The sequence below is a fragment of the Bos javanicus genome, chromosome X (assembly GCF_032452875.1).
Source record: "Bos javanicus breed banteng chromosome X, ARS-OSU_banteng_1.0, whole genome shotgun sequence".
NCBI classification, from domain to species: Eukaryota; Metazoa; Chordata; class Mammalia; order Artiodactyla; family Bovidae; genus Bos; species Bos javanicus.
In genome coordinates, this window is record NC_083897.1 from 75,453,137 (window position 1) to 75,525,225 (window position 72,089).

Genomic DNA, 72,089 nt, shown 5'->3' on the forward strand with positions numbered 1-72,089 from the left:
TCTTTGAAATTTGGTAAACTTCCTCATATTGTTGTTTTTGACTCTTCATCAGCTATATCATTTGTATTTATTTTTAGTTTTTTTAGGTTTTATCTTGTCCTTTAAAAAATATTCCCCTCTTTCATCAATTTCTTTAATTCTGTTTTTGTTTCTGTGCATTAGAATAAATAGCCACCTTTCCTAGTCTTAAAAGAGTGGCCTAATATAGAAGACGAAACATCATTTAACCTTGCCCTAGCTGTGGTTGTCTTTCAAGCCTTTGTGATTGTCCGAGCAGTCTACTTTGTTCTTAGTGGTTCCCAGTAACTGAGAGTATGCCAAGATCTGTCCATGTTCCAACAAGGATGATTTCAGTCAGCACCTAGAATGAGGTTGATTGGCAAGTAGAACCTTGGGCAACAGGTTTTAAGTCTGCAAATATACCTCTTACAGGGGAAGACTGGGAGATGGGCATTTCTGTCTGTTCCTCTGTACTGAGCCATCAAGTGATAGCCAGTTAAGAACTATTTCTTTGTGTGCTATCATTGTGACCTGGTGAACACGAGCTCTGCTGGTAACCAGAATAGACTATAGAGGGGTATGTTGTTTGTGTGGCAGTCTCAAAAGCCAGGATGAATTAGGATCAAGATGTCAGAGTAGGAGGACATGCAGCTCACCTCCCCCAACAAACACATCAAAAATACATCCACATGTGGAACAATTCTAAAGAAAAGTTAACTGGAAACTAGCAGAAGGACTCTTATTCAACCAAATCTGCTAGTAATATTTCCAAATAATCGAGTAGGACAGGAAAAAAATGCATTGGGTCAGGACCTTCACCACTGGAAAGGACCTATAAGAAGGAGAAGGTCTACACAGGAGGACCCTTATCCTGGGGAGTGAGAAGGTCAAACCACAATCCAGGCATTCCAGTCCTGGAGTCCTTTACATAAGAGATGGGTTCCCTTGCATGATGGAAAATCTGTTACAACAGATAGAAGAGCTGGACAAGCCTTGACTTTATTTGAAAGAAGTGTGTCCATGCTGGCTGTGGACAATCAGGGCAGAGAGAGCCTTACACTGATGTCTACCACCTCACTGTATTTCCCAATACAAAGGGGTCTACACCCTGGCCTCACTCACTCTATACCACAGCCTGGTGCAAAAATCTGTACAGAGACCCAGTCTAGCTGCAGAGACAGAGACAGACATCCTGAGATATGAACCTGGTGGAACCATAAATATCATCAGCATGCCCACACAGCAGTGGATATAATCACAATGGATATTGTCAGTGTGTGTGCAAAGAGGTGCCATAGGAATAAGCAGCAGTTAAGCACTGAATCTTGGCAGATGGGCCCGGGGAGAGCACTTGATCTAGCTATGCAGAGACAGCCTAGAGAGCTTTAAGTATGGTCTGGATGGGGTGAGAATAACCACTGATGGCACACTCAGAAGTACACGCAGGTTCACCTCCCAGTGACAGTGTCCTAGTTCCTCTCACTCTACACTTAAGGTTAGCACTAGATCTGAGACAAAGCAGCCCTGGGAGAAGTATGCCATAGAAGCAGCTCAGATCCAAGGCAGCAGCAGTACAGTCATTTCAATTACTGCAACCTCAAATCCCCAGTCTGATCCACACCACAGTCCTGCACTAGATCTAGTATGAACACAAAAGAGACAGAGATGCAATCATGGACTACTGACTGGAATCTTGGACAACTCCACAGGCAGTGCAAAAGTCCTCTGTGACTGCATAGGCCTAACTTACTTCAGCAATCACCTTCTTTAGGGAGGAACGTGTAATCAAGGGCAATGGAGCATGGGCAAATCTGACCCTCAGGGCTTCTACTCCAACAACTGGGGAGCAGACCTCTCTCCTGGCAGGGCAAGGACAGCCATGGAGCAGAGAGGAAGCTTTGCCTCATGTTCAGTACAGGTTCCAGATACTACAACACAAACTACAATGATCAAGGGAATAATGGACAGCACACTTTAAGGAAAGATGCAGCTGCTGTCTGTAATGAAACCAACCCTTCAACCAAAATTATTGGAAAAGCACAGTCTACACAGGAACACTACCACATAAAACATCCCTTAATAACCACAGTATATGACTATTTCTCCTAAATTCACAGAAGCAGAGAAAGTTCAGTTCAGTTCGGTTCAATCATTCAGTCGTGTCCGACTCTTTGCGACCCCATGAACCGCAGCATGCCAGGCCTCCATGTCCATCATCAACTCCTGCAATTCACTCAAACTCATGTGCATCGAGTCAGTGATGCCATCCAGCCATCTCATCCTCTGCCGTCCCCTTCTCCTCCTGCCCCCAATCCTTCCCAGCATCAGGGTCTTTTCCAATGAGTTAACTCTTTGCATGAGTTGGCCAAAGTATTGGAGTTTCAGCCTCAACATCAGTCCTTCCGATGAACAGAGAAAGTTAAGTAACATGAAAAGGCAGAGGGACTACTCTCAATTAAAATAACAAGGAAATTCACTGAAAGAACAAATAAGAAAACAGAGTTCACCAACCTACTAGACCTTGAGTTCAAAAAGTGGATTAAAAAGGCTAACTGAATTAAGAAAGAGTATCAATAGAAATGCAGATCACTGTAAAAAGGAACCAGAAACTATAATGATGAACCCCTCAAAAATGGAACCAGAAACTATAAAGATGAACCACTCAGAAATAGAAAATTCAATTGCTGAGATAAAAACCAATCTAGAAGCAATGAACAGCAGGCTAAATGACATGGAAGAATGAGTAAGTGAACTGGAAGATAGAATAATGAAAATCACCCAATCAGAACAGCAGAAAGAAAAAAATTTTAAAAAAATTAAAGCAACATACAATGTCTGTGGGATAATATAAAATGTGCTAACCTAAATATAATGGGGTTCCAGAAGATGTAGATAGAGAAAAGGGTTGAAATGTATTTGAAGAAATTATGACTGAAAACTTCCCAAATAAAGAAGAAAACAGAAATCCAGATATAGGAAACAGAATCCAAAAAAAAGAGGCACTCAAACAGATCCATATCAAACATATCATAATTAACATAGCAAAAGAAAAGACAAAGAGAAAATTCTAAAGGCAGTAAAAGAAAAACAGTCATTAACAAGGACACCCATAAGGCTATTAGCTGATTTCTCTGCAGAAATTTTGCAAGCCAGAAAGAAGTCCTGACAGAGAAAACCTTACAACCTAGGATATTCTGTTCATCAAGATGATATTTTAGAATACAAAGATAAAGAATTTCTCAGACAAGTAAATGCTAAAAGAATTAAGCAATAATAAGCCTGCCCTAAAAGAAATATTAAAGGATATTCTATAAATAAAAAAGAAACAAAAAATATAGAAAAATGAAAATCACAATAGGAAAGGCAAATACATAGAAAGGATTTATGATCCCTTAAGTAAGCCAGTGCACAGATTTAAAAAACAATAAAAACTTAAAAGTCATTTTAATTACAGTTAAGAGCACAAAGATAAAGATGAAGATGCAAAATAGACGTCAAAATCACAATATGTGGGGAAATGGAGTATAAAAATGTAAATCTTTTTAGATGCATTTGAACTTGAATGAATAACAGATTAAAACAAGTAGATATAGTCATGTGTCAATATACTTGAACTTCATGTTAAGCAGAAATCAAAAATATACAAGAGATTCACAAAAACCAAAAATAAAAGAACTCAAACGCAATAAAAAAGAAAATCATCAGACCACAAAAGGAATAGCAAAAAGAAGAAATGAACACAGAACTACAAAAACAACTGGAAACAAGAATTAAAATGGCAATAAGTACATGCTTATCGATAATTACTTGAAATATTAAAGGACTAAATGCTCTGATTAAAAGACATAGTGTGGCAGATTGGTAAAATAAATAAGAATCTACAATAAGCGCTCTACAACAGACTCACTTCAGGGCACACAGACTGAAAGTGAGAGGATGGAAAAAAGATATTCCTTAAAAATGGAAATGACAAGAAAATGGGGATAGCAATACACATATCAGACAAAATAGACTTTAAAATCAAGGTCTAAAGAAAGATAAAGAAATGCATTTTATAATGATAAAGGGATTGATACAAGAAGAGGGTATTACGCTCATTAACATATATACACCCAACACAGGAGCGCCTAAACATATTAATATAAAACAAATACTAACAGACATAAAGGGGAAATTGGCAATAATATAATAATAGTAGCAGAATTTAACACCCCAATGACTTCAGTGGAGAGATTGTCCAGACAGAAAATCAGTAAGACAACAAAGGTCCTCAATGACACAACAGTACATTTAAACTTAATTGATAAACACAGGTCACTACATCCAGAAAACAGGATACACATTCTTTTCAAGAATACATGGAACATTCTATAGGATAGATTACCTATTACATCACAAAACAAGCCTCAAAAAATTTAGGATGATAGATTTTATTTTAAGCATAGTTTCTGGCCATAATGGTATCAAACTATGTACCAATCAAATAAAAAACAAATGGGGGATGAACAAACACAAGCAGACTACATAATATGCTACCTAAAGAAATCAATGGGTCAATGAGAAAATCAAATAGGAAATCAGAAAATACCTCAAGACAAAGAAAAATGTAAACACAACATTATAACACTTAGGGAATGCAGCAAAAGAAGTTCTAAGAGGGCAGTTCATAGTGATATGGGCCTTCCTTGAGAAATGAGAAAAACCTCAAATAAACCCTCTAACTCATTATTGAAAAGAATTAGAATCATAGCAAGCATCCCCCCCCCCTACAAAAAAAAAAAAAAAAAAACCCAGTCAGCAAAGGAAAGGAAATAATAAAGGTCAGAGGGGAAACAAATAACATAGAGATAAAAAAATAGAAAGATCCATAACATCAATAGCTTTTTTTTTCTAAGATAAGTAAAATCAACAAACCTTTAACCAAGCTCACTAGGAAAAAAAAAAACAGGACCCAAATAAAATTTAAAAATGAAAGAGGAGAAATAACCACTGATACCAGATATACAGAAAACTTACAAGAGAATACTATGACAAGTTATAAGCCAACAAATAGACAACCTAGAAAAAATAGACAAATGGCTACAAACATAAAGCCTGCCAAAACAAATTCTAGAAGAAACAGATAATTTAAACAGACTAACCACTAGGAAATGAAGCATAATCTATTTTTTAAAAAAAAGGAAAAAAGAAAAAACTCTTCATGAAAACAAAGTACAAGGAAAAACAGTTTCACTGAAGAATTCTAGAAAACAATTCTACCAAACAAATAAGAATTTATACCTATCTTTCTCAAACTATTTCAAAAACTTGAAGAGGAGGGAACACTCCCAAATTCATTCTATGAAGCCATCATCACCTAGATATCAAAACTAGACAAAGACACTACAAAATTAAGGAAAAGAAAAAAAAAATGCAGGCCAATATCCTTGATGAACAACAATGCAAAATTTCCCATCAAAATATTAGTAAACTTAATTCAAGAATACATAAAAAGGATTAAACATACTGGGCAAGTTATATTCCTTCCAGGGTCACAAGAATAGCTCAACAAACACAAATCAAACAATATGATACACCACATTAACAAAAAGAAACAGAAAAACCAAATTAGCATCTCAATCAGTTCAGTTCAGTCACTCAGTCGTGTCTGACTCTTTGTGACCCCATGAATTGCGGCATGCCAGGCCTCCCTGTCCATCACCAACTCCCGGAGTTCACTCAAAATCACGTCCATCGAGTCAGTGATGCCATCCAGCCATCTCAGCCTCTGTCGGCCCCTTCTCCTCCTGCCCCCAATCCTTCCCAGCATCAGAGTCATTTCCAGTGAGTCAACTCTTTGCATGAGGTGGCCAAAGTACTGCAGTTTCAGCTTTAGCATCATTCCTTCCAAAGAAATCCCAGGGCTGATCTCCTTTAGAATGGACTGGTTGAATCTCCTTGCAGTCCAAGGGACTCTCAAGAGTCTTCTCCAACACCACAGTTCAAAAGCATCAATTCTTTGGCACTCAGCTTTCTTCACAGTCCAACTCTCACATCCATACATGACCACAGGAAAAACCATAGCCTTGACTAGTCAGACCTTTGTTGGCAAAGTAATGTCTCTGCTTTTGAATATGCTATCTATGTTGGTCATAACTTTCCTTCCAAGGAGTAAGCATCTTTTAATTTCATGGCTACAATCACCATCTGCAGTGATTTTGGAGCCCCCCAAAAATAAAGTCTGATGCTATTTCCACTGTTTCCCCATCTATTTCCCATGAAGTGATGGGACCAGATGCCATAATCTTCATTTCTGAATGTTGAGCTTTAAGCAAACTTTTTCACTCTCGTCTTTCACTTTCATCAAGAGGCTTTTGAGTTCCTCTTCACTTTCTGCCATAAGGGTGGTGTCATCTGCATATCTGAGGTTATTGAGATTTCTCCCGGCAATCTTGATTCCAGCTTGTGCTTCTTCCAGCCCAGAATTTCTCATTATGTATTCTGCATAGAAGTTAAATAAGCAGGGTGACAATATACAGCCTTGACGTACTGCTTTTCCTATTTGGAACCAGTCTGTTGTTGCATGTCCAGTTCTAACTGTTGCTTCCTGACCTGCATATAGGTTTCTCAAGAAGCAGGTCAGGTGGTCTGGTATTCCCATCTCTTTCAGAATTTTCCACAGTTTATTGTGATCCACACAGTCAAAGGCTTTGGCATAGTCAATAAAGCAGAAATAGATGTTTTTCTGGAACTCTCTTGCTTTTTCCATGATCCAGCGGATGTTGGCAATTTGATCTCTGGTTCCTCTGCCTTTTCTAATACCAGCTTAAACATCTGGAAGTTCTCAATTTGATTTAAATGTGTCTATTGAGATCTGGAAGCATCTCAATAGACACAGAAAAAGCAAATTTTCACCAAAGTGAAAAATAAACACAATTAGACTTTAAAGTTTTTCCTCTTATAGTCTCACCTTGTCTCACTGAGTATATATCTCAGATTTTAACATGATTCTTTCAAAATCTGGAAGATTCCACACACTCAATTGGGTGGCAGAAATTCGTTTTCACAAAGAAAGGTGAATTATCTTACTCTCTGACATCTTTCATTTCAGTTCAGTCTCTCAGTCGTGTCTTTGAGACCCCATGAACCACAGCATGCCAGGCCTCCCTGTCCATCACCAACTCCCAGAGTCCACCCAAACCCATCTCCATCGAGTTGGTGATGCCATCCAACTATCTTATCCTTTGTCGTCCCCTTCTTCTCCTGCCCTCAATCTTTCCCAGCATCAGGGTCTTTTCAAGTGAGTCAGCTCTTCACATCAGGTGGTCAAAGTATTGGAGTTTCAGCTTCAACATCAGCCCTTCCAATGAACACCCAGGACTGATCTCCTTTAGGATGGACTGGTTGAATCTCCTTGCAGTCCAAGGGACTCTCAAGAGTCTTCTCCAACACCACAGTTCAACAGCATCAATTCTTTGGTGCTCAGCTTTCTTTATAGTCCAACTCTCACACCCATACATGACTACTGGAAAAACCATAGTCTTGACTAGACGGACCTTTGTTGCCAAAGTAGTGTCTCTGCTTTTTAATATGCTGCTTGAAAAGACTCATTTGAAAAGACCCTGATGCTGGGAAAGATTGAGGGCAAGAGGAGAAGGGGACAACAGAGGGTAAGATGGATGGATGGCATCACCAACTCAATGGGCATGGGTTTGGGTGTACTCCAGGAGTTGGTGATGGACAGGGAGGCCTGGTGTGCTGTGGTTCATGGGGTCGCAAAGATTCAGACATGACTAAGCGACTGAACTGAACTGAACTGTTCCTTGAAAGAAAAGCTGTGACAAACCTAGGCAGTATATTGAAAAGCAGAGACATCACTTTGCAGACAATGGTCCATCAAGTCAAAGATATGGTAGTAGGACCATAAAGAAGGCTGAACACTAAAGAATTGATGTCTTCAAGCTGTGGTGCTGGAGAAGACTCTTGAGAGTCCCTTGGACAGCAAAAAGATCAAAACAATCAATCCTGAAGGAAATCAACCCTGAATATTCATTGAAAGGACTGATGCTAAAACTGAAGTTCCAATACTTTGGCCACCTGATGCGAAGAGCTGACTCACTGGAAACTCTTTCCCTGTTGCTGGAAAAGATTGGGCATAGGAGGAGAAGGTGGTGACAGAGAATGAAAGGGTTGGATGGCATCATCAGCTCAATGGACATGAGTTTGGGCAAACTCCAGAAGATAGTGAAGGACAGGAAAGCCTGGAGTACTACAGTCCATGGGGTTGACTGAAAGATTGAACAACAACTAAGTAAATAAATATATATTCTCCAAAGAGGACATACAGATTGTCAAGACACCCATGAAAATATGTTCAACACCTCTATTAGAAAAATGCAAATCAAAACTACAATGAGATGTCACCTCATACCAGCCAGAGTGGCTCTCATCAAAAAATCCACAAACAATAAATACTGGAGAGAGTGTGGAGAGACGGGAACCCTCCTACACTGTTAGTGGGAATGTAAATTGGTACAGTCACTGCAAAAACAATATGGAGGTTCCTTAAAAAAACTAAGCTTAAAGCCACAATAACACCCTGCAATCCCATCCTGTTCATATATCCAGATAAAAACATGACCCAAAAGGAAACATGCACCCCATTTTTCATCATAGCACTGTTTACAATAGACAAAACATGGAAGCAACCTAAATGTCCATCAACAGAGGAATGGATAAAGAAGATGTGGTACATATATAAATGGAATATTACTCAGCCATTAAACATAATGAAATTATCCCATTTTCAGCAACATGGATGGGCCTAAAGAGTGTCATACTGAGTGAAATAACTCAGACAGAGAAGGAGAAATACCATATGTCATTCTTTATCTGTGGAATCTAGAAAGATATGATACAAATGATATGATACTTACAAAATGGAAAGAGACTCATAGACTTAGACAACACATTTACGGTTGCCAGAGGGATGGGATAGTCAGGGAGTTTGGGATGGACATGTACACACTGAAATATTTAAAATGGTTAACAAACAAAGACCTATTTGTACAGCACATGGAACTCTGCCCAATGTTATATGGCAGCCTGGACGGAAGTGGGGTTTGATAGAGAATGCAAGCTGTATATGTATGGCTGAGTCCCTTTGCTGTTCACCTGAAACTATCACAATGTTGTTAACCAGCTATGCCCCAATGCAAGATAAAAAGTTTAAAAGAAAAAAAAAAAAAAAGATTAAAACAACAACAAAAAATAAGTGGTAGACCAGGAATGTAAGGCTGTATACTTAATTCTTATTTTACCCTGATTCACATTATAATCTTCCTTCTTTAGTTTAATCAGACTTTTAATGCAAAGTTGTAATTTAGAATTATTATGAAGATGGGCTTTGGATTTAGACCTGGATTTGAATCTCAGCTCTACCATTTACTAGCTGTCTGACCTTAAGCATTTTACTTAAATTTTCTGATCTTTCATTTCTTGCCTTCCATAAAATAAGCTTAAAAACAACAACTAGGGATTTATGTGAAAAATAAATTTGTATGCTGAATATTACAGGCTTTGTACACAGTATATACTCAGTTCATTATCCCCTTTCCTCAAAGGAATATACATATTGGCCATGACAATTAACCTCTAGATATTTAGCCTGTGTGTTTCACCACTCTTACTCTCACTATTACCACTGAAACTACTCAACTGGGCCCATCCTTTGTTACCCAGGCTAATAACACCTCAAATTCATGTTTATACTTGTGTTCAAACTGAAGAACTTTTCTTGCCTCCTCCCAAACTTCACTTACACATCTCTGTGTTCTGTGAATGATAATGGCTATTAATATGTTACTCTTCTAAAGTTCAACATTTATTTGTGTTTTACTAGGATCACTTGAGAGTCCCTTGGACTGCAAGGAGATCCAACCAGTCCATTCTAAAGGAGATCAGTCTTGGGTGTTCTTTGGAAAGAATGATGCTAAAGTTGAAACTCCAGTAGTTTGGCCACCTCATACGAATAGTTGACTCATTGGAAAAGACTCTGATGCTGGGAGGGATTGGGGGCAGGAGGAAAAGGGGACGACGGAGGATGAGATGGCTGGATGGCATCACCGACTAGATGGATGTGAGTTTGAGTAAACTCCGGGAGTCAGTGATGGACAGGGAGGCCTGGCGTGCTGCAATTCATGGGGCCATAAAGAGTCGGACACGACTGAGTGACAGAATTGAACTGAACTGAGGATCACCTTGGAGAAGGAAATGGCAACCCACTCCAGTGTTCTTGCCTGGAGAATCCCAGGGACGGGGAAGCCTGGTGGGCTGCCATCTATGGGGTCGCACAGAGTTGGACATGACTGAAATGACTTAGAAGCAGCAGCAACAGGACCACCTAAATACTTATTATCTAATTCCAAGGATAGCATTTATTTTTGTCTGCCCAGGACCATGAAGTCACAGAACAAAACAGTTATAAGTTAAATGAAAAAAAGTATAAAAATTAGAACCTTGAATTCTAGTAAAACTAGCTTTCAAAAATTTCAGATGCCTCAGAGTGTTTGGGTTTCTTTCTTTTTGAGAACAAATAAAACACTCCTTTTACCCAAGTGTAAAGAAATAGAGAAAAAAAAAAAACCTAATCAACAAATAAAAAAAAAAAAAAAAGAGGTCAGTCTCAAATCTCTGAGACAATTAGCAAACCCTGCATTAAGTGGTACTCTTGCAGCTTCATCAAATAGTGACTTTGGTTCTCCTATGATTTCCACATCTCCAGGGGTAGCATTAGTAGCCTCCTTTCTCTCGTTGTCATTGCCAGACCAAAAATCTCTCTTTATTATGTACCACAATTGTTGTCCTTTGAGATAAATGCCACATGGCTCTACCATCCTCTCCTTCCATTTTGATGCTATCTGTTGCTCACTGCTCTTTACCTTTCATGAAGGCCCTATATCTAAGCTACTTTTCCACTTTAAGTCTTCATGTCATCTAGAGAGATTTTCATGTCCATGTAAATAATCCAACTACTATCTTAGCCCTCTTTCATGGATCACAGCCTTGTTGCAGTGAAGGGGCTTGCATAATTCAATGAAGCCATGACTCATGCCAGGCAGGGAAACCAAGATGGACAGGTCATAATGAAGAGTTCTGACAAAACTTGGTCCACTGGAGGAGGTAATGGAAAAACACTCCAGTATTCTTGCCTGAAGAAACCTATAAAGAGTATGAAAAGGCAAAAAGGTATGACACCATAAGATGAACACCCCAGGTTGAAAGATATCAAATATGCTACTGGGGGAGGAGCAAAAGGCAATTATTAATAACTCCAGAGAGAATGAAGTGTCTGGGCCAAAGCGGAAATGATACTCAGTTGTGGATGTGTTGGGTGGTGAAATTAAAGTTTGATGCTGTAAAGAACAATATTGCATAGGAACCTAGAATGTTAGGCCCGTGAATCAAGGTAAATTGGATGTGGCCAAGCAGGACATGACAAGAGTGAACACTGACATTTTAGGAATCAGTGAACTAAAATGGAAGGGCATGGTTGAATTTAATTCAGATGACCATTATATCTACTACTGTGGCCAAGAATCCCTGAGAAGAAATGCAGTAGCCCTCATAGTCAACAAAAGAGTTTGAAATTCAGTACTTGGTTGCAGTCTCAAAAACAACAGAATGATCTGGACATGTTTCCAAGGCAAATCATTCAACAACACATTTACCCAAGTCTATGCTCCAACTACTAATGCTGAAGAAGCTGAAGTTGACCGGATCTATGAAGACCTACAATACCTTCTAGACTAAATACCAAAAACAGATGTCCCTTTTCATCATAAAGGATTGAAATGCAAGAGTAGGAAGTCAAGTGATACCTGGAATAACAGGCAAGTTTGGCCTAGGAGTACAAAATGAAACAGGGAAAAGGCTAACAGAGTTTTGTCAAGAGAACACATTAGTCATAGCAAACATCCTCTTCAAACAACACAAGAGACAACTGTATACATGGACATCACCAGATGGTCAACACCAAAATCAGATTGCGTCTATTCTTTGCAGCTGAAGATGAAGAAGCTGTATACAGTCAGCAAAAACAAGACCTGGAGCTGACTGTGGCTTAGATCATGAGCCCCTTGTTGCAAAATTCAGCCTTAAATGGAATAAAATGGGGAAAACCACTAGGCTATTCAGGTATGCTATAGATCAAATCTCATATGATTGTGGAGGTGAGGAATAGATTCAAGGGATTAGATCTGGTAGACCAAGTGCCTGAAGAACTATGGATGGAGGTTTGTAACACTGTACAGGAAGCAGTGACCAAAACCATGCCAAAGAAAAAGAAATGCAAGAAGGCAAAGTGGTTGTCTGAGGGGGCCTTGCAAATAGCTCTGAGAAGAAAAGAAGCAAATGTCAAGGGATAAAGGGAAAGATATATCCAATTGAATGTATAGTTCTAGAGAAGAGCAAGGAGAGATAAGAAGGTCTTCTTAAATGAACAATACAAAGAAATAGTGGGATAAAGTAGAATGGGAAAGACTAAAGAGCTCTTCTAGAAGTTCTACCAACCTTGAGGATGACAAAAAGTTAATACCAGGGCTGCTTGCTATCCGGGGCCATTTTTCTTAGAAACTGTCTTTGGATTGTTTGTCTACAGTTTATCTTTAAAATTCAGGTGCTACTTAGCAGCTTCCCTAGGAGTTTCTCTGAGGAGCAGATAAAAGAAGAAAAAATGAAAAGGGGAAAAGGGGGAAAGGGACCTTCTCAAAGTACAAAATTATAGTGTTGGCTTATTTTCTTCACTGTCACTTCAGCTGCACCTTTGGGAATGGTTACAGGTGTTAAGCAAAGTTACCAAAGGGTTAAGCACTATGCTTCAAGAAGACTGAAGCACACCCAGCTTACCTAGCATTTCCAGGGAAACAGCTTCTAAGTTAGTCATGATCTCTGATCATTACAACAGCACTATGAGGTAGATGTTATTGTATATCTTCATTTTAAAAATAAAGAAGCTATAATCCAATTTGCCAAAACCCATGTAAGTACTAAGTGAAAAATTTGAGGTTTAAACTTTGGTCTAATTCTAAGGTGAATATTCTTCCAACTGTGCTTTTTTGTCTTTCACTTAGTGGTTAATTAACCAATGCAACTGCTCAGCAAATAGCATTTTTTCAAGCTAAGTGATCTGCTCTGGCTGGTTATTCCTCTCAGAAGAAAAGTAATTGTTCCTTTCTGCAATACAGCAGAAATACCCTTTGTGCTAAATACTTCCTTCACCAGGTCAATAAACCCCCCTTTCCATAAGCTATTGCCTAAGCCTTGGGAATGCTTCTGCTACAGTGAATTTCTCACCACAGAGGCATTCCTTGCAAAGGGACTTGACGTATAGACAGTGCCTATAACTCATTTTGCAAGAAAATGCATACACTATTAACATTTTTTATGGCATAAATTCCACAGAATAAAACAACATTTTAAATTTCTTGGAAACACTTGGTAGTTCCGTTATTTGTGGAGACCTGAACAGTGAATGAGAGGGGAATTGAGAGAATATTTATGCTTTTTTACTTTCACAGTTCTCTGCTCTGTTGCTGTGCTTTTGTGTCACTATGCCTTGTCCTTTGACCACTAAATGGAGGAAGGAGCATGTTTCCACAATCAGAACTATTCAGACACTTTCCTCTTGAAGCACAAACTTGCAGCTATTTTTGGTTCCTCTTTGAGGCAAATAGTGGACAAACATGAACTATTTACTCAAGGGGGAGGGATTCCAGGAACAAACTTTGGAGAGAGTGAAAACAAGTATACAGGCATTACACATTTATAAAGGCCTTCATACATGTCTCATAAAGTTGCCTCCTGGGAAAAGTATAACTAGCTGGTTTCTAGAAACCTAGCCTTCAGTATCTTCCTATCTTTCTTTCCCTACAGCCCCAGCTGCTCAGTGACATTTAGAAGCAACCTCCAACTCACTACTCACTTCAGAAGGTACATATTCAATGATAATTTGGATTACTTGCTGAGATAGCAGCCAGTCTTTAGCTTCAAAAACCCAGGAGCACTCTGAGAGATATCCCTTCTGAGAAATGCTTCCCTATCAGCTCCAGGGCCAGAGGGGAGGAAAGTTTATATTTTATTGGTCTTACAACCTGAATGATAGTGAAAGTATGTTATTCACAGTCTCAAAGGTGGGCTTGCTCTTGGGCACTGTTGAGAAATGGCTGACTCCTGGAATAAAAGGGAGGGAGACTGTCACAGAAGAGGGAATCACACCCCCCTCCCCCCAGAATGAGAGCAAGGCAATCAACAAGTGCATGTTCAAAATATACCTCAAAGGTCTGGGATTTGGAAGTATTCACAATGAGTGTCTAAGTGTTCAAGCTATCATGCACTAACTATGTGACTTAGGCAGGTTATTTAACTTTTCTGAACCTCAGTTTTTCTATCTGGAAAATAATATCTACCTTGCAGGGTTGTTTTAAGGAGTTGTTATAAGTTTAAGTATGATATATGGCAATCCTTATCATTCTGTTTAATACATGGTAATTATTTCCCCTTGTATATATGGGCATATTAATTTAACTTGTTTAGGAGCCACTAAGGTACAGTTGCTAGATTATGAAGTTTAAAGTAATATAAGTCTGTCTTTGAAATCCACCCCACCCTTTTGGGATCATTCAGACTCCCAAAATCAAATCTCAGTTGCACCCCTCTCAAACCTTGCATTGATCAACTTTAAGAATGTAATTGTACCTGCCCCACAGAATGGTTGATAAATAGGATTAAATGTGAAGTGTTACTGCAGCATTGGGAGCATAATAGGTACTCAGTAAATAATAATCTCCCCTCCTCTCTTATTCCTAGAAGACTAGCCTGGGCTCTTGCAAAAGTCACTAGATAATCTATACACTCTGAAAAAAAATGGTTTTTTTTTTATTCTTTCTGTGTAAAAATATTCCAGAGAATTTAAGTCATTTCAGGTCACTCTCCTTACTTATGTATTCCATCATCCATGTTTTAAGTATCTACAGTGTACTACCCTTCTTTCAGGGATCAGGACCATCAACCATCTGACTACTACAGTAGATTGCTAACATTTATCAGTTAAAATGCACACTCCTTAATCAACCATTCTTGAGATCCTATGGCTATGGTTATTACACATAGTTTTTGTGTTTTTTGTTTTTGTTTTTGTTTTCTAAAACAGACTCCATTTCAAGTATTGCATCCTATGTCCTATGTCCTCATAAATCACTGAAAATGCCTGGCAATTATAATATTTTGCTTTTCAAAATATATCTCTTACCTCTGCCACTCATACCCAAAAGCAGCACAGAAGTTATTTATTAAGCCATGTGACAGAAAAGTGAAGTTGCTCAGTCATGTCCGACTCTTTGTCGATCCCATGGACTGTGGTCTACCAGGCTTTTCTGTCCATGGGATTTTCCAGGCAAGAGTACTGGAGTTGGTTGCCATTTCCTTCTCCAGTTATTAAGCCATAGGACCTGATAATTGATTCATAAATTGTGATCACTGTATCTAGAATTCTTTGCAGTATGTACAAATGTGGCACTTCCTTCCTCATTCTTTCACACAGCAAGAATTTATTGAACACTCACTGTCTGCCAGGTAAATGATGCCAGAAGGGTAAATATGTTATATAGAAGAACATACATAGATGTATATATAATATGACAGAAAAATAGACTTATATAAAACTATGCTATGGCAGCCAAAGACAGAAAACAACCAGCCAATTCTACCTGAGGGTAATAAGGAAGTCTTAACTAGAGAAAGTGATGGTTGAACTTGGACTTAAATGATCCTTAAATATATAAGTGATAAACAGCTACTGTTTTTCTGAGTAGATATTGTTGAGGTGTTAGATTGGGAGGTATTCTCTTCTATTACTGATTTCCATTGTGTGAGCTCATATACTATATTTCTGTATTTCTAGAAAGCAACATAAAAAAATTTCCCCATGATAACAAGCATATCCTCAAATATTTTTCCTTGAAGTGGAACTTAAAATATCTATTTTTTGTCATCAGGTAGTTAAAATTTTACTGTTATTAGTGACCATTGTTTTCAGATATCATTACTGGCTCACAAAACATGATGTTAAAAAGAAACATATAACATACATACCCACATATAGCCACACACATGATGTGTATGTCTATGAGCAAGTGTACATATCACACACACACACAACACACACACACATACCATTTAGAAAAAGCTCTGCATGCAGAAATGAAATTAGTAACCAGCATTTCATGAGTATAATATTCGATTTAAAGCCTAAAAAAGAATGTAATTATCATTAAATGCTGGTTTGAGTTTCTAAAAATCAGCTAAAAATTATGTTTACAAAAGCAGTATTGATGCTTTTCAACTCTGACTTTATTAAAAATATTAATTTTGTTTCATTTTAACTCATCTTCTGTTAATTCAATAACGTGAAGCTTGTTCTCATTTACTCCTTTATTTCCCACTATAGTCTCTGTCCCAGTTCACTGCCTAACAAAAGCATATCATTTGACATAGGGACAGGCAAGAGAGAGTGAATAGCTCATTGAAAATCTATCTCAGCTTGCAGGAACAGCTAATCCTCAGGCATGCCCTGCTTTAGGGGGAGGTGTGTCAAGCACTCCAAATATTAAGACTTAAACATAGAGCCAAAAATGACCCAGAAAAAAAAAAAAAGCCATGAACCAAAACGTAACTGCAAGTGTTTTTGCAAGAAACAAGCAGGTGAATTAGGAGTGGAAGAAAAAGTCTTCATGACCAAACAGACACCACCATTGGTTTTGCAGCTCTCATCTCTCTTCTTGAGATAAATTTAGGAGTAAATTTGAAGACATTGATCAGAAACTAGATAATTTCTTGTCAGTGTTCAAGAGAGAAGTACCTTCTCCAATTGGCAGAGAGAGCCAATAGGAAAGGTGAGAAAGGCTCTGAAAGAACATTCAGCTCTGGCTTAACCAAGATGGGATTTGTCATTATCTTCAAGACCTGGCCAGTTTACAGTTCACATCTGTTAGGGAACAGGCAGCTATACATTTTCTACATAAATTCCAACTGGCCACTGCTTATTTGCATCCCCTCCTTCAAATCCAGCCATACCAGGTCCTCTGAGGCTAGTTGACCAGTAGCTGAGAAGAGACTTTTTCTCTATCAATGCATAATTGGTCATTGATGAACAAACAAGCAGTCACTCAGACTACTTGAGTCTACCTAGGAAAAAATTTCCTGACCATCTTTCCAGATGTTCATGTCAGTCACCACAATCTCCATATAATTTACAAGGTATTAAATGTCAAATAATGAATCTTTTCAGTTAGCATCTTGGCAGATGATAATAGCAGCACAGTTTATGTGAGAAGCCAGCACAGACTCCCACTAAAAGTGCAAACAGAAAACTGTGAGCACTGGCCCCAGATCCTCCTAGAAAAAGGCTGCCATTATACTCCATTACAGTTAAAGCTATGTATGCACTTCCTGGATGGCATCCAATCACATAGCACTTTTCCCTCTGTTACTTTTTTTTACTCTTTTTTAATAAAAACATGCCTTCTTAATGGCTAGGCAGCGGTTTCCAGTAAAGAAATAAACTGAAAATCAACCAGGGGAATGTGTGCTGAAAGTAATTAGAGATTTTTTAAAATGACCATTAACAAGATAATTCTTTGTAGTCAACTTTATGTGCTATGTAGCATGCCACATGGATCAAAGACTCCAGTCTAATACATAATTCAGAAGTGCCAGAAAGTACAAATTAAATGAGGGGAAACTGCAAAGGAAAGGTGGAGTCATTTATTTAAGACTTGAATATAGCTTACAAATTTTAAACATGTTCAAGATTTGTCTCCTTTCTTTGAGTTCTTCCTTGAATACTTGGAAAGATATTTTGGAACACATAGGTTCTGCACAAACTCAAAAGAAGCAAAAGATAGAGTAATGAAAGGAGTCTCTTTAGGAAATTAGTTATGTACTTTTCCAATTATATTCTAAAATAAAGATGATTTGCTCTTCAATGTTCAAATTTGGAAGAAAGTCAACATAAAGCAATTGGAAAAGATGTTGAGCTTTAGGGAAAAGAGAAGGTTCAAGGAATAAATGAAGAGACAGTATAAGAGCAAGAGCCTTGAAGTCAAGCAGACCTGGTTTCCTATCCCAGATCTACCACCTTGATTCATTCAATAATTATTACTTGAATGTCTACTATGTGCTAGATATTGTACTGATAAAAGCAACATGATTGCTGCCCTCATGGAACTTACATTATATGAAGAGTAATGTAGACAGGCACTGAACGAACTAATTAAAAAGAACATCAGTGAATTCTATGAAGAAAATTATAATAGGGTAAACCGACAGGAGTATCTGCAAATCTACTATAGATTGGATGATCAGGGAAGGCCTCTCTGAAGAGGTAACATTTGAACCTGAATGATGAGAAGGAGCCAGCATGTGAAGACCTAGTTAAAAAGTATTTTAAGCAGAGGGAAAAGCAAGGACAAAGGGTCTAAGACAAAAATGAGTTTCACTTATTAAATAATAGAAAGAAGATCAATGTATTTGGAGTTCAAGTATGAAGGATAGAGTAGAAAGATGAGGGTGGGCAATAGATATGAGCTTCATCTGGAGAGGGGCTACCACGGTTAGGTGCTGTATTTCATAAAGACTCATTTGTTATCTATGAGACTTTGGGGAAGTTCCTTATCTCTCTATCTCAGCTCCCTCACTCGTAAAAGAGAGGGATGATAAGAGCATTTACCTCAGAAGATTATTATGAAGATAAAAAGAGATATTTGTAAAGCATCCTAAGGGATTTGATTTAGGTCATACCAGAATAGTCCAGTGGTTTCCCCCACTTTCTTCAATTTAAGTCTGAATATGGCAATAAGGACTTCATGATCTGAGCCACAGTCAGCTCCTGGTCTTGTTTTTGTTGACTGTATAGAGCTTCCCCATCTTTGGCTGAAAAGAATATAATCAATCTGATTTCAGTATTGACTATCTAGTGATGTCCATGTGTAGAGTCGTCCTTTGTGTTGTTGGAAGAAGGTGTTTTCTATGACTGCTGTGTTTTCATGGCAAAACTCTGTCAGCCTTGGCCCTGCTTCATTATGTACTCCAAGGCCAAACTTCCCTGTTACTCCAAATATCTCTTAACTTCCCATTTTTGCATTCCAGTCCTCTACGATGAAAAGGACATCTTTTGGGGGTGTTAGTTCTAGAAGGTCTTGTAGGCCTTCAGATGGGTCCAGGGGATTATATCTGATAGACAGAGTGCCTGAAGAACTATGGGAAAAGGTTCATAGCATTGTACAGGAGGTGGTGAAAAAAAAACATCCCCAAGAAAAAGAAATGCAAAAAGGCAAAATGGCTGTCTGAGGAGGCTTTACAAATAGCTGGGAAAAGAAGAGAAGCAAAAGGTAAAGGAGAAAAAGAAAGATATATCCATCTGAATGCAGAATTCCGAAGAATAGCAAGGAGAGATAAGAAAGTCTTCCTCAGTGATCAATGCAAAGAAATAGAGGAGAACAATAGAATGGGAAAGACTAGAGATCTCTTCAAGAAAACTAGACATACCAAAGGAATATTTCTTACAAGATGAGCACAATAAAGGACAGAAATATTATGGACCTAAAAGAAGCTGAAGATATTAAGAAGAGGTGGCAAGCATACACAGAACTATACAAAATAGATCTTCATGACCCAGATAACCATGATGGTGTCATCACTCACCTAGAGCCAGACATCCTGAATGCAAAGTCAAGTGGGCCTTTAGAAACATCAATACAAACAAAGCTGGTGGAGGTGATGGAATTCCAATTGAACTATTTCAAATCCTAAAAGATGACGCTGTGAAAGTGCTGCACTCAATATTAAAGCAAACTTGGAAAACTCAGCAGTGGCCACAGGACTGGAACAAGTCAGTTTTCATTCCAGTCACAAAGAAAGACAATGCCAGTGTTCAAACTACCGCACAATTGAACCCATCTCACACACTAGCAAAGTAATGCTCAAAATTCTCCAAGCTAGGTTTCAACAATACTTGAACTGAGAACTTCCAGTTGTTCAAGTTGGATTTAGAAAAGGCAGAGGAACCAGAGATAAAATTGCCATCATCTATTTTATCATAGAAAAAGCACAAGATTCCAAGAAAGCATCTACTTCTGCTTCATGACTATGCTAAAGCCTTTGACTGTATTCAGTTCAGTTCAGCTGCTCAGTCGTGTCCGACTCTTTGTGACCCCATGGACTGCAGCATGCCAGGCTTCCTTGTCCATCACCAACTCCTGGAGCTTACTCAAACTCATGTCCGTCAAGTTGGAGGTGCCATCCAAACATCTCATCCTCTGTTGTCCCCTTCTCCTCCTGCCTTCAACCTTTCCCAGCATCAGGGTCTTTTCCAATGAGTCAGTTCTTCACATCCAGTGGCCAAAGTATTGGAGTTTCAGCTTCAACTCACTCCTTCCAATCAATATTCAGGACTTTTTAATTTGTGGATCACAGAAAACTGGGGAAAATTCTTAAAGTGATGGGAATACCAGACCACCTTACCTCCCTCCTGAGAAATCTGTATGCAGGTCAAGAAGCAACAGTTAGAACCAGACATAGACTAGTTCAAAATTGGGAAAGGAGTATGTCAAAGCTTTACCTTATCACCCTGATTACTTAATATATGCAGAATATGTCATGCAAAATGCTGGGCTGAATGAAGCATAAGCTGGAATTAAGATTGCTGGGAGAAATATGAATAACCTCAGATTATTCATATTTCTCCCAGCAATCTTAATCAGATATACAGATGATACCATCCTTCTGGAAGAAAGTGAAGAACTAAAGAGTCTCTTGATTAAAATGAAAGAGAAGAGTGAAAAAGTTGGCTTAAAATTAACTGATGTATAGAACAGTCTTATGGACTCTGTGGGAGAGGGAGAGGGTGGGAAGATTTGGGAGAGTGACATTGAAACATGTAGAATATCATGTAAGAAACGAGTTGCCAGTCCAGGTTCGATGCACGATACTGGATGCTTGGGGCTGGTGCACTGGGACGACACAGAGGGATGGTGTGGGGAGGGAGGAGGGAGGAGGGTTCAGGATGGGGAACACATGTATGCCTGCGGCAGATTCATTTTGATATTTGGCAAAACTAATACAATTATGTAAAGTTTTAAAAATAAAATAAAATTTAAAAAAATCTGAAAAAAATGAATGAATAATAGTAAAAAAAAGAAAAAAAATTCAACATTTAAAGAAAGAAGATAATGGCATCTGGTCCCATCACTACATGACAAATAGATGGAGAAACAGTGGAAACAGTGACAGACTTTATTTTCTTGGGCTCCAAAATTACTGTGGACTGTGACATGAAATTAAAAGATGCTTGCTCCTTGAAGAAAACCAATGACCCATCTAGACAGCATACTAAAAAGCAGAGACATTACTTTGCTGAAAGAGGTCCATATAGTCAAACCTATGGTTTTTCCAGTTGTCATGTATGGATGTGAGCTGGACATCCATAAGAAAGCTGAGCACTGAAGATTGATGCTTTTGAACTGTGGTGTTGGAAAAGACTCTTAAGAGTCCCTTGGACTGCAAGGAGATCCAACCAGTGAATCTTAAAGGAAATAAATCCTGAATATTGATTGGAAGGACTGAAGCTGAAGCTTCAATACTTTGGGCACCTGATGCAAAGAGCTGACTCATTAGAAAAGACCCTGATGCTGGAAAAGGTTAAAGGCAGGAGGAGAAGGGGATGACAGAGGACAAGATGGTTGGATGGCATCACCAACTAGATGGGCATGAGTTTGAGCAAGCTCTGGGATTTGGTGATGGACAGGGAAGCCTGGCATGCTGCAGTCCATGTGATCACAAAGAGGCAGACACAACTGAGAGACTGAACTTACAAAGCATAGTGTCTGGCACATAGTAAACATTTGATAGTTATTATATATTAAAACAAGTTTCTGGAGAGGGTGTGGAGAAAAGGGAACCCTCTTACACTGTTGGTGGGAATGCAAACTAGTACAGCCACTATGGAGAACAGTGTGGAGATTCCTTAAAAAACTGGAAATAGAACTTATGATCCAGCAATCCCACTGCTAGGCATACACACTGAGGAAACCAGAAGGGAAAGAGACACGTGTACCCCAATGTTCATCGCAGCACTGTTTACAATAGCCAGGACATGGAAGCAACCTAGATGCCCATCAGCAGATGAATGGATAAGAAAGCTATGGTACATATACACAATGGAGTATTACTCAGCCATTAAAAAGAATGCGTTTGAATCAGTTCTAATGAGGTGGATGAAACTGGAACCTATTATACAGAGTGAAGTAAGCCAGAAAGAAAAACACCAATACAGTATACTAATGCATATATATGGAATTTAGAAAGATGGTAACAATAACCCTGTGTACGAGACAGCAAAAGAGACACTGATGTATAGATCAGTCTTATGGACTCTGTGGGAGAGGGAGAGGGTGGGGAGATTTGGGAGAATGGCATTGAAACATATATAATATCATGTATGAAACGAGTTGCCAGTCCAGGTTCGATGCATGATACTGGATGCTTGGGGCTGGTGCACTGGGACGACCCAGAAGGAGGGTATGGGGAGGGAGGAGGGAGGAGGGTTCAGGATGGGGAGCATGGGTATACCTGTGGCGGATTCATTTCAATGTTGGGCAAAACTAATACAATATTGTAAAGTTTAAAAATAAAATAAAATTAAAAAAAAAAAAGTTTCTCGTCTGCTGATTTTAACTAGCCTGTATAAATACGTAAGTCCTGGTTCTGCCTTTTATTGGCTGTATGACTTTGGGCATGTTAAGATTATGTGTGCTACTTCCTGACACTTATTGAGCATTTGAAATATGTCCATTAATATTGCTATTGTTATTATTTAAACTCATTCTGGCCTCACAGGGGAGTGGTGGTGGTTTATTCACTAAGTAGTGTCTGACTCTTGGGACCCCATGGACTGTAGCCCGCCAGGCTCCTCTGTCCATGTATTTCTCCAGGTGAGAATACTGTAATGGGTTGCCATTTCCTTCTCCAGGGGATCTTTCCCATCCAGGAATCGAACCCAAGTCTCCTGTATTGCAGGCAGAGTCTTTGCTGACTTGCTATGAGGGAACCCCTAAAGTGAAAGTGAAAGTTGCTCAGTCGTGTCTGACTCTTTGCCACTCCATGGACTATATAGTCCATGGAATTCTCCAGGCCAAAATACTGGAGTGGGTAGCCTTTCCCTTCTCCAGGGGATCTTCCCAGCCCAGAGGTCGAACCCAGGTCTCCCACATTGCAGGTGGGTTCTTTACCAGTTTTCCTGAAAAGAATGGTAGAGAGAGAGGGAGTCAGAGGAAGTGGCAGAAACAGAGAGAAAACAAGTGAGCCTCTTGCTCTAGGATGAAGCCTGAGGGAGAGGAGGCTGAGGCCATAACATTATCAGCTTTGATGACTGAAAGTTGCCTATGCCTGGGTTTTCAGTAGCCTTTTGAGGTCTTTGGCTTGGGCAAGAGCATAAACAGCTAAAGGTAGACAGACTAACCACAGAATTTGGACAATTCAGGGCTGCATAACCCCTTTAAAAACAAACATTAGTGATATAATGTTTTAAAGTCAGAACTTTTTTGCACTTCTTTAATTGCATTGCTATATATTGCAAAAATTTAATTAAAATAATTGATTTAGAGAGAGGCATCCTTTTCTTTGTAATGTTTATGATCTCTAACGTTTTAATCCAGTACTGCTGTGGAGCCCAAAATTTGGTTTCAGGCATGTGTTCTCCTTTACTTCACTTTATTCTCTCCATAACACTTATTATAATCTGTCATATTACTTTTTAGCTTTTTTTTTGTTTTTAGCTCTCCATGCTCTGAGTCTAGAACATAAGATTTGAAATGCCTTTTTGTCTGTTATTTTCACCACTGCATTCTTAGTGTCTAGAAGAATGTTTGGCACATGGTTGGTGTTCAAGGAATTTGTTGAAAAAGTAAATGAATGAATTATGAGTTGCTCCCCCAGCCAAACTTTCCCAAGAACCTCAAACTGCCTTGAATCAAGACTAGTCCAGAAGTCCCATAATCTCAACTGAGGAAGACGATGAACTTGAGTGAGGAAGGTAAAAAGCTGAGCAGACAGTTTATCCTAGACTATCAGCGGGAGCAATGAAGGCTCTTTGTAACAAGCTTTTCATCTTTTAGGGCAGAGCTCCACCATGATAAGAAGGAATACAAGGGATGCACAAGTCATCCCAATCTTAGGGCTTGCCTGGTTTCCCGCACTGACACATTTTAGGCTTCACACTGGCTCTACTCCTCTACCCTCCTGGATTCAGTACCTCTCTGGGTGTTTGGGACAGAAGAGCTTTATTCCCAGACACTCAGACAGAGAAGGAAGTGAAGCAGTGGGAAGTATATAGCTATTCAAAACTCTGAATACAGGCAAATTTTTACTCAGTCATCTGTGCTTTGGCTTCTTCATTGAAACAAACTGTTTCATATTTTAAGAACCACTTCACCAATTCCACCAGGATCAGGAGACATTTGAGGGAAATAATCCAAGTATATATGAGATGAGAGCATGTGTTCCTAGTCACCAGTGGGCAATTTTGGAAGAAAAGACTGTCTGGAAGAAGGCGCTGTATATTTTAGACTCAGTAGTACACAGGGTAGTGTCAAGAGAGTGGGAAAAGAGAGTGGCAGTACAGAGGCCTTACCATGAGATGAGGGAGGCTGAAGTTCATGAGATGATTTACCATTTGCAAGGACAGTCATCTCTCCCCATCCCAACCCTGCTTCAGTCATTTGAATTACCCAGACTCCTTTTATAAGATGCAAACACCAAAGTGAGAATTAAAAGCAGTGGGTAGAGGTGTCTTAATGCAAATCTGTTCAATGTCACTGTCTTGGCAGACATTTATGTCATTTATGTATTGGTTTTGGTCCACAAAGAAGTACTATTTCTGTAAGAGGTGGGGAGAGATGTTAAAGGGCCACAAGAAACATAGGTAAAGATTTTGGTAAATAATAGCAAATATAAACTGCAGGGCTTTGGGGGTACAGACAGAGATGGAAGATGGTTAATAAGGATGTGAAACCAATGGTATATCCCCATTTCTTCTGAGGATCTGGCTTAGAAGGTCACTAATGACAAAGTTCTTATAATTTTAAACATAGCCTAGCGTTGACCATGCTGGTCATGATGTTAGAAAAGGCAGTGTTTGCTGTCATCACGTGGGGAACCAATATACAATGTGCTTTATGAAATGCTGACACTGCTTTCCCTGAGAGTTAGAAGGCATAAGGATGACTAGGAATTCCCTGTGCTTCTATCCTGTGACCACCACTTGTTTTAGTTATTGATCAGTCAGCCACCTCTTTCCAAAATCATCTCACTGTTGTTAGATGACTTTTCTCCCTGACTTTCCACAGGCCTCCCAGTCATCCTAGGGTATTTCAGGAAATCTGAAAAGTCAGATTCAAGCATCAACTTGCCAATAAACTGCAATTAAATCAAAGCCAAGTTGGACAAATCAGCTTAACCTTTCAGTTTGATCCCTGAAAAGTCACCCAGGGATTTTCCTTTTGCAACTGTACATTAGTCTTCAGACAACTTCAAAAACAAAGTATTGGAATTGATTTGAGATCAAATATCCTTTAATAAGTTCTTTTCTGAAGGATGTAGGGAAGATAAAAGAAAATTGTCTCTGGATGCCCACAGATAAAGGCAAGGTTCAGGGGTCCCTTTTCTCCATATTCTTGCCAACATTTGTTGTTTCTTGTCTTTTTAATAATAGCCATTCTGACAGATGTGAGGTGGTATCTCATTTTACTTGCATATCCCTGATGATTAGTGATGCTGAGCATCTTTTCATGTGATATGCCTGTTGACCATCTTCCTTGGAAAAATGTCTATTCAGGTCTTCTGCATACCTGAAACTAATATAACATTGTATATCAATTATAGTTGACTAAAATGGGCAAGTTGAATAAATATTTGACCGAAGTATAACTGCTAGATAATCCAAATGTATTTTATTACATTTAATAAGCACTTAAAATCCAAGTTGTAGCTACAGTTGAATGATTGCTTTTGCTTTTAAATGTAAAATAAAAGGTAATTTTATATTTAGCTTACATTACATTTTGTTTGGTTACATTGTTAATATGACAAAAAATTTATCATTAGCAAGCTATATTAACTATAAAATTTGAAATTAAAATAAATTGAAATATGGAAAAGTGAACAAAACTAAATATGGAAATTATACAGTAAGAAATTGGTTTATTGATATATGTCAACTTGGTTAATATATTCTATTAAATGGTTTGGTGTAATAATCCTAAAATTTCATAATTTTGAGAGTAAAGGGCACAAACAAAAGTTCACATATAGTTTATATTTATAAGAAACAGAAGATAATACTAAAAGAAACAAAAATATTATTCATACTTTGATAACTAATTTGATCTTACAATATAACCTAACAACCAAACTTTACCTAACTTAACCTAATTTCATCTAACTTAATCTAATGTCTTACATATTCTATCTATAACTTGTTTTCATGAGACAATATAATGCCTGATTATTTTTAGGAATTTAGATTGTGAGGAAAAAGTAATACCATTTTAAGAATTCTGTTTTATTATTTTTCTATTGTTTTAGCCTTTTTTTCAATCAGTTCCTAGTCCAGGCACAGATTTAGCGGTTTTTAAGAGTTACATTATGCTCATGAATTTTTATCTTAAAATTTTAGTATTTTTAATCTACATATATGTGGGATTCCCTGGTGGCTCAGATGGTAAAGCGTCTGCCTGCAATGCAGAAGACCCGGGTTCGATCCCTGGGTCGGGAAGATCCCCTGGAGAAGGAAATGGCAACCCACTCCAGTATTCTTGCCTAGAGAATTCCATGGATGGAGGAGCCTGGTGGGCTACAGTCCATGGGATCACAAAGAGTCAGACACGACTGAGTAACTTCACATATCTGAAAGACAAAGGTTAATAAGAGTTTTAACAATTAGCTTATTGCTTTAAAAGTTTTAATTTTTTGCCAATATTTTATGGTTTTTAATCTTTTTTAAATCACTCCCTGGTGCAAGTTCAGCAACTTACAAAATGTGTTGTTTCTGAAATTTTTACTTAAGAAGTCTTAGCATTTTAAAATTATCACATTTCTAAATAATTTTAAAAATTGATTAAAACATACTTTAAGAATATTTTGGTTTTGTTTTGCAGTGCTTTAATTATGTGTGTATTTGTCTGTAGTATGTATGCAGGATATTTATTTTCACTACTTCTTACCTGAGCATAAATCTTTCAAGCTATACCATGCTCAGAAGTTTTAAGGTTTTAATATTCTTAAATCTATACTTCATTCAATCAATGGTAAGAGATTCTAAAGATGTTTTTGCTGCTTTTGTTGTTTAAATTAGTTACAAAAAGTTTCTTTGTATATACTTTTAAATATTGATTTTAATTGCTCCTGAAGTAGATGCCAGTTTAGTAACTTCCTAGTTGCATTTTAATTCAAAGCATCTTAAGAAAGTTATAGTATCTTTTAAGTCTTAAAAATGCTCAGAAAAGAAAAGTTCTAAGTTTTGTGTGTGTGTGTGTTGTTGTTGTTATTGTTTTCTAAGGAGTTATTTTGCTTTTATTTTTTTCCAATTAGGTCCTGACTTGGGCACAAATGTACTGGATTTCTACTTGTACTCTAAAATTTTATACAAATAATACAGTAATTTAAAATTTACATATACTCAAATAATAAATAAAATATTAATGCAAGTGTTAGGAATATTTTTGTGGTTTTTATTGTTTTACAGGTTTTCTTTTTGTGTGTGTTTGTTTGTTTGCATTGGTTTAGTTTGGTTTATGTATTTTTTTTTTCAATATGCTCCAAACCTGGGCACAAATTCAGCAGCTCTCTGGCTACATTGTGCTCCAAAATTAATATGAAAGCATAAGTAATTTACAGATCTCTGCTCCCTCCCTCAAAAAATGATTGATGCAAGTTTTAAGAAAGTTTTTTGTTTTATTATTATATTTTTGTTATACTTTTGTCCCTTTTTTTTTTCAATTTGCTTCTGACCTGGGCACAAATGCAGAAGCTTTATGGTTGCACTGTGCTTCAAAATTTCACATATGGAATATTTATAAAAATTAGTCTCCCAAAAGAAAAATAATTGAAAATTCTTAGAGAAAATGTTAATTTCTCTTAGTTTTTTATGAACATTTGTTGTTTTATGTGATTTTCCATTTTGCCCTGTTTTGGGCACATATTTAGCAGCTTTCTGGATTTGACATTTCATATAAGAAATTTAATATAGTATAAAAAAGGAAAAGTTTTTAAAAGCTGACACTGCTGGTAACTGCAAATATGTAAATCCAGAAATTTTCCATTTCTTCCCAGCAATATTTATACAAACACAATTTATGTTTCTGCTTTTAAAATATATACAATACATTTTACTAACTTTTTTAAATTTGATACTTTTTTATTAATAATGTTAAACTAAAGTATGTTCTTGTACTAAAATAAACTCAATGACAATTCAAAAAGCAAAAAAAGACTAGTATATATCAGTAGTAACACAAAAGGTTGTTTAAAAAAAAAATACCTGAATTTGTTCTATATTTATAGGCCCAAACTAATTACCAAATATTGGAATGGAAATATATTTTTTCAAAGTTTTTAAGTAAACTCTATATCACTGAAGTCAAGGCTACTGTTGACTTATATAATGTGGTACAATGAATTTCCAACCCAGAAGAAGAGTTTGGCAATTCCTTCTGGCTGTTGTAATTAGATGTGACCTATAATTATCGAACAAAACAATATATGTATTACAATAAACATTCAAATAAATGTATCTGACTATATTCAGTACATTAATCTATTCTCAATATCATTAGCTTCAAATTTTTTATTCAAAGCATAGGAAAATCATAGAAGAAACTATATCTGGACCTAAAGGGACTTCTTGTACCTAGAAGGTGGATTCTAGCATTAATTCACCACCATTATGTGTTGTTTGATCGCTAGCTTCCTCTTGAATAGCTGGAAGGGAAGGCTTTGTGGTCAGAGGTGTTTCAGTCTTAAACAGAGACTCCATCTTGATATGGGTATTGATATAGAAGGACTTCTGAAAGGACTCAAGGGTGAAGTAATAGATGAAAGGGTCAAAGCAACAGTTTAGAGTTGCAAGGCACAAGGTGATTGGATACATAATCTTTGCAAATCTTTCCAACAAGCAATTGGTAATGGCTTGGGAGCGCACCAGGGCATACAGGAAGAGAACAGAGTTATAGGGTACAAAGCATACCACAAAGACTGCCATATGCACTGTGATCATCTTCAGCACTTTTTTCTTATTAGTCCCAATTTGAGACAATGTAGCAGGCTTACGGAGGGTTTTTAGCACCACAGAAGAGCAAGAGACATTCAGTATCAAAGGAATGATAAAACCAACAACTTCAATAAATATGGTTATCTTGGACAGATATGTCTTCCATACACGTTTGGAGAAGCCCTCAAAGCAGGTGGTGGTTGCATTGTTGACATTAGTGGTGGAGAATAAAGAGGCTGAAATACCACCACTGAGGACTAGGATCCAGACTCCAGCACATACAATGGCAGAATTCCTCCTGGTCCTAATGGTACGGGATCGGAAGGGATAGACAATGGCCAGGAAACGATCCACGCTAATACAGGTAAGGAAGAGCATGCTCCCATAGATGTTGGTTAGGAATGCAGTCCCAGAGATCTTGCAGAGGGTATCACCAAAAGGCCAGTGGCGGTTGAAATTGTAAAATATTTTGAAAGGTAGAGTGCAGACAAAGAGCAAATCAGAGAGGGCCAGATTGGTGATGAAAATAGCTGTCTCACTTCTCATTTTCATGCGGAAGCAGAAGACGAACAGAGATGCACTGTTGGTTATCAAACCCAGGATGAATACAACACTGTAGACAGCACCATTCAGATTATACTTGAAGGAATCATCAACAATGCAAGTATTATTGGCAGTAGCATTGCCCAACCTGGGTCTGAGGTTTGAATTTAAATCTTGGAATTGGAAGTCAATGAATCTTCTGTCACCCATGGACTTTTATTCAGGAGGCCTGCAGACTGCAGGGTTCAGCACTCTGAGACTAAAGGCTGGTAGGAAATGTTTTCCTCCTATGGGAAATAAGATTAAATGAGTCATCAGATCTACCTTCCATCCATTTTTGTGGAGTAAAAGATATTCTGTTCACACAGACTGGAAATAACATGCACATTCAGTTCAGTTTAACAAGTACCTTTTGAATACCTACCATATGTTAAATGGTACTACAAGAGTATCTTGCGGGAACAGGAGGGACCACACTCAAGACAGTAAGCAAAATACTGTAGCATTGCAATTCACAGGAATAAGGTATTTGTTCCTTGGGAGCCCTAGGCTAGCAGGGGTAGGGATACGGAGGCTCTGATAGTTAAAACAATGCTAATACTTGGAAATTTGTATAATTTTTTAACTTCTAAAACATGTTTTATTTGATTCCCACAAGAACACCATAAGATAGGCAAGGCAGGAATTTAACACCATGTTGCAGAAGCAGAAACTGAGGCTTATATAATTTAGAAATACAATAATGTCAGAATTGGAAGAACATGTAAATGGCATAGTAAGAACCAGAATTCAGGTGTTCTTTTTAAATTCCTAACCAGAGGATTATTAAGCTTCTCTAAATTAAATTGTCTACTCTCTGGTATTACTAAACTTCATTGTTGAGTATTAGTTCTACTGCACAAGACTAAAGGTGGATATGGGACCTCCAGGAAAACCTCTCTTAAAAGTTACAACTAAACTCCTGAATTAAAATGTTGATTCACCTTTTCTTCTAAAATACAGGTTCAGAGAACAGGAATTCCTCAGTGCATTAAAACTTCTGGCTGGAACTTTTTTCACTCCATTACAATGCCTTTATATAGAGAGAATTCAAATGACAATCGCAGTGTTTCTCTCCTTTAGATTGTGGTCCTTATCAAGGTTCTTTCATGCCATACCCTGAGCCTTGGATATTGTCCTACTCCCTCTCCCACTGCCCATTCCATGAGTTACATTCATGCTTTTAGCTTTTAAAATGGGCCAGGTCAATAAAGCCTTTTCTGGCTAAATACAAATGAATTGAGTTGAACAGCCATTCTTGTACGTGTGGAGGTCACTGACTAATTATCTTTGTTGGATATCTGAACCAATATCGTTCAAAGGTACATATAGAAATCTTACTAACATGCTCCTAGGTCAACAGCTGCCATTGGAAGGCTGTCTTCTGAATGCTCTATAATGCACTATGAATGAGTTGTAGCTGAATGAATTCTTTTCAATGAAGAGGATATGGAGTGAAAGTGGTCTTTGTTCCTGACATACCCAGTAATGAGTTTGCACATGATTATATTTTAAAATGTGAAAGCCATTTCTCTGAATTGATTCCTCCTTATGTAACTCTTTCTTTCCAACTCCTGGAACAGGTCACAGGGCCTCATATATAACAGAAAAGGGAGTGGCAGGAGGAACCTGCCAGAGATATAGAGGTCTTAAGTCACTTCAACCAGTGTTTGGCCTGAAGGAAGAGACCATGATTTGAGAGAGTAAAAAAAAAAAAAAAAACATTCACTCACTGTAGTGCCTAGAATGAGAGCCGACTTTGGAGAAAACAGAGTGCAAAGGAAGTGTTGGCATTTTTAATAGCTAAAGTTTAAAGTTAAAATTGGAAGTGTGCTGTTTCTGAATTCTCATTTCATGAGCTTTATGGTGTGTCTTCCCTGAGTCTGACACTTCTGTAAGATCATATTCCTTCTTGGCCATTTCATCTCATATGAAATGGCTCAACTCAAAAGCCAGCTCAACTTTTGCCAGAAGTGACCTTGATATATGAAAGCAGGGTATAGTAAGAATCTTGACAAAGTAAGGTCCAGGAGGAAAAAAAAGCCAGACAAGGAAGAAATAAAAATAGATGGGGAGAGCAGAAGAGAAGATAGCATAGAAAGTAGCAGAGAAAGAAAAATAGAATTGAGAGAAAAGGAAGAATAAAACACACAAAAAAGAAGACCTTGCTGGAGAGAGGTCACTATTTCCATCTAATTTGTATTAAGGGCTAGGAAGATAATTCCTCTAATTCCATCCTCTCTACCTTGCTTCATCTGACTTCTTCCATTTTTCTCAGAAAAAAAAAAAAAACAGTACACAACGACTGCTTAAGGTCAATGAATCTAATCTGAAAAAGAAAAACAAAAAGCCAGGAAAATCTCAGTCAATGTGGTTCAAACCTCACTTTGAGAGCTGTAAATCTAAATTTCTACAGATTGCTTCACCAAGGGGGTGGCAGAAATGAAAACAATGGCAACTTCTCAACTGCTTAAACCACATTACATACTATTTTACACCCAGCATGCTACCCATTAGTCTGGAAGTTTTATTTTATTTTTTTTTATTGCTGAAAGAAATCAAAATAGTAAAAAATATCCCTCTAACATAATCACATAATCTAAAGAAATTATGGGACTGAAAAACCCCTAATATTAAAATCAATCCTCATTCACTATGATCTGCTTGTATTTGCCTTCTACAATAAGTACTGTCAATAAATTTTATTTGGAAAATGCTTTCATAATAGAAGACTTTCCATATTTGCTCAGAGTCCCTCCAGTCTGCCCACTGGTGATCCCCTTACAGAGTATACTTCTAGTTCACTGGCTCTGTATTATTATGTACTTCCCAAAATGGCATGTTTCAAATAGCTGAGCTTTGCTCCCCAGTTTTCTATTCAGTTTTATATCTCTCAGAACATATATACTATATCCACAGCAAACAGTCTGCAAATGCCTGGCACTTCTGTTCTTCTGCTTTACATAACCAAATTCTGTGGGAGAGAAAGGACCAAAGACAATAAAGCATTAGAGTTCCAATCCTGAAGAGAGAGCATGGGAAAACTGTCACTAAGGCCCTATTCACAGCTTTCCCTTGCTCAAACACACAGCACCTTTTGCTGTCTGGCAGAGAGGGTGTGGTGCTGGGATTTAACACAGCACTGGAAGCAAGGAGTTCTATTTCTGATTCAGACATTGGTTAGCTCTGTAACTTGGCTATACAGTTTCTCTTCCTTGTATAAACATTACCTCTGAGCCTCACAGCTGAGGCTAGGAAGATTCAATAGGGTTTGTGAGTAGCTTTATGAGCTTGCCCAGCATTCAGTCCTAACCACAAAGAAATATTACAGGAGTTTCTTCATTCCCCTTCATCTAGCACAGCTGGACACCTATGTCTCTGTCTTTCTTGGTATGCTGAACTTCATATTAGTAACACATCTTCCTCCTAAGTCCTCCTAACACTCTACTTCAGAAATCTTCCCTTGAATTTCAACCTTAACTACACATTTTTATCATAACAGGAAAATCCAGGAGTGTGTACCAAAAAGAATATCTTCCCACTGAGCTATGGTTAAAAAAACTCAGAGAGGCATTTGACTCTTAAAACTAATTCTGAAGAAAAAAATCAATGAAAAAGAGAAACAAGATCTCTTTTCTGACTGGCTTTCCTTTCTTTCTGCTGAAATAAACAGTGTTTTTTTAACCACTAGATTTTCCTAAATGGCTAACATATTGTATACTGAATGGAGGCAAAGGGCCAACACTTGACCTTCAGATGAGATGAAGAAGAAACAAAAATTAGACTGACACAGTTAATTACATCTTTGACTGCAAGTAGCATTAGACTATTATCTTGTGAGGACCTTTACAGCCAATTATTCTAAATTAATCACCTAGGGGTTCAGAGTGCTGAGTGGATGTATTTTCAGTGACAACAAGCAGGAAGCAAGTCACCTGGAGGTTAGCCAAAAAGAAATCTGACCTTCATGAATTTTTTAACTTTGACCTACACATATGGAGCCAGTTCAGACAATTCACAGTAGTGTTCACAATGTTTTTCCTTTATAAAAAATTTCTAATGATAACGAAATATAACATGCTTGGGGTCTTTGGGGCTACTGGAGGAAGTAGAGTTAGCCCTTTTTTCCTGTAAAGATGAATATCTAAATCACTTTACTAAGTGCTAAATTTTCAGATGATATATTGAAAACAAGGGTCTAATTTCTGGCATATTCCCAGTAGCCCAGAAAGGCTGACTTGCTTTTGTTCCTTACAGAAGACAATCCAAAATTCAAGGAGACAAGGCCTTAAAGGAAGAGAATACTCAATTTTCCTTACTTGGCTCCCTTTTTAATGAGCTTGGGTCAGATCAGAGTGCTTCTGATCCCCAGAGTCATTTCCTCTTTCTACTCTGGTCGAAGCTTAGGAACACTGCCACAATAGTTTTCAGAGGAAGCTGAAACTTATTGGGTCTTTGTCTATAAATATTTAGCAGTGACACAAACTAAAAAATACAAAAATGTTGCAAAAATATAGGTTAAAACTATCCCACTGGAGTAATAGGGAATATATCCAGATTGCCATTCCTCAGATGAGTGGCTGCTAACAGAGAAGACTCCTTAAGGAAATCTTCTAGGCCAAGTCACAAGCACAGGTCACAATCAAACACATGGTTCCAATTGATGTTTCTGTGCACTGGTTACTGTTTCATAATAGTTTTCAAAACACAATCTAGCCATATAAAATTACATATGGAGGAAACCATTGGTAAATGTTTCACTCCATAACTGACCTGGGAAATTCATCTATATCAGGTCTTATCTCAAACAAGCCTCTCTCTGTGTCAAATGTTTAGATTAATAAGCCTCATTTATTTTTTATCCTTATTTATTGTTTATTTAAGAAATATCCTTTTGAAGAAATCTCTTTATGTTAAATTTGGTTCACACTAAGATTGTTATGACTGTTTTGTCCTCCTGCTTTATTTGAAATGAGCAGGACATTGACATATATCCTAATCTGAGCAGTTCTATCCTTAGTGATTAACTTAATTTTTTTTCACCAAAAAATTATTCTAGTCTCTCACTAACCCTTCATCTGAAAACACAGTCTAACATTTGAAAAATAATGTGATATAGTGCTCAACATGATGGGGTCAAAGACCTCATCATTCCTACTAAAGCAGAATTTTCCTTATCAGTAAGATATAGAGTAAGACAACTGTAGATAAATTGTTCAACCTAATATTATGAAATTGTCTAGAGTCTTGAAACTTAATATCTGATCTTAGCAGAAGCCCCAGACATTTTGAGGAAATTTTTAGGTATTCTTAAAAGAACCTATTTCCAAATCCTATGAGGTTCATAAATGCCAGCTAGGAATCTGAATTTATTTCTCATATTTGAACAAGTAAATTAGTTACCAATTTGCATATCAATTCATCTGATATACTTGAATACTGATCCTGATAATGTGAACAAAAGTCATGCCTCCCATTGCTAAAGGTATATACCAGTGGCAGAGAAGGCTTAAACCAAAGAATCAATATTTTTCCACCCCAAATCTGCCTGGATTACAATAAACAAATGAAACTCTTCCATACATTCTGGATTTTTTAAATCGTATAATCTGTAATAAACTGGAAACACTGGCTAGAAAAAAAGTTGGAGAATAAAATTAAGAATTTTAGAGAGAGTTATTACCAGGACAGTGGTACTCACCACATTAGTTCAAACCAAATTCTGGCACTAATTTTATCCAAGACTTGGTTGATCAATGAACTTTCTGGAGGTACTGTGGTTAGAGATTTCCTCCAATGGATGCTGTGAAATAGAAATGATCACAATAGCATGTCATGGAGAGAATTTTTCAATAAAATGTATACCAAAATCATAAGGTAAAAAAAATGATTATATGATATGCTGCTGCTGCTAAGTCGCTTCAGTCGTGTCTGACTCTGTGCAACCCCATAGATGGCAGCCCACCAGGCTCCGCCATCCCCGGGATTCTCCAGGCAAGAACACTGGAGTGGGTTGCCATTTCCTTCTCCAATGCATGAAAATGAAAAGTGAAAGTGAAGTCTCTCAGTCGTTCTGACTCTTTGCAATGCCATGGACTACAGCCTACTGGGCTCCTCTGTCCATGGGATTTTCCAGGCAAGAGTACTGGAGTGGGTTGCCATTGCCTTCTCCAATTATATGACATAAATCAGAGTAAATGAGAGCCAACACATTTAAAAATGGTATATAAATGCTTTTGGTTTCATTATTACAGAGTTGCTGATAACATTTTATTTTCGAAACTTGTTACTTCTATGTCATATTTTATTAGTTATATTAACACACACAATGTCCATGAGTTTATGTAACTTATAATCATTTAAGGATAACTAGTGACAAAAGGCATAAAATACTTCTTCCACTTTATAAGGTAATTGTTTTTGTTGTTGTTATTCAGTCACTAAGATGTGTCTGACTCTTTGTGACACCATGGACTACAGCATGTCGGGCTCCCCTGTCCTTCACTATTTTCTGGAGTTTACTCAGATTACTTTATATTAAAAATAATTGAACAAAGGAGATTCCTTTATTTTGATTGAAGTTGTATTGGTTCTTTGGGTTTTGTTGTTGTTGTTTTTCTCCTTTCTTTTTCCCTGGCAATGACTATTACTATTGAGCAGAAGCCTTCATAGGGGAAGAGAAAAGAAGACTGGAACAACATGTGGATACCTTACTGCCTTGTCTCTAACCTGCATCCCTAGTCCAGCTGGATTTCTTCCTTCTCTGAACTGTAGTCATATGAGCAAATCTTCAATTACTGGATATTAGCATACTGACAGTCACCACTGCCTCTACTAGAATGTCCTAGGCCAACCTAATATAGCTTGTCTGTAACATCTTCAAATCACAATTCTACCTAAAATAACTGTATAGAACCAGAAATATTCTGCAATAGTATTCTTACAAGTAGCACTTACTACCTGTAAAGTGGCAAACTTATACTATCATCACATTTCACTCCCTTCTGAAGGTGGCCTAAACAAAACAAAGTAGACTGCTATGCTTGAACTCTCTGGAAATAAGTTTTCTCTAATCTAAAGGAATCAAAACTTAAAAATAAAATCATGAGACAATTTTAAATATATTTGAGATCACCTTAACATTAAGGAGAATTGATTTTCACACTCCTCCAGAGACCAGTATTCCTGGAAAGAAATTAATATTATTTTATTGGTTTATCTTAAAGAAAGAACCATTAACATTTCTTTTATGGCTTTCACAATTGACACAGATTATAAATAAAAAACTTCTTTTTGTTTAGAATCAAAGAAAACTAAGAAATTCAAATACCTAGAAGTTTTCATATTTGGTATTAATTCAATGTAGCCACATCCAGCCCCATCACTAGCTAACTGTGTGAGACCAAGTCACAGTCCCCTTCTGGTCCTCGGTTTCTCATTTTCCTCCATCTTTGCCTTGATTATTAGCAGCCTTCAACTGGCGTCATGGCAGTGTGACTTTACTGGCTATTCCCTCCTATCAGTTGTTTTCACCTGCTCCCATTTGTCACCGCAAAAAAAAAAAACAATTTAATCCCTCAAAGTCTGAGATAAGGGGAATTAATTTTTATTAGACTCAGTAAAACTACTGCTAATTTATTTTATTTTTAATTGAGGTATAATTGACATGTTATTAGTTTAAAGTATATATTATAATGATGATTTGATTGATATTTGTATGCATTGTGAAATGATCATCAAGCTAAGTCTAGTCAACATCCATTACTATATATAGTTTAGATTTAACACCAGAAGTAAATATTATTAATTTTTATCAGAACCTAAGAATCACAGATCAAGCTGGCATTTATATGGTAAAGTCTCCCTGATACCCTCATTTTCCTCCCCTTCTTTCCTCATGCTCATATCAGCTCTAATTGTCTAGGTCTTAATCCTTGAGCTATTCTACCTGTTCCCCAGTCACCTCTCTCCTCAAAATATAAGGTTATTGAAATACTTTAGAACATAACTATAAGGAATCAGTAGACTACCTATCCTATGCTTTGCTCTAATAACCAATCATTTATCTACTAAAAGTGGGACTGGATAACCAATGGTAGGTGAATTCCTATTAAGCTACCAATTTTTAGTACTAATATTCAGAAGTACATTAAGCTTTCTCCTCTCGCTTAAAAAGGCCAAGAGTACACAATGACCATATAGACAGAAAAAAGGCAACTACACAATTTATCTTTGACCACATCACAGTAAGGGCAACAATTTTCATTACAGTTTCTGTCAGATGGAATTGAATAAATTAAGCTTTAGCTAAACTTAGCCTATCTCTGTAAGTCATATTCCTAGTCCTCTTTTTAACTTTTGTGAAAGGCTGGTCTGCTTGTTCCAATAAGGTTTTCATTTGCATCTCCGATTAGCAGGAGATGCTTTAGAGTATAGCAGCCATCAAGTGTATTAGCTGAACTCATCTTTTTCAGCAAGAGCACATTTCATCTGTGACAAGGCAAAATAATTTACAGTCTATGTCGATGAGATATGTTATTTGAAATTCTGTTCTGAAAAATAAATGTTTCAAAGCCACTGAATAATTTGGAGCTTAGGTTATTATTGCTGTCTTCTTCATATTAGCTAAGGAAAAAGAAAGTTGGTATAATTTGGTAAGGTGGCAAAGTGAACAACCCAACTAAGCTCTGAAATATTCTAATCTTAGAATTTGCCTGGTCCTTTCCATAGTGGAATAATAAATTACAGTGCTCAATTTCCTAAAACAAAGTAACTAAAATACAATATCAATTCAACAAAATCATGTAAGTAAAAAGAAAAATCTTAAAAATATTCAGGATATACAAGAAGAGAATTTTAAATGTCACATTATTGCATTTGTTTGGAAAATGGTAATTAATTTCACATATAAGAGCAAATTCAATTTATGCCAGAATTAGTTTCCATTAAACTATTTCTTCCTTTATGGATTATTCATGAATTATTTAATAAAGCAAATGTCACATTCTCCACAAATCAATTAGTCATCAAAGGCATGCTGCTGTATAGTTTTACTAGAAGAAACCTCATCATAATAGAAGCCACATTAGCTCACAATCAATTGCAAACCAAAGAAATATAAAGCTAGCCAAAGAAATTTATAAATTGCTTTACTCTGTGATTTTAAATCAGCTTTTTAGGACAACTGTGTTAACATGAAAAAGCCTGAAAATATTGTATATCTTCCACTAAAACAGTATTATTGCCAAAACAATAGAAATCCTCTTTTGTAACCATTCAACATGAAGATCCCTGTTCAGCACTTCAGAGTTGAAATCTAATTTCTTTCCCCAAACCCTCAAAGCCTCAGTGCTTCCACTGAAGTTTGTTACGCCATCCCCCACCCCCAAACGCCCGAATCAAATCTTTCTCAAAGAGACTTACCCCAAGAAAGAGTGTGCTAGATGACAGAGTGTGCTCATGCCTGTAGACAATTAGGTAATAAACATGTAAACGGGAAACTCGCACTTTAGAAGTGCATATTTTGATCTATTACTATTTTTTACAGGGAAAGTTTATCCCAGCCCAAAGTAGCAGACTCTGGCTGCTGAAGCTTCTTACAGCAAACTGCTCCTTCTGAAAATGTGAGCTTATTTACATTTATCTCTTTCCTTTTGTTAAAGAACGGCCCTCTCGAATGCTGTAGCTGGCATGCCTTTACAACCGAGACACAAGAAAAGGCCCAAAGTCCGGGCCTGAGCGGAGGGCCTGGGGAACTCTTGGGGGTCTCAATAGGAAATGCTTTTCATTGGATAAGAAGGCATTATTAGGAGCCAAGATCCCGCCCAATCCTCTGTGCTCCACGGTTCCCTCAGTCACCAATCACTGGACTGAAGAAGTTTTTCCTTAAAGAGCATTGCCCAGGAAAAGCAGTTTTCACAGTCAAGAACTGGCGGCTTAAGTGCCACTTCACAATATAAAATAATGTCTTCTCTGGGCAATAAATCCTCTGAGAAAGCCTGTGTGCCTGTCTTTGCTGCAGGACTGCTATCTTCCCCCATCCCTTACAATTCTAATGAGGAGGATTAGACGAAACTCCAGACTGGGAGGAGTGTTTCACTTTTGAGCAGCCCATATTTGTTCCAACTTGTTTAAAATAATTGCAATAATAATATTAATAATAATATGGACAGAGAAAGGCAAAGTGATTGGTACCATAAATACACTCCTATGCAAAATACACTCCTACCTATGCAAAATTAAATCTCCTACCACCACAACAAAATGAAATTTAATACTATACTCACTTACTTAAACCAGTGAAGTGCCCTCAGATGGAGATGTGCTGGGGTCCCAGAGCTTTAGTACCCACCTTCCATGTACTAGAGAGTGTTCTGTGGCAAAAGGAGGGTCTACACTTTGCTTAAATAACTTCCTGGAAGGACATCTAGTTACCATGAGATTTTTTAGAGTTTTGCTAAAAACCAAATAAATAGTACAGATGCAATTTGTTTATAATAGGAACTTATCTTCAACTGAATACCTACTTCCCCCTGGGCAAGTTCTTTTCCCATAGGTTTACTACCTTGGTTGCTCACACTGTTTTTTTTTTTTTTTTCCTCCCTCTCTTTCATTTGAATTTGTTGCAGAAATTCATTCACCCATCTGTAACTTCTCTCTAATTCTTCCCCTCTGTCAGCTCCCTTCATCCTTCTCTCCTCTATCTCCACTCACTGCCAATGCTACCACCAGCAGCCACCCCTCCCCCTTCTCTGGAATGAAACTCTTGGGCCAGGGATAAGATGCTTTCTTACTCTGGGCAGAGTGGTGTTCCTGGAGAACTGAGGGATTCTCTGACTGCTTTAAAACTTTGGTCTATATAATTAAGCTTCCTCACAAATAAGGCATGCTTCATCTTTATTAATTCTCCCTCTTTCTATAGCTCTATTGTGACTTTTCACTAAGAGTCAAGATGAGCAAGCAAGTGTGAAGGTGATACTAACCTTATTATTTGTGACTGATTCTAAAAAGCACTTTCTCTGTTGTTTTCCTTCTCCCCCACTCCCAGTCTCTGCTCCTTCTGTTCCCCTCTCCACTTATCTCAGGTATGTCTATTTCTGTCAGTTGCAGAATTGGTTATGTCTCCACAAATGGTCATTCACCCACTCTGAGCCTGGATCAGTCCTTGGCATATTTATCAAACTACAAGAGAAAGACATAGTCACTGTCCTGCAGTGCCTCACAGTCTAGCTAGGGACACAAGACACATGAAAGGGTGAGATACCAAAGGAAATTTCAAAAAAAAATATTAAACCCATTATATGGAGAGTAAGTTCTGTAATGGATCAGAGGATGGAGATGACATCCCATTGATAAGGCCAGAAGGGCTTCCCAGAAGAAGTGGAATTCAAACTGGACTTTGATAGAAAATTAGTGTTTAAATAAGCCAAGAAAACAAGAAAAAATCTTTTCAGGGGGCCAGATAATAAGTGATCAGATGCAGTAGGTGTAGAATGAGATGAGGGGAAAATGAAACTGGTTTGTGAAGAGGAGAAAAAAGTATGATAAGAGCTTTTTTGCCAGAGGGCTCAATTGTAGCAACTCAGTGAACCACAATGATTAAAGTCAAATTTTAGTCATAGAAAGTAAAAGTGAAAGTGCAAGTCACTCAGTCGTGTCCAACTCTTTGCAACCCCATGGACTATATAGTCCATGGAATTCCCCAGGCCAGAATACTGGAGTGGGTAGCCCTTCCCTTCTCCAGGGGATCTTCCCAACCCAGGGATCAAACCCAGGTCTCCTGCATTGCAGGCGGATTCTTTACCAACTGAGCCACAAGGAAATTTTAGTCATGGTCACTGTCTATTTGTCTGTATGATCAGCTCATTGTCTTTCTCCTCGTTGGATCAATATTCCTCAGTCTTTCAACTCATCTGCCTTCATTTCTCCTTAAGGTACCCAAGTACCTTTCTGATTAATCTCACAAATGACTCCTAGATTATTTACCATTTCACTGGGTCACATGGCCTTCTTGCATCACTCCTTCTCTGAACTCTAGCCTAACTGACCTACTTCAGCTTCCTAGAATGATATATTATCCTTCACACCATATCCCTTTCCACACATTAGTCCCCTTGCCTGTAACACTCTCCCTTTCTCTAGCTTCCCCTTCACCAAGGTAATTCCTACTCCTCCTTTGGAATTTATGACAGTAATCATGTCTTCAGGGAACCTTTCCTTATCCCTAGTTCAGGTTACATACACTTATTATATGTTCTTACAGCATTATGGATCTTTGGTTCAGTGTATTCATCACAGGTATAAGTTTATAAGATGTGGCAATTTTTTTTTACTTATATGATAAGTTGATTGTCAGTCTCTCCCAACTGCAAACTCTAAGATGATAGGGTCTATATCTGCTTAATTCAAAATTAATATTAATAATGTTCTCAAAAACTCTTAAGTAGAGTAGCAACATTTCTTTTATTTTATTTTGTCTTATTTTACTCATTAGCTGAAAACCTGTGTCATTTCATCCTTTACAAACAAGTCCACATCAAGGTGTCATTTTACAACAAAGGGTACAAACATATAAATAAAAAGTCCTATTAACAAGAAAGTATTAAAGCTTATCCACTACCATCTCCTTTGGCTTGCATCTCAAAATCCTCACTGTGAACATTCTGGTTCTGCTTTCTCTAATATTTGTAAGGTGGAAGGGAGAAAATTAAAGCTTTCCAAGGTGTTTTCCAAACAACCAGTTTATAGCCCACACAACTTAACCCAAAATGTCCTTTTAAAAATGCCTTCATTGAGTTGCTGATGTCTTTGCTACTGGGAGGTAAGGGATGAATATGCAGCTGAAAAAAGTGCTTTCAGAACTACCTGGGAGGGTGTAAATTTCATTTTAACTGAATAGAGAGTGACAAAATATGACAAACTTCCAACTGGGAATTTACACACTAGGGAAAGAACAGTCAGATGCTTAAGATCTAAACATCTCAAACCCAAATCCCCTTTTTTTTTTTTCTGCCAACAATATCAAACGACTGGTTGAATTCATCCCAAATTCTAAGACTCAAAACTATGCTAGTTTCCTTAGAAACAGTACAGATGTAACCAAAGGATTTTTACTATGCCTATGGCTTAGGGTCCCACTAACAATTTTGATGACTCTTAAGTTCTCTAAATGAACAAAGTGCCTTTATAAACCTGGGCAGTGTTCCAAGAAGAGAGGTCATTTAATTACTTATTTTGCATTACTTAACAAATGCCTTGAAACCTTTAATAAAACAAAGGCAAGATCCTGAATCTTACAGACTTTCTTCTTAATACAGTCTTTTTTGCTTCAGTGGGAGGAAAGGACCACTGGTTAAGTTCCAAACCAGTTCCTAACACTGGACACTACATGACTGAAAAAGCAGAAAATATTTCTTTCAGTCATAGTCCCTAGAAGATTTTTTAGCTCATCCTTCACACTGGAGCACCATGACCTCTTACCACTTGCTCTGGCAACTAGGATTTCCTTCTCATTTAACTGAAAAGGCTTAGATGATAGCAAGGTTCCATTGCTATAGGCAGGATTGATGGTTGAAGAAAAGGAACGTTTTAACCAGTGAGCTTTGTAAAGCACCCAGAAGCCTTGAATACTCAGTATGGGTTAGAAAAACGTCAGGGTAATAATAATAATGATAATAACAATAGAAAACTATTCTTGAACATTACTATACCCCTGGTAATATTCTAAGTGCTTTTCCCATATTCATTTACCTAATTACATAATCTGCACAACAATGCCATGTTGCAGTTACAGTTATTATTCTTCCTTTATACTTAAAAATTAGGTGCAGAAAGGTTAAGAGACTTACCCAAAGCCATACATCTAGTAATTCTTCCAGTAATTCTGCCAATTTTCAGGCTAATAATCATAATCACATATTTTTTTGATAGAGCACTTACAACTCTGCTCCAAATATATTGTTCATGAGCAAGCATAAGGATGTATGTTTTGTAATGCAAATTGATCACCAAAAGCTGACAAATTCCACTAATAGAATGTATGGTTTTTTAATCTTTCTAAGGTTTAAAATTTTCTTTTTAAAATTCATTTATTTTTAATAGGAGGATAATTGTTTTACAATATTGGTTTCTGTCATATATCAACATGCATCAGCCATAGGTGTATATATATATATATATATATATATATATATCCCCTCCCTCTTGAACCTCCTTCCCATGTCTCACCCCATCCCACCCTCTAGGTTGTCATTCACAGAGCACCGGGTTTGAACACCCCAAGTCATATAGCAAATTCCCACTGGCTATCTATTTTACATATGGTAATATATATGCTTCAGTGCTTCTTTTTAATGATGTACCCATTACTTTTTAATGGTATTGATGAACCTACTCACAGGTTTAAAAATTTATGGATCTAGATCTGCCAGTATGAGACCTTAAAGGAGGGAGGTGGGAGGAAGGTTGAGAATGGGGGGCACATGTATACCCATGGTCGATTCATGTTAATGTATGGCAAAAACCACTACAATACTGTAAAGTAATTAGCCTCCAATTAAAATAAATTAATTAATTTTTAAAAATCACAGGCTAACTCAAAGGCATAAGGAAAAAATTGACTTACCTAAGACAAAAAAGCTAACAAATAGCAAAGCCAAATTAAAATACAAGTTTTGTTTTTTTTTTTCCAGTCACTCAATGGTGTCCAACTCTTTAGGACCCCATAGATCGTAGCACGCCAGGCCTCCCTGTCCATCACCAACTCCCGGAGTTCACTCAGACTCACGTCCATCGAGTCAGTATGTTAGAGTAAATCTGAAGTAGATTTGATAAATTAATCTAAATATTGGAAACCCAGGAACAACCACTAAGAAAACTCTCAAAAATATTGCAAAACTATTTAAAACAATTGGGAAAGATATACTAGAAAATAGCCATTCAAAACAAAGAGAAATAGTAAATAAGGAACACAAGACAAACATATTCATGAGCTGTAAGAAAACAAAAAGCAAAATAGTATCAAAATTCAACTGTAACAATAATAACATTAAGTAGAATAGATTAAACAATCCAACCATAAGGCAAAGAAAAGATTATTATAAAACTGTATTTAAAAATAAGATCCAACAATATGCTGTCTATAAAGCATACACTTTACATCAAAAACATAAAGAGCTTGATGGTAGCTTAGGTTGTTTCTATATCATGGAAATTGTAAGTAATGTTGCTATGAACATTAAGGTGTACGTATCTTTTCAAATTAGTGTTTTTGTTTTCTTTAGATATTGTTAAATCATATGAGGTAGAATTGCTGGATTATATGGGAGTTATAATTTTAGTTTTTTGAAGACCCTTCATACTGTTTTCCATGGTGGCTGCACCAATTTTCATTCTCACTAATTGTGCATTAGGATTCCCTTTTCACCACATCCTTGACAACATTTGTTATTTGTAGCCTTTTTAATGATACTCATTCTAAGAAGTGTGAGGTGATGGCTCATTGTGGGTTTGTTTGTTTGTTTAATTTATTTATTTTTCATTGAAGGATAATTGCTTTACAGAATTTTGCTGTTTTCTGTCAAACCTCAACATGAATCAGCCATAGGTATACATATATCACCTCCTTTTGAAGTTCTCTCCCATGTCCCTCCCCATCCCGCCCCTCTAGGTTGATACTGAGCCCCTGTTTGAGTTTCCTGAACCATACAGCAAATTCCCATTGGCTATCTATTTTACATATGGTTATGTAAGTTTCCATGTTATTCTTTCCATACATCTCACCCTCTCCTCCCCTCTCCCCATGTCCATAAGTCTATTCTCTATGTCTGCTTCTCCACTGTTGCCCTGTAAGTAAATTCTTCAGTACCATTTTTCTAGATTCTGTATATAAGTGTTAGAATACAGTATTTATCTTTCTCTTTCTGACTCACTTCACTCTGAATAATAGGTTCTAGGTTCATCCACCTCAGTATGGAGATTCCTTAAAAAAAAAAAAAAAAAACTAGGAATAAAACCACCATATGACCCAGCAACCCCACTTCTAGGCATAAACCCTGAGGAAACCAAAATTGAAAGAGACACATGTATCCCATTGTTCATTGCAGCACTATTTACAATAGCTAGAACATGGAAGGAATGATGCTAAAGCTGAAACTCCAGTACTTTGGCTACCTCATGTGAAGAGTTGTCTCATTGGAAAAGACTTCGATGCTGGGAGGGATTGGGGGCAAGAGGAGATGGGGACGACAAAGGATGAGATGGCTGGATGGCATCACTGACTTGTGGATGTGAGTTTGAGTGAACTCGGAGTTGGTGATGGACAGGGAGGCCTGGCGTGCTGCGATTCATGGGGTCACAAAGAGTCGGACACAACTGAGCGACTGAACTGAACTGAACTGAGAACATGGAAGCAACCTAGATGTTCATTGACAGATGAGTGGATAAAGAAGTTGTGGTATATATACACAATTGAAAATTACTCAGCCATAAAAAGGAATACATTTGAGTCATTGTGGTTTTGATTTGTGTTTCTCTGATGATTAGTGATGTTGAATATACTTTCATGTGCCCATGGCCAACAGTATGTCTTCTTCTGAAAAATTACTATTTAGATCTTTTCCTATTTTTTAATTGGGTTGTTTGTTTGGGTTTATTTTTTTTATATTGTTTTGTGAGCTGATTATATATGTTAACCCCTTTTTTGTCACATGATTTGCAAACATCTTTTCTCATTCAGTATGTTGCCTTTCAGTATTGTTGATAATTTCCTTTGCTGTGCAAAAACTTTTAAGTTTAATTAGGTCCCATTTGTTCATTTTTGCTTTTGTTTCCTTTGTCTAAGGAGACAGATGCAAAAAAAAGTTCTGCTATGACTTATATAAAAGTGTTCTGCCTATGTTCCCTTCTAGGAGTTTTATGGCTTCGAGTCTCACATTAAGGTTTTATTCCACTTTTTAATTTTGTATGTGGTGTCAGAGAATGTTCTAATTTCATTTTTTTTAACATGTAACTGTCCACTTTTCCCAGTATCACTTAATGAACAAATTATCTTTTCTCCATTATATGTTCTTACCTCCTTTACAACATACCAAAACCTTACCTCCTTTACAACATACCAAAACCTACATGATACAACAAAAGTTGTTCTCAGAAAGAAATTTATAGCTGAAAATAACTGTATTTTTTGTAAATCTCAAAGTACTGTTCTATCTTTTAACATTAAGGAACTTAAAATAAAAGGCAATCTAAACCCAAAGTAACCACAAGGAAGAAAATAAAAATCACTAGAGCAAACATTAATGAATTCAGTAATAGAAAAATAATATTGGAAAATCAATGAAACCAAAAGTTAGTTCTTTGACTAGATCTACAAAACTGACAAACCTGCAGCTAGACTGACCAAGAAAAAAATATATAGGATGCAAGTTACTAAAATTGGGAATGAAATAGCAAACATTACTGCTGACCTTACAGAAATAAAAAGTATTATAAGGAACAATATGAATAATTGTATACTAACAAATTTGATGACATAAATGAAATGGACAAGTTCCTAGAAACATACAAACTACCAAAATTGATTCAAAATAATGGAAAATGTGAGAAGTATAATAACAGAGTGAATCAGTATTTCTAAACCTTTCAACAAAGAAAATTACAGGAGTAGATAGCTTCACTGTTGAATTTTGCCAATCATTTAGGGAAGAATTAACACCCATTTTCCACAAACATTCCTTAAGAATAGAAGAAAAACACTCCATAATTTATTTTATGAGGCCAATAATACCCTGACACTAAACAGAAATAAGGATCACAGGAAAAGGAATCTACAGACCACTATCCATCGAGTCGGAGATGCCATCCAGCCATCTCATCCTCTGTCGTCCCCTTCTCCTCCTGCCCCCAATCCTTCCCAGCATCAGGGTCTTTTCCAATGAATAAATGCTTCGCATGAGGTGGCCAAAGTACTGGAGTTTCAACTTCAGCATCAGTCCCTCCAATGAACACCTAGGACTGATCTGCTTTAGGATGGACTGGTTGGATCTCCTTGCAGTCCAAGGGACTCTCAAGAGTCTTCTCCAACACCACAGTTCAAAAGCATCAATTCTTCAGCACTCAGCTTTCTTGACAGTCCAATTCTCACATCCATTCATGACCACTGGAAAAACCATAGCCTTGGCTAGACATGAGTTTGAGTGAACTCTGGGAGTTGGTGATGGACAAGGAGGCCTGGCATGCTGTGATTCATGGGGTGCCAAACAGTCGGACACGACTGAGCGACTGAACTGAACCGATCCTTCTTGAATACACATGCAAAAACCTTTCAAAAATACTAGTGAATCAAATCTAGCAACATATAAAGAGGATTTATATATCACAACCAAGTAGAACTTGCCCCAGGAATATAAAGTTGTTTCAATATATTTGAAAATATTTGAATATTTTCAATATTTGAAAAATCAAATTAATTTATCATTTAAATAGAAAAAAGGACAAACCACATGATCATCTCAACGTATGTTACAAAAGCATTTTACAAAATACAATACCCTTTCAAAGTAAAATCACTGAAAAAACTAGGATAGAAGGGAAACTCTTTAACATGATAAAGGACAGCTATGTAAAACCTGTTAACATCATACTCAATGGTGAAAGAATAAAAATTTTCTCACTAAGATTAGAAACAAATCAAAGATGCCAGATTTTTGCCACTTTTATTAAATATAATACTGGAAATTCTAACCAGAGCACTTAGACAAGAAAAACAAACCAAAGGCATCCAAATTGGAAAGGAAGAAGTAAAACTGTCTCTGTTCACAGATGATGTGATGTTATATATAAAAAAAATCCCAAGGAGTCCAAAATATAGGTATTAAATATAGTAAATAAGGTCAGCAAGGTTGCAGAATATACAATCAATATACAAAATCAGTTGAGTTGTTACACACCAGTAATGAACAATATGAAAAAGAAATGAAAATAATCCCATTTATAATACCAACAAAATCAATAAAACACTTGAGAATAAATATAACAGAAATGCAAGACTTACATACTGATAAATATATTTGTATATTATTATAAATATATATGATAGTATGTAAATAATGGAAAGAGAGTTATGTTTATGGTTTGGATGACAATATTTTTAGGATAGTAATATTCCTCAAATTGAGCTATAGATTCAAAGCATTTTCTATCAAAATTCCAGTTGGCCTCTTTGCAGAAAATGATAAATTAAAAATCATATGAAAACGCAAGGTACTCAAAATAGCCAAAATAATCTTTTAAAAAATAACAAAATTTGCAGACTCATATTTAACCAATTTTAAAGCTTAATACAGAGCTAGATTAAATCAATATTATGTGGTATTGGCATAAGAATAGACAGACACATAGATCAATAAAATAGAAGAGAGAATCCAGAAATAAACTCACATCATTATGTCAATTGATATTTTGCAAGGGCACTAAGACAATTAAATGGAGAAAGAATTTGTTTTCACATATGGTAATAGGCCAATTGGATATAAGGATGGCTCTCAAAAGAATGGCTTTGGACTTCTACCTCACACCAAACACAATGCAAAAATTAACCTAAAGTGAGCCACCTACCTAAAATTAAGAGTAAAGTTAGAAAACTCTTAGAAAAATAAGCGTAAATCTTCAAGATGAGGGGTTAGCCAAAGATATATTAGCTAAAATATAAAACTCAAGACCTATAACAGATTGAGAATTTCAGTCCAGTTCAGTCATCCAGTCATGCCTGACTCTTTGTGACGCCATGGTCTGCAGCATGCCAGGCTTCCCTGCCAGTCACCAACTCCCAGAGCTTGCTTTAACTCATGTTCATTGAGTCGGTGATGCCATCGAACCATCTCATCCTCTGTTGTCCACTTGTCCTCCTGCCTTCAGTCTTTCCCAGCATCAGGGTCTTTTCCAGTGAGTCAGTTCTTTGCATCAGGTGGCCAAAGTATTGGAGCTTCAGCAGCTCTCCTGCCAATGAATATTCAGGACTGGTTTCCTTTAGGATTGACTGGTTTGATCTCCTTGCAGACCAAGGGACTCTCAAGAGTCTTCTCCAACAACACAGTTCAAAAGCATCAATTCTTCAGTGCTCAGGCTTCTTTATAGTCAAACAATCACATTCATACATGACTACTGGAAAAACCATAGATAGCCTGGACTAGATGGACATGTGTTGGCAAAGTAATATCTCTGCTTTTTATTATGCTGTCTAGGTTGGTCATAACTTTTCTTCCAAGGAGCAAGTGTCTTTTAATTTCATGGCTGCAGTCACCATCTGCACAGATTTTGCAGCCCCCCAAAATAAAGTCTGTCACTGTTTCCATTGTTTCCCATCTATTTGCCATGGAGTGATGAGACCAGATGCCATGATCTTAGTTTTATGAATGTTGAGTTTTAAGCCAACGTATTCATGCTCCTCTTTCACTTGCATCAAGAGGCTTTTTAGTTCTTCTTCACTTTCTGCTATAAGGGTGGTGTCATCTACATATCTGAGGTTATTGATATTTCTCCCAGTAATCTTAATTCCAGCTTGTGCTTCATCCAGCCTGGCGTTTTGCATAATGTATTCTGCACATAAATTAAATAAGCAGGGTGACAATATACAGCCTTGACGTACTCCTTTCCCAGTTTTGAACCAGTCTGTTGTTTCATGTCCAGTTCTAACTGTTGCTCTTGACCTGTATACAGATTTCTCAGGAGGCAGATCAGGTGGTCTGGTATTCCCATCTCTTTAAGCAGTTTCCAGTTTGTTGTGATCTATACAGTCAAAGGCTTTGGCATAGTCAATAAAGCAGAAGTAGATATTTTTCTGGAACTCTTGTTTTTTTGATGATCCAATGGATTTTGGCAATTCACAATTTGAGAATTTGCACTTACTCAAAATCAGAACTTTTGATAAAAAAAAAATCTACAGAATAAGAGAAAATATTTCCTGATTATATATCTCATGTGAGGTTAGTATGAAGAGAACAGAATGAACTCTTATAATTCAAGAGGAAACAAGACAAACAGCTCAATTTAAAAACTGGGCAAATTATAGGAATAGATGTTCATCCAAAGAAGATAACTAAATGGCCAATAAGCACATGAAAATGTGCTCACATCACTATTTATGCAAGTCAAACCCATAATGAGATATCACCTTACAACTGTTAGGATGGCTCTTATGAGAAGAAAAAAAAAAAGTATTGGACAGGATGTAGAGAAATTGCAACACTTGCACAAATTTCGTAGGAATGTAAAATGATACAGCCAGTATGGGATACAGTATGGAAGTTCTTTATAATGCTTAAAAAAGAACTATCATTGTTGTTAGGGATCCCCTGGTGGCTCAGACAGTAAAGAATCCACCTGCAATGTGGGAGACCTGGGTTCAATCCCAGGTTTGGGAAGATCCCCTGGAGGAAGACATGGGAACCCATTCCAGTATTGTTGCCTGGAGAATCCCCATGGACAGAGGAGCCTGGCGGGCTACAATCCGTGGGGTCTCAAAGAGTTGGACACTACTGAGCAACTAAACACATCATTGTTGTTTTTCAGTCCCTCAGATGTATCCAAATCTCTGAAACCCCATGGACCTCAGGCTTCCTTGCCCCTCAACACTTACTGGATTTTCCTCAAACTCATGTCCATTGAGTCAGTGATGCCATCCAACCATCTCATCCTCTGTCATTCCCTTCTCCTCCTGCCTTCAATATTTCCCAGAATCAGGGTCTTTTTCAATGAGTCAGCTCTTCCCATTAGGTGGCCAAAGTATTGGAGCTTCAGCTTCAGCATCAGTCCTTCCAATGAATATTCAGGATTTATTTCCTTTAGGATTGATTGGTTTTATCTCCTTGCAGTCCAAGGGACTCTCCAGTACCACAGTCTTCTCCAGCCCCACAGTTCAAAGTCATCAATTCCTTGACGCTTAGCCTTTTTTATTGTCCAGCTCTCAAATCCGTACGAGGCTACTGTAAAAATCAAAGGTTTGACTATACGGACCTTTGTTGGTAAAGTAATGTCTCTGCATTTTAATGTTTTGTCTAGGTTTGTCATTGCCTTTATTCCAAGGAGCAAGTGTCTTTTAATCTAATGGCTGCAGTCACGATCCACAGTAATTTTGGAGCCCAAGAAAATAAAGTCTGTCACTGTTCCATTGTTTCTCATCTATTTGACATGAAGCGATGGGACCAGCTGCTGTGATCTTTGCTTTTTTAATATTAAGGGTTTTTTTTTATTTATTTATTTTAATTGGAGGCTAATTACTTTACAATATTGTATTGGTTTTGCCATACATTGACATGAATTCACCACGGGTGTACATGTGTTCCCCATCCTGAACCCCCCTCCCACATCCCTCCCCATCCCACACCTCTGGGTCATCCCAGTGAACCAGCCCCAAGAATCCTGTATCATGCTTCAAACCTGGACTGGCGATTCATTTCCCATATGATAATACACATGTTTTGAAGCCATTCTTCCAAATAATCCCACCCTTGCCCTCTCCCACGGAGTCCGTAAGACTGTTCTATACATCCGTGTATCTTTTGCTGTCTCGCATACAGGGTTATCGTCACCATCTTTCTAAATTCGATATATATGTATTAGTACACTGTATTGGTGTTTTTCTTTCTGGCTTACTTCACTCTTAAAGCCAAAAGCTGGATCTTTGAAAGGATAAATAAAATTGACAAACCATTAGCCAGACTCATCAAGAAACAAAGGGAGAAAAGTCAAATCAATAAAATTAGAAACGAAAATGGAGAGATCACAACAGACAGCACAGAAATACAAAGGATCATAAAAGACTATTATCAACAATTATATGCCAATAAAATGGACAACGAGGAAGAAATGGACAAATTCTTAGAAAAGTACAACTTTCCAAAACTCAACCAGGAAGAAATAGAAAACCTTAACAGATCCATCACAAGCACGGAAATTGAAACTGTAATCAAAAATCTTCCAGCAAACAAAAGCCCAGGTCCAGACGGCTTCTCAGCTGAATTCTACCAAAAATTTAGAGAAGAGCTAACACCTATCCTGCTCAAATTCTTCCAGAAAATTGCAGAGGAAGGTAAACTTCCAAACTCATTCTATGAGGCCACCATCACCCTAATACCAAAACCTGACAAAGATGCCACAAAAAAAGAAAACTACAGGCCAATATCACTGATGAACATAGATGCAAAAATCCTTAACAAACTTCTAGCAATCAGAATCCAACAACACATTAAAAAGATCATACACCATGACCAAGTGGGCTTTATCCCAGGGATGCAAGGATTCTTCAATATCCGCAAATCAATCAATGTAATACACCACATTAACAAATTGAAAAACAAAAACCATATACTTATCTCAATAGATGCAGAGAAAGCCTTTGACAAAATTCAACACCCATTTATGATAAAAACTCTCCAGAAAGCAGGAATAGAAGGAACATACCTCAACATAATAAAAGCTATATATGACAAACCCACAGCAAACATTATCCTCAATGGTGAAAAATTGAAAGCATTTCCTCTAAAGTCAGGAACAAGACAAGGGTGCCCACTTTCACCATTACTATTCAACATAGTTTTGGAAGTTTTGGCCACAGCAATCAGAGCAGAAAAAGAAATAAAAGGAATCCAAATTGGAAAAGAAGAAGTAAAACTCACTATTTGCAGATAACATGATCCTCTACATAGAAAACCCTAAAGACTCCACCAGAAAATTACTAGAACTAATCAATGATTATAGTAAAGTGGCAGGATATAAAATCAACACAGATAAATCCCTTGCATTCCTATACACTAATAATGAGAAAACAGAAAGAGAAATTAAGGAAACAATTCCATTCACCATTGCAATGAAAAGAATAAAATACTTAGGAATATATCTACCTAAAGAAACTAAAGACCTATATATAGAAAACTATAAAACACTGGTGAAAGAAATCAAAGTGGACACTAATAGATGGAGAAATATACCATGTTCATAGATTGGAAGAATCAATATAGTGAAAATGAGTATACTACCCAAAGCAATTTATAGATTCAATGCAATCCCTATCAAGCTACCAACAGTATTCTTCACAGAGCTAGAACAAATAATTTCACAATTTGTATGGAAATAGAAAAAACCTCGAATAGCCAAAGCGATCTTGAGAAAGAAAAATGGAACTGGAGGAATCAACCTGCCTGACTTCAGGCTCTACTACAAAGCCACAGTTATCAAGACAGTGTGGTACTGGCACAAAGACAGAAATATAGATCAATGGAACAAAATAGAAAGCCCAGAGATAAATCCACGCACATATGGACACCTTATCTTTGACAAAGGAGGCAAGAATATACAATGGATTAAAGACAATCTCTTTAACAAGTGGTGCTGGGAAATCTGGTCAACCACTTGTAAAAGAATGAAACTAGAACACTTGCTAACACCATATACAAAAATAAACTCAAAATGGATTAAAGATCTCAACGTAAGACCAGAAACTATAAAACTCCTAGAGGAGAACATAGGCAAAACACTCTCTGACATACATCACAGCAGGATCCTCTATGACCCACCTCCCAGAATATTGGAAATAAAAGCAAAAATAAAAAAATGGGACCTAATTAAACTTAAAAGCTTCTGCACATCAAAGGAAACTATTAGCAAGGTGAAAAGACAGCCTTCAGAATGGGAGAAAATAATAGCAAATGAAGCAACTGACAAACAACTAATCTCAAAAATAAACAAGCAACTCCTACAGCTCAACTCCAGAAAAATAAATGACCCAATCAAAAAATGGGCCAAAGATCTAAATAGACATTTCTCCAAAGAAGACATACAGATGGCTAACAAACACATGAAAAGATGCTCAACATAATAGGCTCCACTTTCATCCACCTCATTAGAACTGATTTAAAATATTTGCTTTACATTTACGTATATTTTTACATTTACATATATTTTTACATATATGTGGTACATATACCACAGCTTTCTTATCCATTCGTTTGCTAATGAGCACCTAGGTTACTTTCATGTCCTGGCTAGTATAAACAGTGCTGCGATGAACATTGGAGTACACGTGTCTCTTTTAATTCTGGTTTCCTCGGTGTGTATGCCCAGCAGTGGGATTGCTGGATCGTATGGCAATTCTATTTCCAGTTTTTTAAGGAATCTCCACACTGTTCTCCATAGTGGCTGTACTAGTTTGCATTCCCACCAACAGAGTAAAAGGGTTCCCTTTTCTCCACACCCTCTCCAGCATTTATTGCTTGTAGACTTTTGGATCACAGCCATTCTGACTGGCGTGAAATGGTACCTCATTGTGGTTTTGATTTGCATTTCTCTGATAATGAGTGATTTTGAGCATATTTTCATGTGTTTGTTAGCCATCTGTATGTCTTCTTTGGAGAAATGTCTGTTTAGTTCTTTGGCCCATTTTTAGATTGGGTCATATATTTTTCTGGAATTGAGCTGCAGGAGTTGATTCTATATATTTGAGATTAATTCTTTGTCAGTTGCTTCATTTGCTATTATTTTCTCCCATTCTGAAGGCTGTCTTTTCACCTTGCTTATAGTTTCCTTTGTTGTGCAGAAGCTTTTAATTTTAATTAGGTCCCATTTGTTTATTTTTGCTTTTATTTCCAATATTCTGGGAGGTGGGTCATAGGGGATCCTGCTGTGATATATGTTGGAGAATGTTTTGCCTATGTTCTCCTCTAGGAGTTTTATAGTTTCAGGTCTTTGTTTAAATCTTTAATCCATTTTGAGTTTATTTTTGTGTATGGTGTTAGCAAGTGTTCTAGTTTCATTCTTTTACAAGTGGTTGACCAGTTTTCCCAGCACCATTTGTTAAAGAGATTGTCTTTTCTCCACTGTATATTCTTGCCTCCTTTGTCAAAGATAAGGTGTCCATAGGTGTGTGGATTTATCTCTGGGCTTTCTATTTTATTTTATTGATCAATATTTCTGTCTTTGTGCCAGTACCATACTGTCTTGATGACTGTGGCTTTGTAGTAGAGCCTGAAGTCAGGCAGGTTGATTCCTCCCGTTCCATTCTTCTTTCTCAAGACTGCTTTGGCTATTCGAAGTTTTTTGTATTTCCATACAAATTGTGAAATTGTTTGCTCTAGTTCTGTGAGAAATACCATTGGTAGCTTGATAGGGATTGCACTGAATCTATTGATTGCTTTGGGTAGTATACTTATTTTCACTATATTGATTCTTCCAATCCATGAGCATGGTATATTTCTGCATTTATTAGTGTCCTCTTTGATTTCTTTGACTAGTGTTTTATAGCTTTCTATATATAGGTATTTTGTTTCTTTAGGTAGATATATTCCTAAGTATTTTATTCTTTTCGTTGCAATGGTGAATGGAATTGTTTCCTTAATTTTTCTTTCTGTTTTCTCATTATTTGTGTATAGTAATGCAAGGGATTTCTGTGTGTTGATTTTATATCCTGCAAATTTACTATATTCATTGATTAGCTCTAGTAATTTTCTGGTGGAATCTTTAAGGTTTCTATGTAGAGGATCAAGTCATCTGCAAAAGTGAGAATTTTACTTCTTCTTTTCCAATTTGGATTCCTTTTATTTATCTGCTCTGATTGCTGTGGCCAAAACTATGTTGAATAGTAGTGATGAGAGTGGGCATCCTTGTCTTGTTCCTGACTTTAGGGGAAATGCTTTCAATTTTTCACCACTGAGGATAATGTTTCCTATGGGTTTGTCATGCTGTTGCTGCTGCTACTGCTGCTGCTAAGTTGCTTCAGTCGGGTCTGACTCTGTGCGACCCCATAGACTGCAGCCCACCAGGCTCCCCCATCCCTGGGACTCTCCAAGCAAGAACAATGGAGTGGGTTTCCTTTTCCTTCTCCAGTGCATGAAAATGAAAAGTGAAAGTGAAGTCGATCAGTCGTGTCTGACTCTTCGGGACCCCATGGACTGTAGCCTACCAGATTCCTCTGTCCATGGGGTTTCCAGACAAGAGTACTGGAGTGGGTTATCATTTCCTTCTCCAGTGGGTTTGTCATATATAGCTTTTATTATGTTTAGTTATGTTCCTTCTATTCCTGCTTTCTGCGGGGGTTTATCATAAATGGATGTTGAATTTTGTCAAATTTTTGTCAAATTTGCATCTATTGAGATAATCATATGATTTTATTTTTCAACTTGTTAATGTGGTGTATTGCATTGATTAATTTGTGGATATTGAAGAATCCTTGCATCCCTGGGATAAAGCCCACTTGGTCATGATGTATGATCTTTTAAATATGTTGTTAGATTCTGATTGCTAGAATTTTGTTAAGGATTTTTGCATCTATGTTCATCAGTGATATTGGCCTGTAGTTTTCTTTTTTTGTGGCATCTTTGTCAGATTTTGGTATTAGGGTGATGGTGGCCTCATACAATGAGTTTGGAAGTTCACTTTCCTCTGAAATTTTCTGCAAGACTTTGAGTAGGATAGGTGTTAGCTCTTCTTTCAATTTTTGGTAGAATTCAGCTGTGAAGCCATCTGGTCCTGGGCTTTTGTTTGCTGGAAGATTTCTGATTACTGTTTCAGTTTCTGTGCTTGTGATGGGTCCCTTAAGATTTTCTACTTCTTCCTGGTTCAGTTATGAAAAGTTGCACTTTTCTAAGAATTTGTGCATTTCTTCCAAGTTGTCCATTTTATTGGCATATAATTGTTGATAGTAGTCTCTTATGATCCTTTGTATTTCTGTGTTGTCCATTGTGATCTCACCATTTTAATTTATAATTTTATAGATTTGATTTTTCTCCCTTTGTTTCTTGATGAGTCTGGCTAATGGTTTGTCAATTTTATTTATCCTCTCAAAGAACCAGCTTTTGGCTTTGTTGATTTTTGCTATGGTCCCTTTTGTTTCTTTCCCACTTATTTCTGCCCTAATTTTTAAGATTTCTTTCATTCAGCTAAACCTGGAGTTCTTCAGTTCTTCCTCTTATACTTGCTTTAGGTGTCAATTCATTTCAGTTGCTCAGTCATGTCCGACTCTTTGCGACCCTATGAATTGCAGCACGCCAGGCCGCCCTGTCCATCACCAACTCCCGGAGTTCACTCAGACTCACGTCCATCGAGTCAGTGATGCCATCCAGCCATCTCATCCTCTGTCGTCCCCTTCTCCTCCTGCCCCCAATCCCTCCCAGCATCAGAGTCTTTTCCAATGAGTCAACTCTTCGCATGAGGTAGCCAAAGTACTGGAGTGAGTATCAGCTTTAGCATTATTCTTTCCAAAGAAATCCCAGGGCTGATCTCCTTCAGAATGGACTGGTTGGATCTCCTTGCAGCCCACAGGACCCTGCAGAGTCTTCTCCAAAACCACAGTTCAAAAGCATCAATTCTTTGGCACTCAGCTTTCTTCACAGTCCAATTCTCACATCCACACATGACCACTGGAAAAAAAGTAGCCTTGACTAGACGGACCTTTGTTGGCAAAGTAATGTCTCTGCTTTCAATATGCTATCTAGGTTGGTCATAACTTTTCGCCCAAGGAGTAAGCATCTTTTAATTCCATGGCTGAAGTCACCATTTGCACTGATTATGCAGACCCAAAAAATAAAGTCTGGCACTGTTTCCAATTTCCCCATCTATTTCCCATGAAGTGATGGGACCACATGCCATGATCTTCGTTTTCTGAATGTTGAGCTTTAAGCCAACTTTTTCACTCTCGTCTTTCACTTTCATCAAGAGGCTTTTTAGTTCCTCTTCACTTTCTGCCATAAGGGTGGTGTCATCTGCATATCTGAGGTTATTGAGAATTCTCCTGGAAATATTTATTCCAGCTTGTGCTTTTTCCAGCCCAGCATTTCTCATGATGTACTCTGCATAGAAGTTAAATAAGCAGGGTGACAATATATAGCCTTGACTTACTCCTTTTCCTTTTTGGAACCAGTCTGTTGTTCCATGTCCAGTTCTAACTGTTGCTTCCTGACCTGCATATAGGTTTCTCAAGAGGCAGGTCAGGTGGTCTGGTATTCCCATCTCTTTCAGAATTTTCCACTTTATTGTGATCCACACAGTCAAAGGCTTTGGCATAGTCAATAAAGCAGAAATAGGTGTTTTTCTGGAACTCTCTTGCTTTTTCCATGATCCAGCGCATGTTGGCAATTTGATCTGTAGTTCCTCTGCCTTTTCTGAAACCAGCTTGAACATCTGGAAGCTCATGGTTCACATATTGCTGAAGCCTGGCTTGAAGAATTTTGAGCATTACTTTACTAGCGTGTGAGATGAGTGCAATTGTGTGGTAGTTTGAGCATTCTTTGGCATTGCCTTTCTTTGTGATCAGAATGAAAACTGATCTTTTCCAGTCCTGTGGCCACTGCTGAGTTTTCCAAATTTGCTCGCATATTGAGTGCAGCACTTTCACAGCATCATCTTTCAGGATTTGAAATAGCTCAACTGGAATTCCATCAACCCCACTAGCTTTGTTCGTAGTGATGCTTTCTAAGGCCTACTTGACTTCACATTCCAGGATGTCTGGCTCTAGGTGAGTGATCACACCATCATGATTATCTTAGTCATGAAGATCTTTTTGTACAGTTCTTCTGTGTATTCCTGCCACCTCTTCTTAATATCTTCTGCTTCTGTTAGGTCCATACCATTTCTGTCCTTTATCGAGCCCATCTTTGCATGAAATGTTCCCTTGGTATCTCTAATTTTCTTGAAGAGATCTCTACTATTTCCCATTCTGTTGTCTTCTTCTATTTCTTTGCACTGATCGCTGAGGAAGGCTTTCTTATGTCTTCTTGGTATTCTTTGGACCTCTGCATTCAGATGTTTATATCTTTCCTTTTCTCCTTTGCTTTTCACTTCTCTTCTTTTCACAGCTATTTGTAAGGCCTCCTCGGACAGCCATTTTGCCCTTTGGCGTTTCTTTTCCATGGGAATGGTCTTGATCCCTGTCTCCTGTACAATGTCATGAACCTCTCTCCATAGTTCATCAGGCACTCTATCTATCAGATATAGTCCCTTAAATCTATTTCTCACTTCCACTGTATAATCATAAGGGATTTGATTTAGGTCATACATGAATAGTCTAGTGGTTTCACCCACTTTCTTTAATTTAAATCTGAACTTGGCAGTAAGAGTTCATGATCTGAGTCATAGTCAGCTTCCGGTCTTGTTTTTGCTGACAGTAATGAGCTTCTCCATCTTTGGCTGCAAAGAATACAATCAATCTGATTTCGGTGTTGACCATCTGGTGATGTCCATGTGTAGAATCTTCTCTTGTTTTGTTGGAAGAGGGTGTTTGTTATGACCAGTGCATTTTCTTGGCAAATCTCTATTAGCTTTTGCCCTGCTTCATTCTGTACTCCAAGGCCAAATTTGCCTGTTACTCCAGGTGTTTCTTGACTTCTTACTTTTGCTTTGCAGTCCCCTAAAATGAAAAGGACATCTTTTTTGGGTGTTAGTTCTAAAAGGTCTTGTAGGTCTTCATAGAACCATTCAACTTCAGCTTCTTCAGTGTTGCTGGTTGGGGCATAGATTTGGATTACCGTGATATTGAATGGTTTGCCTTGGAAACGAACAGAGATTATTCTGTCGTTTTTGAGATTGTATCCAAGTACTGCATTTCAGACTCTTTTGTTGACCATGATGGCTACTCCATTTCTTCTAAGGGATTCCTGCCTGCAGTAGTAGATATAATGGTCATCTGAGTTAAATTCACCCATTCCAGTCCATTTTAGTTCGCTGATTCCTAGAATGTCGACGTTCACTCTTGCCGTCTCCTGTTTGACCACTTCCAATTTGCCTTAATTCATGGACCTGACATTCCAGGTTCCTATGCAATATTGCTTTTTACAGCATTGGACCTTGCTTCTATCACCATTGACATCCACAAATGGGTATTGTTTTTGCTTTGGCTCTATCCCTTCATTCTTTCTGGAGTTATTTCTCCACTGATCTCCAGCAGCATATTGGCCACCTACTGACCTGGGGAGTTCCTCTTTCAGTGTCCTATCATTGTGCCTTTCCATACTGTTCATGGGGTTCTCAAGGCAAGAATACTTAAGTGGTGTGCTATTCCCTTTTCCAGTGGACCACATTCTGTCAGCCCTGTCCACCATGACCCGCCCATCTTGTGCTGACCCATGGGCATGGCTTAGTTTCATTAAGTTAGACAAGGCTGTGGTCCTAGTGTGATTAGATTGACTACTTTTCTGTAATTACGGTTTCTGTGTGTCTTCCCTCTGATGCCCTCTTGCAACACCTATCATCTTACTTGGCTTTCTCTTACCTTGGGCGTGGGGTATCTCTTCTCGGCTGCTCCAGCAAAGTGCAGCCGCTGCTCCTTACCTTGGATGAGGAGTACCTCCTCACTGCCACCCCTCCTGACCTTGAACGTGGAATAGCTCCTCTAGACCTTCCTGCGCCCGCGCAGCCACCACTCCTTGGATGTGGGGTTGCTCCTCCCGGCCGCCGCCCCTGGCCTCAGGCGTGGGGTAGCTCCTCTTGGCTGTTCCTGCAATGTCAACAGCCTGGCACTCTCAGCCGCTGCCCCTGACCTCAGACGTGGGGTAACTCCTCTTGGCTGCTGCCCCTCGAGCATGGCGTCCTCCTGGCTTCTGCCCCTGACCTTGGATGTGGGGTAGCTCCTCTAAGCTGTGCTATGTGCACCGTCTCAGCTGCCTGCACTATGTGCACCATAGAGTTAGGTTATTTATTTGACTTTTTTCTTGTTCCTTGAGGTATGCCTGTATTGCTATGAACCTTCCCCTTAGCGCTGCTTTTACAGTGTCCCACAGGTTTGGGGTTGTTGTGTTTTCATTTTCATTCATTTCTATGCATATTTTGATTTATTTTTTGATTTATTCTGTGATTTGTTGGTTATTCAGCAGCATGTTGTTCAGCCTCCATATGTTGGAATTTTAATAGTTTTTCTCCTGTAATTGAGATCTAATCTCACTGCATTTTGGTCAGAAAAGATGCTTGGAATTATTTCAATTTTTTTGAATTTACCAAGGCTAGGCTTATGGCCCAGGATGTTATCTATTCTGGAGAAGGTTCTGTGTGCACTTGAGAAAAAGGTGAAATTCATTGTTTTGGGGTTAAATGTCCTATAGATATGAACTAGGTCTAACTGGTGCATTGTATCATTTAAAGTTTGCATTTCCTTGTTAATTTTCTGTTTAGTTGATCTATCCATAGGTGTGAGCAGGGTATTAAAGTCTCCCACTATTATTGTGTTATTGTTAATTTCCCCTTTCATACTTGTTAGCATTTGTCTTACATATTGCGGTGCTCCTATGTTGGGTGCATATATATTTATAATTGTTATATCTTCTTCTTGGATTGAGTCTTTGATCATTATGTAGTGTCCTTCTTTGTCTCTTTTCACAGCCTTTGTTTTAAAGTCTATTTTATCTGATATGAGTATTGCTACTCCTGCTTTCTTTTGGTGTCTATTTGCATGGAATATCTTTTTCCAGCCCTTCACTTTCCGTCTGTATGTGTCCCTTGTTTCAAGGTGGGTTTCCTGGAGACAACATATATACGGTTTTTATTTTGTATCCATTCAGCCAGTCTTTGTCTTTTGGTTGGGGCATTTAACCAACTTATATTTAAGGTAAGTATTGATAAGTATGCCATTTACTTTATTGTTTTAGGTTTGAGTTTATACACCCTTTCTGTGTTTCCTGTCTAGAAAAGATCCTTTAGCATTTATTGGAGAGCTGGTTTAGTGGTGCTGAATAGTCTCAGCTTTTGCTTGTCTGTAAAGCTTTTGATTTCTCCTTAAAATTTGAATGAGATCCTTGCTGGGTACAGTAATCTGGGCTGTAGGTTATTTTCTTTCTCATTTTAATTATGTCCTGCCATTTCCTCTTGGCCTGAAGAGTTTCTATTGAAAGGTCAGCTGTTATTGTTATGGGAATCCCGTTGTGTGTTATTTGTTGTTTTCCATTCCATTTGTTATTTTTCCATTCCTGCTTTTAATATTTGTTCTTTGTGTTTGATCTTTGTTAATTTGATTAATATGTGTCTTGGGGTGTTTTGCCTTGGCTTTATCCTGTTTGGGACTCTCTGGGTTTCTTGGTCTTGGGTGATTATTTCCTTCCCCCTTTTAGGGAAGTTTTCAACTATTATCTCCTCAAATATTTCCTCATGTTCTTTCTTTGTGTCTTCTTTTTTCTGGGATCTTATGATTTGATGTTGGGGTGTTTAACATTGTCCCAGAGGTCTCTGAGATTGTCCTCATTTCTTTTAATTCATTTTTCTTTTTCCCTCTCTGTTTCATTTATTTCTACCATTCTATCTTCTACCTCACTTATCCTATCTTCTGCCTCCGTTATTCTACTCTTGGTTCCCTCCAGAGTGTTTTTGATCTCATTTATTGCATTATTCATTACATATGGACTCTTTTTTATTTCTTCTATGTCCTTGGTAAACCTTTCTTGCATCTTCTCAGTCCTTGTCTCCAGGCTAATTATCTGTAACTCCATTTTGTTTTCAAGATTTTGGATCATTTTCACTATCATTATGCGGAATTCTTTATCAGGTAGATTTCCTATCTCTTCCTCTTTGGTTTGGTTTGGTGGGCATTTATCCTGTTCCTTTGCCTGCTGAGTATTTCTCTGCCTCTTCATCTTGTTTATATTGGTGTGTTTGGGGTGGCCTTTCCGTATTCTGGTAGTTTGTGGAGTTCTCTTTATTGTGGAGTTTCCTCTTGGTGGGTGGGATTGGACGAGTGGCTTGTCAAGGTTTCCTGGTAAGGAAAGCTTGTGTCGGTGTTCTGGTGGATGGAGCTGGATTTCTTTTCTCTGGAGTGCAATGAAGTGTCCAGTACTGAGTTATGAGATGTCAGCATGTTTGGTGTGACTTTGGGCAGCCTGTATATTGAAGCTCAGGGCTATGTTCCTGTACTGCTGGAGAATTTGCATGGTATGTCTTGCTCTGGAACTTGTTGGCCCTTGGGTGGTTCTTGGTTTCAGTATAGGTATGGAGGCATTTGATGAGCTCCTATCAATTAATGTGCCCTGAAGATGGGAGTTCTCTGGTGTTCTCACGTTTTGGACTTAAGACTCCTGCCTCTAGTTTTCAGTCTTATTCTTACAGTAGTCTCAAGACTTCTCCATCTATACAGCACCGATGATAAGACATCTAGGTTAATGATGAAAAGATTCTCTACAGTAAGGGGCACTCAGAGAAGTTCACAGAGTTACGTGGAGAAGAGAAGAGGGAGGAGGAAGATAGAAGTGACCAGGAGGAGAAGAGGAGGAATAAGAAGAGAAGAGAGCAAGCTCGCCAGTACTTTCTTATGTGTACTCCACAGTCTGGACCGCTCAGAGATGTTCACGAAGTTATATGGAGAAAAGGGAAGAAGGAGACAGAAGTGGCCAGGAGGATAAAGGGGGGAATCAAAAGGAGAGAGATGGATCCAGCCAGTAATCAGTTCCCTAATTGTTCTCCAAAGTCCAGAACACACAAATAAACACACTGAGTTGGGTAGAGAAGAGAAGGGGGAGGGAGGAGATAGAGGCCACCTGGTGGAGAAAAAAGAGAGTCCAAAGGGGGAGAGAGCAGTCAAGTCAGTTATCTACTTCCAAGTAAATATGGGTACTGAAGATTTGGTTCTTAAAGGTAAAAAAATGATAACAAATACCAAAGATTAAAAATCTAGAGTAGAAGTTGGATTCCCAAAAATACAATATTAAAGAAAAAAAACAAAGTCACAAAAATTATAAGATATTTAGATATGAAGTTTGATTTAAAAAATAGGGTCTTTTTTTGCAAAGTAATAGTATGTTACAAAAATGAAAATTAAAGTAGTAATAGAGGACTTAAAATATTTTTTTAATTTAAAAAATGATAATTTCAAAACTGTATCTAGGACTTTCTCTGGTGTTGTTGTGGACAGTGTGGGGTCAGTTCATTTTCATATAGTTCCTTGATCTGGCTTATACTTCTCAAGACCCATAGGCCCTTCCTATGTAGTCGGTGCTAACTACAGGATTTTAATCTATTGCACCTGTCATTTCCAAGGCGGTCCCCTCTGTTTTAGCTTCTTCTTTGCTGGTCTCTTCAGTGTCTCATTTCTGCCCATTCACAAGGCAGTGATGGTGGTCACTTTTTTAGGCTCCCTTGTTCAGTCGTGCTTTAGGGAGGGAGGAACACTGCAGACAAATAACACTGGTATGTGCTCGCAGTGTCTCGGGCACACTGGGTTTGCCCCCACTCACGGTGTGTGTGCTTTCCCTGTCTACACTGCTTAGGCTCTAGGTTTCTCTGCCGGGATCTGTCTGAAGCCAGCCCGGGGTTGTATGCACTTCCCAGGTCTAAGTCACTAAGGTTCAAGTACTTGGGTACTCCACAATGGTGCAGACTCAGTTGGGCCTGCGTTTTGTGTTCTTCCCAGGTCCGAGCAGCTCAGGAGACCAGGTGCTTGGTGAGCGCTTTCATCCACAATTGAAGGCTCCAATGTATCACCTCTCCCGTCACTGCTGCTCAGTTTTCTGGGTGTACAACCAGCACACCTGTGCCGTGTGTCTCTTCTAGGGAGTTGATCTCTGGCTGCGACCCTCCCGGTGGATGTCAACCATCCAGAATCCTTGCTGTTTGGTAGATGATGCCTCTCTGGGGCTGCAGTTGCCCCCTTCCAGCTGTGGCTGCCCTAACCTGCCTGTCTCCAGTGGGGCATGGGCCAGTCCGCAGCTGGCTAGCTCTGCTCAGTTCTTTGTTCTGTGAGCAGGCCTGGTGATGTCTTAGGTTAGGGATTTTCGTGGGATAGCTATCCCACAGTCTGGTTTGCTATCTCAAGTTAGTTCCCTCAGATTGCCCTTGGGGCATTCAGGCCCAGTCCTTACCCTAAGAAATGCAGCCCGCACCTCCCTTCCCAGCCCCTGCTTGCTAGTGGTGGATACAGGCGTTGCACTGATTCTCCACTGGGATTTAACTTTGGGCATGTAATCTGTGGGTTTTAATTATTTATTTATTTTTCCTCCCAGTTATGTTGCCCTCTGAGGTTCCAAGGTTCACCACAGACTTGCCAGTGAGAGTGTTTCCTGGTGTTTGGAAACTTCTTTCTTTTTTTAAGACTCCCTTCCCAGGACAGATCTCTGTCCCTATCTCTTTTTTCTCTCTTTTTATCTTTTATATTTTTTTCCTACCTCCTTACGAAGACAATGGGCTGCTTTTCTTGGTGCCTGATGTCCTCTGCCAGCATTCAGAAGTTGTTTTGTGGAATTTACTCAGTGTTCAAATGTTCTTTTGATGAATTTGTGAGGGAGAAAATGGTCTCCCCATCCTATTCCTCTGCCATATTAGGACCACCCCCTTTTCCTAATTTTGAACCAGGCTGTTGTTCCATTTCCGGTTCTAACTGTTGCTTCTTGACCTGCATACACATTTCTCAGGAGGCAGTTAAAGTGGTCTGGTTTTCCCATCACTTTAAGAGTTTTCCACAGTTGGCTGTGATCCACACATTCAAGTGTTTTACTGCAGTCAGTGAAGCATAAGCACATGTTTTTCTGGAACTCTCTTGCTTTTTCAATGATCCAACAGATGTTGGCAATTTGATCTCTGGTTCCTCTACCTTTTCTAGATGCAGCTTGAACACCTGAAACTTCACGGTTCTTGTATTGTTGAAGCCTCCATTGAGGAATTTTGAGCATTTCTGTGCCAGCATGTGAGATGAGTGCAATTGTGTGGTAGTTTGAACATTCTTTGGCATTGCCTTTCTTTGGAATTAAAATGAAAATTGACTTTTTCCAGTCCTGTGGCCACTGCTGAGTTTTCCAAATTTGCTGTCATAGTGAGTAAAGCACTTTCACAGCAACATCTTTTAGGATTTGAAATAGCTCAGCTGGAATTCCATCATCTCCACTAGCTTTCTTCATAGGTTATGTTTCCTAAAGCATACTTGACTTCCCACTCTAGGATTCTGCCTCTAGGTGAGTGATGACATCATCATGGTTATCTGGGTCATGAAGATCTTTTTTGTATGGTTCTTCCATGTGTTCTTGCCACCTTTTCTTAATGTCTTCTGCTTCTGTTAGGTCCATACCATTTCTGTCCTTTATTGTGCCCACCTTTGCATGAAATGTTCCCTTAGTATCTCTAATTTTCTTGACGAGATCTCTAGTCTTGCCCATTCTATTGTTTTCCTCTGTTTCTTTGATCATGGTGAAAGGCTTTCTTAACTCTCTTCCTGTTCTTTGCAACTCTGAATTCAGATGGGTATAGATTTCCATTTCTCCTTTGTGTTTAGCTTTCCTTTCCTCAGCTATTTGTAAGGCTTCCCCCGACAACCACTTTGTCTTTTTGCATTTCTTTTTCTTGGGGATGGTCTTGATCACTGCTTCTTGTACAATGTCATGACCCTTGTCCATAGTTCTTCAGGCATTCTATCAGATCTAATCCCTTGAATCTATTTATCATTTCCACTGTATAATTGTAAGGGATTTGATTTAGGTCATATGTGAAATGGTTCTAGTGGTTTATCCTACTTCCTTTAACTTAAGTCCAAATTTTGCAATAAGGAGTTCATGATTTGAGCCACAGTCAGCTCCCTGTCTTGTTTTTGCTGACTGTATAGAGCTTCTCCATCTTTGGCTGCAAAGGATATAATCAATCTGTTTTTGGTATTGACCATCAAGTCGTCCTTTGTGTTGTTGGAAGAGGGTGTTTGCTATGATCAGTGTGTTCTCTTGGTAAAACTATGTTAGCCTTTGTCCTGCTTCATTTTGTACTCCAAGGCCTAGTTTGTCTGTTGCTCCAGGTATTCCTGACTTCCTACTTTTGTGTTCCAGTCCCCTATGTTGAAAAGGACATCTCTTTGGGGTATTAGTTTTAGAAGATCTTGTAGGTCTTCATAGAACCATTCAACTTCAGCTTCTTTGGCATTAGTAGTTGGGGCATAGACTTGGATTACTGTGATACTGAATGTCTTGCCTTGGAAACAAACAGAGATTATTCTGTTGTTTTTGAGATTACACACAAGTACTACATTTTAGACTCTTTTATTGACTATGAGAGCTACTTCATTTCTTCTAAGGGATTCATGCCCACAGTAGTAGATATAACGGTCATATGAATTAAATTCTCCCATTCCAGTCCATTTTAGTTCACTGATTCCTAAAATGTTGATGTTCACTCTTGCCATCTCCTGTTTGACCACTTCCAATTTGCCTTGATTCATGGATCTAACATTCCAGGTTCCTATACAATATTTTTCTTTACAGCATAGAACTTTACTTCCATCACCAGTCACATCTACATGTGGGCATTCTTTTTGCTTTGGCTCCATTACTTCACTTTTTCTGGAGTTATTTCTCCACTCTTCTCCAATAGTATACTGGGCTACTACCGACCTGGGGAGTCCATCTTTCAGTGTCAAATCTATTTGCCTTTTTATACTGTTCACTGGGCTCTGAAAGCAACAATAATGAAGTGGTTTGCCATTCCTTTCTCTAGTGGACCACGTTTTGTCAGAACTCTCCACTATGACCTGTCGATCTTGGTTGGACCTACGTGGCATGGCTCATAGTTTCACTGAGTTGGACAAGGCTGTGCTTCATGTGATCAGTTTGGTTAGTTTTCTGTGTTTGTGGTTTTCATTCTCTCTGCCCTCTGACGAATAAGGATAAGAGGTTTATGGAACTTCCTGATGGGAGAGACTGTGGGGAAAACTGGGTCTTGTTCGGATGAGATGGGCCATGCTTAGTAAATCTTTAATCCAATTTGATGGGCAGGGCTGTGTTCCCTCCCTGTTGTTTGGCCTGAGATCAAAGTGTTGACCCATGCCTGCACTGGAGACTCCTGGACACTCATATGCAAGTTTGACTCAGTCTTTTGTGGGGATACTGTTGCTTTCTCCTGGTTCCTGGTATGCACAAGGTTTTGTTTGTGTCCCCCAAGAGTCTGTTTCCCTAGTCCTGTGGAAGTTCTGTAATCAAGTCCCACTGGCCTGCAACGTCAAATTCCCTGGGGGTTCTTGTCTGCTTGGCAGCTGTATGGTGGGGCTAATGGCAAACTCCTCCAAGAGGGCTTATGCTGCATGCTGTGTGACCCAGGTCTGCTGCAGTCAGAGCCACTGTCCCCGCTGCAGGCCACTGCTACCTCTTCCTCCACAGGAGACACTCCAAGGCAGGCCTGGCTCAGTCTCTGTGGGGCTTTGGGTCGTGGTGTACACAAGGTTTTGTTTGAGCTCTCTGAGTGTCTCTGGTTGTTATGGGGTTTGATTCTAAATGTGATTTTGCCTGTCCTACCATCTTGTTTATACAGTGGAAGTGAGAAATAGACTTAATGGCCTAGATCTGATAAAGAGAGTGCCTGATGAACTATGGAATGATGTTTGTGACATTGTACAGGAGACAGGGATCAAGACCATCCCCATGGTAAAGAAATGCCAAAAATCAAAATGGCTGTCTGGGGAGGCCTTACAAATAGTTGTGAAAAGAAGAGAAGCGAAAACCTAAGGAGAAAAGGAAGGATATAAACGTCAGAATGCAGTGTTCCAAAGAATACCAAGACAAGGTAACAAAGCCTTCTTAAGCGATCAATGCAAAGAAATAGAGGAAAACAAAAAAATGGGAAAGACTAGAGATCTCTTCGAGAAAATTAGAGATACCAAGGGAACATTTCATGCAAAGATAGGCTCGATAAAGGACAGAAATGGTATGGACCTAACAGAAGCAGAAGATATTAAGAAGAGATGGCAAGAATACACAGAAGAACTGTACAAAGATCTTCACGACCCAGATAATCACGATGGTGTGATCACTCACCTAGAGCCAGACATCCTGGAATGTGAAGTCAAGTGGGCCTTAGAAAGCATCACTAAGAACAAAGCTAGTGGAGGTGATGGAATTCCAGTTGAGCTATTTCAAATACTGAAAGATGCTGCTGTGAAAGTGCTGCACTCAATATGCCAGGAAATTTGGAAAACTCAGCAGTGGCCACAGGACTGGTAAAGGTCAGTTTTCATTCCAATCCCAAAGAAAGGCAATGCCAAAGAATGCTCAAATTACCGCACAATTGCACTCATCTCACACGCTAGTAAAGTAATGCTCAAAATTCTCCAAGCCAGGCTCCAGCAATATGTGAACCATGAACTTCCTGCTGTTAAAGCTGGTTTTGGAAAAACAGAGTAACCAGAGATCAAATTGCCAACATCCACTGGATCATGGAAAAAGCAAGAGAGTTCCAGAAAAACATCTATTTCTTCTTTATTGACTATGCCAAAGCCTTTGACTGTGTGGATCACAATAAACTGTGGGAAATTCTGAAAGAGATGGGAATACCAGACCACCTGACCTGCCTCTTGAGAAACCTATATGCAGGTCAGAAAGCAACAGTGAGAACTGGACATGGAACAAAAGACTGGTTGCAAATAGGAAAAGGAGTACGTCAATGCTGTATATTGTCACCCTGCTTACTTAACTTATATGCAGAGTACATCATGAGAAACGCTGGGCTGGAAGAAGCACAAGCTGGAATCAAGATTGCCGGGAGAAATATCAATAACCTCAGATATGGAGATGACATCACTCTTATGGCAGAAAGTGAAGAGGAACTAAAAAGCCTCTTGATGAAAGTGAAAGTGGAGAGTGAAAAAGTTGGCTTAAAGCTCAACATTCAGAAAATGAAGATCATGGCATCCGGTCCCATCACTTCATGGGAAATAGATGGGGAAACAGTGGAAACAGCATCAGACTTTATTTTTTGGGGGCTCCAAAATCACTGCAGATGGTGACTGAAGCCATGAAATTAAAAGATGCTTACTCCTTGGAAGGAAAGTTATGACCAACATAGATAGCATATTCAAAAGCAGAGACATTACTTTGCCAACAAAGGTTCATCTAGTCAAGGCTATGGTTTTTCCTGTGGTCATGTATGGATGTGAGAGTTGGACTGTGAAGAAGGCTGACACCGAAGAATTGATGCTTTTGAACTATGGTGTTGGAGAAGACTCTTGAGAATCCTTTGGTCTGCAAGGAGATCTAACCAGTCCATTCTGAAGGAGATCAGCCCTGGGATTTCTTTGGAAGGAATGATGCTAAGGTTGAAACTCCAGTACTTTGGCCACCTCATGCGAAGAGTTGACTCATTGGTAAAGACTCTGAAGCTGGGAGGGATTGGGGGCAGGAGGAGAAGGGGACGATAGAGGATGAGATGGCTGGATGGCATCACTGACTCGATGGACATGAGTCTGAGTGAACTCCGGGAGTTGGTGATGGACAGGGAGGCCTGGTGTGGAGCAATTCATGGGGTCGCAAAGAGTGGGACATGACTGAGCGACTGAACTGAACTGAACCGTCTTGTTTGTGGCCAAACTGGTAAAGAATCCGCCTGCAATGTGGGAGACCTGGGTTCAATCCCTGGGTTGGGGAGATCCCCTGGAGAAAGGAAAGGCTACCCACTCCAGTATTCTGGCCTAGAGAATTCCATGGACTGTATAGTCCATCGGGTTGCAAAGAGTTGGACATGACTAAGTGGCTTTCAATTTCACCATCTTCTTGGGGCTTCTCCTTTACTTTCGCGTGTGGGGTACCTTTTTTTGGTGAGATCCAACATTCTCCTGTTGATGGCTGTTCAGCAGCGAGCTTCAATTTCGGAGTTCTTACTGGAGAAGATGACCACACGTCCTTCTACTCCACCATCTTGAATATTATGGAACCCACAAGGGATTTCTGAAGCAAGGTCCTGGAGCAGCTCATTACCATGTGCAGCAGGCAGAGCTATACCTGGCAGCAAGTTTCACCCTGGGGTGAAGAATATAATCAATCCGATTTCAATATTGACCATCTGGTAATGTCCATGTGTAGAGTCATCTCTTGCATTGTTGATAGAGGATGTTTGCTGTGACCAGTGTGTTCTCTTGGCAAAACTCTGTTACTCTCTTCCCTTTTTCATTTTGTACTCCAAGGCCAAACTTTCCTGTTACTCCAGGTATTTCTTGACTACCAGATTTTGCATTCCAGTCCCCTATGAAGAAAAGGACATCTTTTTTGGGTGTTAGTTCTAGAAGATCTTCACTGAACTGTTCAGCTTCATCTTCTCTGGCATCAGTAGTTGGTACATAGACTTGGATTACTGTGATATTGTATGATTTTCCTTAGAACTAAACAGAGATCATTCTGTCATTTTTGAGATTGCACCCAAGTACTTCATTTTGGACTCTTTTGTTGACTATGAAAGC

General features: G+C 38.3%; 1 protein-coding gene and 1 non-coding gene across 3 annotated transcripts; one reads left to right on the forward strand and one right to left on the reverse strand.

Annotated features, from left to right (window-relative positions):
* Positions 1 to 25,556: 25,556 nt before the first annotated feature.
* LPAR4 (lysophosphatidic acid receptor 4) lies at positions 25,557 to 39,937 on the reverse strand. Of its 2 annotated transcripts, XM_061409641.1 has the most exons (4): positions 39,362 to 39,937; positions 37,074 to 37,123; positions 35,640 to 35,741; positions 25,557 to 30,186 (listed from the first exon to the last, which is right to left on the reverse strand). In XM_061409641.1, the coding sequence occupies exon 4, from the start codon at positions 30,107 to 30,109 to the stop codon at positions 28,997 to 28,999; it is 1,113 nt and encodes a 370-aa protein (XP_061265625.1). In that variant the 5' UTR covers positions 30,110 to 30,186; positions 35,640 to 35,741; positions 37,074 to 37,123; positions 39,362 to 39,937; the 3' UTR covers positions 25,557 to 28,996. The 2 variants fall into 2 exon arrangements, with proteins under 2 accessions (XP_061265625.1, XP_061265627.1); XM_061409643.1 differs by lacking the exon at positions 37,074 to 37,123.
* Positions 26,792 to 26,863, forward strand: TRNAC-GCA (transfer RNA cysteine (anticodon GCA)). Its single transcript has one exon. It is a non-coding gene; the product is annotated as a tRNA-Cys (tRNA).
* Positions 39,938 to 72,089: the final 32,152 nt, after the last annotated feature.

Bases quoted from the DNA above. Each gene is read 5' to 3' on its own strand.
- LPAR4 (XM_061409643.1), bottom strand. From the start codon at position 30,109: ATGGGTGACAGAAGATTCATTGACTTCCAATTCCAAGATTTAAATTCA.